The 72,089-nt window shown below is 31.6% G+C and overlaps 3 protein-coding genes and 1 long non-coding RNA gene across 11 annotated transcripts; 3 read left to right on the top strand and 1 right to left on the bottom strand.

The window, feature by feature from the left end:
• Positions 1-21,257: 21,257 nt before the first annotated feature.
• LOC110008984 (uncharacterized) lies at positions 21,258-30,952 on the top strand. The gene is made up of 2 exons (XR_002283800.3): positions 21,258-22,016; positions 30,336-30,952. It is a non-coding gene; the product is annotated as an uncharacterized LOC110008984 (long non-coding RNA).
• Positions 30,953-32,079: 1,127 nt separating this feature from the next.
• LOC105629476 (hypothetical protein) lies at positions 32,080-44,544 on the top strand. 8 transcript variants are annotated; one of them, XM_089718049.1, is made up of 15 exons: positions 32,080-32,423; positions 32,517-32,640; positions 32,770-32,810; positions 33,149-33,242; positions 34,563-35,749; positions 36,282-36,413; positions 37,033-37,105; positions 39,379-39,418; positions 39,530-39,602; positions 40,108-40,173; positions 42,269-42,346; positions 42,447-42,622; positions 43,127-43,173; positions 43,683-43,923; positions 44,087-44,544. In XM_089718049.1, exons 1-15 carry the CDS (start codon positions 32,233-32,235, stop codon positions 44,407-44,409), a joined length of 2,886 nt encoding a protein of 961 aa, XP_089574175.1. In that variant the 5' UTR covers positions 32,080-32,232; the 3' UTR covers positions 44,410-44,544. The 8 variants fall into 8 exon arrangements, with proteins under 8 accessions (XP_089574175.1, XP_089574171.1, XP_089574172.1 ...); XM_089718045.1 differs by having other exon boundaries at positions 44,084-44,544; XM_089718046.1 differs by lacking the exon at positions 32,080-32,423 and having other exon boundaries at positions 32,541-32,640; positions 33,149-33,237; positions 44,084-44,544.
• Positions 44,545-51,425: 6,881 nt separating this feature from the next.
• On the top strand, positions 51,426-56,074 carry LOC149498187 (Subtilisin-like serine endopeptidase family protein). The gene is made up of 11 exons (XM_089717907.1): positions 51,426-51,558; positions 52,291-52,379; positions 52,732-52,829; positions 52,911-53,054; positions 53,152-53,257; positions 53,355-53,871; positions 53,971-54,068; positions 54,319-54,540; positions 54,644-54,752; positions 54,901-55,114; positions 55,297-56,074. The coding sequence occupies exons 1-11, from the start codon at positions 51,466-51,468 to the stop codon at positions 55,839-55,841; spliced, it is 2,235 nt and encodes a 744-aa protein (XP_089574033.1). The 5' UTR covers positions 51,426-51,465; the 3' UTR covers positions 55,842-56,074.
• A 498-nt stretch (positions 56,075-56,572) lies between these two features.
• Positions 56,573-62,630, bottom strand: LOC149498186 (Basic-leucine zipper (bZIP) transcription factor family protein). Its single transcript, XM_089717908.1, has 6 exons — positions 62,224-62,630; positions 59,703-59,867; positions 59,551-59,628; positions 58,400-58,465; positions 58,146-58,211; positions 56,573-58,021 (listed from the first exon to the last, which is right to left on the bottom strand). The coding sequence occupies exons 1-6, from the start codon at positions 62,533-62,535 to the stop codon at positions 57,098-57,100; spliced, it is 1,611 nt and encodes a 536-aa protein (XP_089574034.1). The 5' UTR covers positions 62,536-62,630; the 3' UTR covers positions 56,573-57,097.
• Between the last annotated feature and the right edge of the window lie 9,459 nt (positions 62,631-72,089).

Genomic DNA, 72,089 nt, shown 5'->3' with positions numbered 1-72,089 from the left:
GATCATTTCCATTCTCTATCTTCCCTCCCCTTTTCCCTATACCTAAGAGGAAAAACATAAACTAATGTGTTTTTTAGTCTTTTAGAGATTGGAAATCCTAACCATGATCTTCATTTCTTCATTTTTCTAATTACAAGTGATTAGGTTCTTCTTTGTTTTTTCTTTCTTCTTTTTCAACCACCCGGTATTCAACACGGTTCTTCTTTTTCCTTTTATTTATGAATTAACCCACAATATTTGTCATATACTTTTTCAATTAGAGTACACTTAATATCGCTTTGTATTGAAAATTAATTAATTAAATACAGTCAATTCATTATATACTTGAACATATAAAATTCATTTGATATTTCCAACGATGAATTTCATATATATAATTATAAGTGAAATCAAATTGCATCAAGAATATTAAATGAATTTAAAAATATTAGCATGTGATTGAAAGTCATTTATTCTTTATGATTTTCTTTAAATAATAAGATTTGGTCCATGATTTTTTTTATTATTTTAATTTCGATCGAGGAATTAAACTCGAGATCATACAGTTTTATGAATAATTTTAATTCCATTAAAGTAAATCCAACTCATTGATGACTATGAAAATATTTTATAAGTATAAATCTGTTTCTCTCTAAATATTATAATTAAAATGCCAGCAATTGGAAAAAAAATTTTGTACGATACACACTAAACACACATTCCCTATTTTCTTTGTAAAAAAAAAAAAAAAAAAAAAAAAAAAAAAAAAAAAAAAAAAAAAAAAAAGAAGAAGAAGAAGAAGACAGAAGTACATAAAAACTAGTTGAAAACGAGGTAATTGAGTATGGTAAGGGAGATAGTTCACATTCACATGCCTCTTGTTACATATCCACGAGCCTTTCAACAGTACCAATGTCGGCCCCTGCATAAGCAAAGGTGCCTCTCATGTTTTTATTTTTTTATTTCTTTATATCAAAAATTATAAAATCCTTTGAATATATTAATTATCCTACTGCAAACATTTTGTACATTATTATTGGTCGTTGATTTCAGCTAAAATTCTCACGCCAAATGTATGGATTTGCTCCTCAAATTTACTCGACTTATTTTATGGTACTCTTAAGTTTGTGGAGACCTATTATTATCTTACACTTTCACATTTCAGTAATAATTATATTTATCGTCAAAACGAAATAACTTTACAAGAGGTCAATTATGACTCTATACTTTTATATTTTATTTTGGCGAGTGGTATAATTATTACTGAAATGTGAAAGTAAAAGAGTCATGATAAATTCTCCGCAAACTTGAAAGTGCCAAATGACAAATCGCATGAACGTCAGAAATAAATTTATTATTACGATAAAATTCTCACAGTTGGAATATGGACATGTTGGTTTTTGCACGATTTGTCTTGTTTATAAACCTAAAATTGCGACCATTGTGATATGGGCATTGTTGTTTTTTGCAAGATTTGTCTTTGTAGTATTAATTGTTCTTTTTGTTATACTTGCAAAGGAGAAAAAATTTTCTAATTATGTATAAATCAAATTAAATTAAATTAAATTAAGTTGTTGGAGTTTACTTAGAATTACTCAATTGGTTGTATTTGCTTATATAATGTTTTATTGGAAGAAGGAATAGATTCTATTTTCTAACATCAATTAATTTTTCAGCAAATAACAAATTTTATATGCTTCAGACTTGTTTTTACGTGTCTTTTGTGTGATATAATTTTTTAATTTTTGTATAATTAATATTTTAAAAAAAAAGAAAATCAAATGTACTAAATTATCTATGTTTTTACAGTTAGACAATGGCTTCATATGTTACCATTAAACCATGTTTGTTCTCAAGAATTTCTATTCCCAACCAGAGTTATGAAGACTTGCTACTTGCTATGGTAATTTCATGTTTCAAAAAGATTGAAGATGTTTTTCCTAAATAATTATTGGTCTACGGCCTTGGGCCATAAAATGCGTAAGCCATCTTTTAGTGGATCGTGGGCCCTTTAACCCAATCCAATCCATTGAATGATGACTTCTATCATATGATTAGACAACATGGTTTAAGTACTATTTTTTTTTTTTTTTTCTTTTGATGAATATGGAGTTTATATATATTAGCATTTTTTTTATGATGTCTGTTGAACATTGCCATTACTCATTATTTATATCTGTTTGTTTTTTTCTGTTATATAATAATATTAAGCATTAGTCATGATTTTCCTTTTATATTATTGAGATTTTTATAATATTAAAATATTATTTCGATTAATGTGAATATAATGACTAATTAATAAAATTATAATCAAAATATTATAATTTATATATAATTCAACTTTATTTATAAACAGCTATATATCCAATATCTACTCTAATTATTTACAATGTCACAAATATTATCTATTAAACACATTTCAATATATGTATATGCATATATAATTGTTTCTGCTAAAAAATTTAGGTATGTGTCTGCAGATTTTAGATAGGTGCATACACAATCAATTTAATTAAAATCAAATAAAAGTAAATTAAATTTTAATAATGAAAACTTATTAGAATATAATAGAGTGCAAAATCAAAATGGTTGGATCGGTTTACGTGTACTTTTTAGGTTGGTTGGTTTGTTTAAGGATTTTTTTTTTTTTTTTTTTTTTTTGAACTTCACTGGAAACCAAGACCGAACAAAAAAAAATTTCAATTTATCTATGCAAATTGAAAAACCAATCCAAATTGGTTCAACTCTAATTTTTAACAATTATAAGTTTAAGAAAGGGTATAGGTTTTCCTTCTTGGAGAGACTTTAAACCAAAACCTCAGCTAAGTGCAATTTAGACCACTGATCTTGGTATTAGGCTTCTGATCATCCATCTATTCCGATCAAGTGTGAGGCTCTAGCCCGAGCGCCAAAGTCTAATCCTCTAAACAAGATCGCTTGATTTAGGGTTGTGTGGCAAGGTTTAGGAATTGAGTAATAATTTGATTTTCTTTTTGGGTACTTACTAGAGTTTCAAGAATCTGCCTTTATAAATTAGGGGCCTAAAAGATTAGGTTTAAGTGTTAAATTAAATTTTATTTTGAGACCACTTTATTATATAAAAATAGAATTAAATACATAAGAAGTAAACATTACAAGTAGTTTCTAGATAAAAGTGTAACGTAAATTAAGAATTTATACTTTAATATTATATAAATAAGAACTTATGCTTATGCTTTAATATTAAGTTCTTATTCTAAATAAGAACTTATGCTTTAATATTATATAAATAAAAAAAATTAAAGAGTACAAAAAACGTGTATAGAATGAATATAGTCAATATGCTATACACATCATTAGAAAAAACTAGTCTATACTATATATAAATGTGATAAAAGACGAGGAATAATGAGATTTCTTATTATAGCCTTAGTTTAATTTGGAATTCCTAATATATCATTTTAGTTAGATTTTTTATGCATTTAATTGGAGAAAATAGGTCTATTTATCATTTTAAAGATATTTTTTTAGTTATTTTTTTATGCCTTTCAATTTGAGAAAATAGATTCTATTTATCCTTTTGAATATCCTTTTATTTATTTTTTATATGCATTTTAATTTGATAAATATCACTACAAAAAAAACGCCAAATTGCGACCGATTTTTGCGACCGACAAAAATCGGTCGCAATATTGAGACCGATTTGCGACTCATTTGCAAACAGTCGCAGATTTTAGCGCCGAAAACTCCCGCGAGTTTGCCTTTCCATTTGCGACTGAATTACTACTCATTTGCGACCGATTTTGCGACCGCTTTACGACTAACAGAGTTTCTGTCGCAAAAATGCGCGCGTAAAAAAAAGGGATAAATTCTGAGACCGAATTGAGATAATATTGCGACCGATTTTTTGCGACCGACTATTTCAGTCGCCAATCGGTCGCAAATTCTCGCGTAGTAAAACGACGTCGGACAATTAAAAATTGCGACCGATTTTAATTACCTTTGCGACCGATATGTCGGTCGCAAAGGTTAGGGCTTTAAACGCGCCCTCTTCTTTTCCTTTCTTCTTCTTTCTCTCTTCTCCTTCTCCTCTCCTCTCCTCCGTCCGCAGCGCCGCTCCAGCCCCTCCTGAGAACGCTCCAGCCCCTGTGACGCCGCCACCGACGCTCCGGTCACTCGTCTACGCCGTTCGCCACCGTTTGGACAGCATTTCAGGTAAGCCGGTTTGCATTTTATTTTTTTCGAAATGTTTTTTTTTTTTTTTTTTTTTTTTTTTGCGATTTTTGTGTTTTTTTCAATTTATTATTATTGTTATTATTATTAATATTGTTAATGTTGTTGTTAGTGTTGTTGTTATTGTTATTATTATTATTAATATAGTTATACTAGTTTAGCTTTTTTTGTTTTACTGTAAACGAAATTGATAATGTGAGCTTTAGGTTGTAGTGATTAGTGATTGCCTATTGTTTAGTGTCTAATTATTATTAAGCTGAGATTTGGTTTCCTTTTGTTTATTTATGAATTATTAAGAGCTGATTATTTTATGGGTTTGATTTTCAAACTTCATAATATTCAATTAATTAAATGAGTTCAATAGATAAATTTATCATAAAATTGAATTAATCAAACTGAAATATTATAATTATTATTCTGATTTTAAAAAAAATAAAATTACACAGTGTAGTTGAATATTTTCAGGCAAAGTGAATTATCTAGTCTTAAGAATTGTGCCAAATTAATTAAAATTCATTAATTGAGTTTAATGATAGAATTTAAACAAAATAATTATCCTCTTTAGGGAATGCCCTTGTGCCCTTTAATTCACAGCCAGAAAAGAAAAAAGAAAAAAAAAAGTATGAAAAGATAGAATAAAAATGAAAGAAAAGAACTTATTGGCAATAGGTAAAGGGCATATAATTAGATTGGCTATATCATATCACATTGCACTTCAAATAATCTATAAAGCAGCCTAATAATGGTTATATTGCACAGTTGGCAATGCAGTAGAAAAATAGAAAACCAACTAAAAATGTCAGGTTTTCCATTGTAATTAACCAACTAAAAGTAGTATAAAGAATATTCATATTTTTAAATGTCAAGTTACTTATGAAAATTTATGTTGAGATTTTATTTTGACATCAATTTGATTAGAAGGATTATTTGATATTGATTCTTACTTATTGAAATGTTATGTTTCATTTTGTTGGACTTCGATTATAAAACTTGAGATAGAAGAAGGTTTACCGTTTATATATTTTTGCATATGCTTATTATTTGTTCTATTTCGTTCTTCACAAGTATTTAATGAAGATAAATTGATAATTTTGTTGATGTTATGATCTTTGTCAACTGTGTAATGAGATGTTGAAGTCTTAAGTACATTTTAAATCTTATTGCTGCACTATATATATCTCAAACATGGAAGGTGAAAAGGGAAGCCACTTGTAATGGGAGGAGGACCCCTTGCACAGAAATTTGTTGGTCTATAGCTTTTAGCTTGATGCTAATTGGGTTTTTATGGTGGTGTGGCATGGCCAATTCAATCTATGCTTTCTATGACTGTTTGGAAATTTATTGGTCGCCTCCCTCGTCTCGTCTCTATCATAACAACCGTCCAATAAATTTGAAAAATATAATCTGTCATCTATATATGTAAACAGTACGTGCAAAAATGCTATTGGTATAGTGGAATATATTTATCTAAACTGAGTTCGTAGATCAATCTATAAACCAAACTAATAACAATTTGAATTTTTTCTCATGTAGTAAAAGATACCTTTATTTTAATAAAATTTTCTATTTTCATTGTTTCGATCACCGAATTTCGCATTTAAGCTATAACTAAACTTTCACTACTATGGCATACATTTTATTTTGTCATACCTAAGTTACTAGATGTAGGGTTATTCTTGGTGAAGTTAGGTTAGGTTTGATACAGTTCGTTATTATTCTTAAACATGTTTTTATTAAATGAATGATGAGTTTGGATTGGAGGCCTAGTAGTGGCCATTTTGCCTTTGGAGAATGTTGATATGTTATAGAAGTGTTTATTGAAGTGTCTTTGTATTTGAGATTTGATTGTGTTGTGCTGAAATGCTGCCGAATTTTTTTCAATAAATTCAATATGTAGAATAGTACACTTACCTTTATTATAGTAGGTATATAACCTTTGTATTGAATAAATGAACTTAGTTTTTTTACATTTATATATAGTTCCCCTTATTATAGACATAACCTTAGTTAGTTATAAGTGTAAATTGAACATTACATTAGTGGCATGTTTTAAGGCTAGATCAGACTAATGCAATTACATATAATTTACCCTTGATAAACACATTGTTAATTAGGTAAAAAAAATGCAAAATAATCGCGATTGGATGTACTGGAGGTTCGAGGTCAATGGGATATTAAGACAAGAGTTCCTGCACGGATTGGAGGCATTTATACGGTTTGCAGTTGGTAATCCCAGTTTTATGGATGGGAATAAGTTGAGGTGTCCATGTAATCACAAGAAGTGTCGAAATCGAGCCTTCTTAGACATTGATACAGTGAAACTTCATTTGTGCAAAAATGGGTTCGTGGAAAATTATTACGAATGGATACATCATGGTGAAGCGCGAGTTGCCAGTGGGTCAGGCCACTCCATTCCGGTAAGTTTAGAAGTTCAGCCTTATCAATTTCTGTATGGTAATCAATGCAATGATATGGTAATCGATGCAAGTAGAGTACAATGTGATTGGGATAGTATGGAGGAATCGCCAAATGTAGCAGCACAACAATTGTTTGACATGCTAAGTGCAGCTAACAGTGAATTGTGGCCTGGATGCAAGAGTCATTCAGTTCTGTCTGCTGTTGCACGATTACTACACATGAAAGCAGAGCACCATTTTTCAGAAAGGTGTTACGATGATTTTGTTCAGTTAGCAAAAGAAATGTTGCCTGAAGGCCATTCAATGGTTGATAATTTTTATCGGACAAAAAAATTAGTTCGGGGATTGGGACTACCGGTTGAAAAGATTGATTGCTGTCGTAATAATTGTATGATATTCTGGGGTGTTGACTTGGAATTAAGAGAATGCAAGTTTTGTAATCTTCCAAGATATCAACGGCGAGGTCAAGGGACTGGTAGAGTACAAAGGGAGAAGGCTTTCAAGAAGATGTATTATTTCCCTCTTGTTCCTCGCCTTCAAAGGTTATATGCATCAAAGGCGACAGCTGAACACATGACATGGCATGCTTTGCATGAATATGAGGATGGTATAATGACTCATCCGTCAGACTCTGAAGCGTGGAAACATTTTGATAACATTCATCCTCTGTTTGCTGTTGAAATGAGAAACGTGAGATTGGGGCTTTGTACTGATGGGTTTCAGCCGTTTGGCCAATCAGGACAACAATATTCATCATGGCCTATCATTGTGACACCATATAATCTACCACCGACAATGTGTATGAAAGATGAATATATGTTTTTGTGTGTTATTGTTCCTGGGCCTACTAATCCAAAACATAAAATTGATGTGTTTCTGCAGCCTTTGATGGCCGAACTTAATTATTTATGGGAATATGGGGTTGAAACATTCGATATTTCGACCAATCAGAATTTCATAATGCGTGCTGCTTTGCTTTGGACCATCAGTGATTTTCCAGCTTTTGGAATGTTATCTGGGTGGAGTACGGCTGGCAAATTGGCTTGTCCTCACTGCATGGAAAACACTAATGCATTTACACTAAAGAATGGAGGTAAACAATGTTGGTTTGATTATCATCGCAAATTCTTACCAGAATCTCACCCTTGGAGGAGAAATCGACAATGCTTTAGAAAGAACACGACTATTGTTGAACCCCCTCCACCTGTGAAGTCTGGATCACAAATATTACAAGAAATTGAAGATCTGGGGCTTATGAAAGTTACAGAGGATGGTGCAGATGAGGTAAATACAAGAATTGGCAGGAATAGCGGGTGGAAAAAGCGAAGCATCTTCTGGGATTTGCCATACTGGAGTTCACTTCTTATCCGTCATAACCTTGATGTCATGCACATAGAAAAAAATGTGTTTGAAAATCTGTTCAACACTGTCATGAACATTGAAGGGAAAACCAAGGACAATGCCAAAGCGAGAGCAGACATGAAGGAAATTTGTCGTCGACCAGAACTCGAGCAATCTGTACTTACTGGTAAGTTTCCGAAGGCATGTTATTGTTTAGATAAACCCCAAAAGCAATTATTGTGCGAATGGTTACGATCATTAAGATTTCCAGATGGCTACTGTTCAAATATGGGTAGATGTGTGGACATGAGGAAGTACAGACTGTTTGGCATGAAAAGCCATGACTGCCATGTTTTCATGCAAAGATTGATCCCTGTGGCATTCCGGGAATTATTACCAAGAAAAATTTGGGAAGCAATGACAGAATTGAGTCTCTTTTTCAAGGAATTGACGATGACTGTTATTCGATGCGATGATATGGACCAATTAGCGCGAGACATCCCAGTAGTGATGTGCAAGTTGGAGCGAATTTTTCCACCCGGCTTCTTTGATTCTATGGAACATCTGCCGGTTCATTTGCCCTATGAATGTCGTTTAGCAGGACCGGTACAATATCGATGGATGTATCCATTTGAGAGGTGATTCACTAACATCTCATTCTAATGATTACATCATTTTTATGAACTTATACTAACATATTGGCATTGTACAATCACAGACACCTACAGAAAATTAAAAAGAATGTGCGCAATAAGGCAAAGGTCGAAGGATCCATTTGCAATGCATATTTGGTGGAAGAAGCTTCCACATTCTGTTCACACTACTTTGACCAACATGTTTTCACCAAGCATCGGAGAGTGCCACGTAACGATGACGGAGGAGATCGCGTTCAATCTGAGTTTGAAGGAAATCTAAAAATTTTCACCTACCCTGGGCGTACGATTGGTAAATCAAAAAAAAGACGATTAACTGATACAGAGATACAAGCGGCTCAAACCTATATTTTATTGAATTCCGAAGAGATCACACCATATGTACAGTAAGTATAAATAATGTAAACATTCTAAACTTGACGTGGGCCGTTGTTAAATCATACTTATGCTAATATGGTTCGTTGATAAATAGGAAATATATCAATCTTCTGTGGCTTCAAAATCTCAATTTGACTGATACTGCAGTTGATGCAAAGCTGGACACGAAATTTGCAGAATGGTTCAAATATTATGTAAGTTACTTTCAATGTACACAAAACGGAATGTACATTTATTAAATCTGACTCATGTCATTACTATTTCGCATAGGCTCGAAGCTCGGAAAGCGATATTCGTAACAGATTTATTACGGATCTGGCAAAGGGGCCATTACCGGTTACTAATGCCTACTCTGGCTACTTTGTAAACGGTTACAAGTTTCACACTGAGGGTTATGGGAGAAGCAGAAAGACAATGAACAGCGGTGTGTGCATAAAGGGGTCAAACTACAGTGACGTGTCAAACGATTTTTATGGGAAATTGGTTGAGGTTTTGGAGTTAGAATATCCAGGCCTACCAATGAAGTGCACAATCTTATTCAAATGTGAATGGTTTGATCCTACGCCAAACATTGGCACGAAGGTTCATCCTAAGTATAATCTGGTTGATATTAATCAAAGAAGAAGATATACAAAGTATGAACCTTTTGTTTTGGCAATGCAAGCTGCACAGGTGTACTATGTCCCATATCCATCGTTTAAACGAGATAGATGCGATTGGATGGCAGTGTGTAAAATCAAGGCTAGATCAGTTGTTCATGCACTTGAAACGAAACAATCTTCTTCACTCGCAGTATCAGAGGCATTTCAAGAAGTTAGGGTCGAAACGCAACCGATGCAAGTTGTTGAAGATTTAACAGATAGATTGGATGATGAAAGCCGATCTTATGTTGAAATAGGACCATCAGATGATGAAGAGGAAGAAGATCAAATCATCATGGGTACCTCAGAAGACGAATATGAAGAAGAGGAAGATGATGAAGAGGAGGAGGAAGCAGATGATATTCAAGACACTTAAAACTTAGAGCAATTTTACTATTACAAATTGATAAATGTATATGTAATTAATATTATTAATGAAGAATTTCAATGGTATTCACTTTGTTTACTCATATTTACCACATGTTCTACAATTCATATAATTGTATAAATTCATTTTATCTAGGTTCTGATATCTGCAGTACAGATGGCTAGAGGCAGACAGTTTGATTCTGACGCGTCCGGCAGTGGTTCGCGTGGAGGTCATGGCCCTGGACGCAGTGCCCGTGGACGAGGAGGGTCGATCCCTCGTCCTTCGTCAGGTACGTCTGGGGCTTCGTCATCTGCTCAGCGACCAGTACTGCCGCCATCACATCGTTCTTCAGGTACGTCTGGGGCTTCATCCTCTGCTCAGCGTCCAGTACTGCCGCCATCACAGCCTTATGCTCCTTACTCTTCTGCTCCTTCCTCTTCTGCTCCTTCCTCTTCTGCTCCTTCCTCTTCTGGACCAGTACAGACTCCACCAGCTGCACAGTCACCTACTGTGCAAGGTAATAAACAATGTCATAACTGTCATTTTAATTATATATTAATTATCTAAAAATTTATAACATTTGTCATTTCTTTTGCAGCTTCATCAGATCCACGTATCACCCTCAGTTTGGTAGCGGGACAGTAAGTACTTATTCAAATTTTCTGCAGGCATATTTTGTAATTATATTTTGTACTTATTCGTAACTGTGATGCTTTCGTGTAATTATATTTCACTTCTGTTTTTTTTTTTCAGCATATATCCATCTTCTCGAGCAGCGAGGCAAATTTTGAAGATAATCAAGCTACAGCTGCATAAAGAAGGATACACATGGGATGCCGTACCACAAGAGGCGAGAGACTTTTATTGGGAGGAGTTCCAGGTACTCTTTGGTTTAAGTTATATCATCATTCAATGTTTACAATTCAAGATATATCCTTAGTGTTTAAACGCTATATTTCATTTTTTTTTTGCAGAAACATTTCATATGGGATGAGGCCATTACGGCTATGCTGAAAGTAGCTTGGGAGAAGATATGCGCCGATCGATACGCTGACTTCACCTATAGGATGAGAAAAAGCGGTAAGAAGCAGCAGTGCGTGTCTCAGGAGATATGGGAGAGCTGGCAAAAGGCTTGGGAGGATCCTGCATTCAAGAGAAAGCGGGAGATATTTGCACAAAACAGGCGCAGTGAGACTGGCGGTGATGGAGCAGGACCTTCTCGACACACAGGCGGATCTATATCTGCTATAGAGACAGCTCGATTATTAGTAAGTGAACTAGTCCCTTTACAAGAAACTGATGTTTAATGAAAGGACACTATATATATTAATATATCATGCATAAAAATTCATTGCAGGCTAAAGAATTAGGTCGTGAGCCCACACCGATGGAGGTGTTTAGATACACTCACACGAAGGACCACGATCGTAATACCTTTGTCGACAGACGTGCGCTGAGCGTCAATGTAAGTAACAATGAATAATATTCCCTCTAATCATTGCGAAGATGTACAAAGTTGAATATAATAAAGCTTGCAATTGCATTGATTAATTGATTTTTTGTTTTCAGGAGAATTATACTACAGCTCAGGAGCGTATTGTTACTTCTCAGACCGATGAATCTGAAGCTGAGTCAAGGATTGACGAGGTAGCGCTTTATCTCGAGGCTGTAGGGTGCGAGAAGAAGAGGAAGGTATACGGCATCGGGTCTCAGGCATCACAGTTTTACACTGGCTCAGCAGCTCACGCTTCTACAGCCAGCGCAGCACGACAGCCGGAGCAAGCTGACTCGCAGTATGATGATGATATACGGGCTCAGCTTGCTGATCAGCAGAGACAGATTGCAGAGCTTAGAGCGCATGTGATGCGGCTGTCCGGTGAGGCCCGTGCTGGTACTTCTTCTTCTGATCCTGCGCCTGCTACAGACCGACATGTTTTGACGTCTCAGCAACAGCCACTTCCTGCTCCTGATCCCGATGCTGCAGACGATACCTTGGTCACCCCTCCTGGCGCTACATCACATCCAGCAGGTACTCCTCCCGGCGATCCGACATCGGATCCTGCAGATGAGCAGCAGCATAGATTTGATTTTGGACCTTTTTAGTTTTTTATTTGTATTTTGATATTTTAATTTGTTCAGCACAATAAAAATTACAATTTTACATTGTTCTTGAATTGCGTGTGTGATATATATGTATATATGTCAATTTTCACAGGTGCGGAAAAATTTTGGTTTTATAATAATATTTAATTTTTTTTTAATTTTTTTTAATTTTGCGACCGATTTGCGACCGATTTGATACCGAAATTTACAATTTTAAATTAACATTTTGCGACCAATTTAAAACATTTGCGACCGTTTTTCCTGCGACCATATTAGCGACTGAATTTCAAATTAAACCACGACCAACAATTGCGACCGATAAATTTTTTTGCGACCGATGGAATAATCGGTCGCAAAAAATATTTGCGACCACGTATTTTGCGACAGAAATATGTCGGTCTCAGTTCGGTCGCAAAAGTAAATTTGCGACCGATATTAGCCATTTTGCGACCGATTTGTCGGTCGCAAAATGACGTTTTTCTTGTAGTGTATATATATTTATGTTTCCAATTTGATCTTGTAGCATTATTGTCCAATGATGTTTGTAATTAATAGATTTTGATATTCTAATTATAACTTCTCACGTGATATTATTTTCTATGAAGTAAATCAAAACCGTAATTTAAGTATTGAAAATGAAATTTAAATTCTTTTAATTTATTTTATTCTGAATTTTTTAAAATATGGTTAACCACTCTACTATTAGTATTGTTAGAACCCGCGCTATCCGCGAAGCAATATTAAAGAATTGAGTAATCTTTTATAATATCATTCAAAAATACTAAAATTATATAATAAAATAACAAATTGTATCTTACAAAGATACATTGAAAAATTGCAATGCTAAAATATGCCTTCTTAAATATTCTGTAAAGCCTTTCATAAGGTATGTAATAGCAAAAATCATACATGGTATGACTTATATAAAAAAAATGCATACACACTATTGATGCATTTTTCAATAGTGATAATAATTTTGAGAATTTAACTAATTATATTAAAATAAGAAATTAAGTTTTTTTTTATTTTATATTTATGATTTATTATAAATGATTGTTTATTTACTTGAAATATTAATGTATTACTTATTTAGTGTAGTATATCCTAAGCGTGTGGATGTCCTATTTTAAAAAAAAATTATCGTATCTTGTATGTTCCCATATCTTATGTACCGTGTCCATGCAACCTAATTCTTGGTGTAGGAGACTACTCAAAACACTAGCTAATCAACCAAGGTTTCTTTTTATTACCAATAACAAATGAAGTACTTTTTTAAAAAATTTATTTTTGTGTCATTAAAATGAGAAATTAAGTATTTTTTTATTTTATGTTTATAATTTATTATAAATATTTATTTATTTATTTGAAATATTAATGTATTACTTATTTAGTATAGTGTGTACTGAGTGTGTGGATGTTCTACATTTTTTAAAGATTGTTGTATCACATATATTCTGATAAGGGACTCTTGCAAGAGACTGGACCCCTAATTTCGCTCCAAAAGTTAGCTCGTAGAGGAAGAACTGAACCCAACCTTATATACTAGCCCAGGATATACTCCGCGGGCAATGTGGGACACATCACTCTTGCAAGTACTCTTGCAAGAGACTGGACCCCTAACTTTACACCAAAAGGTAGCTCGTAGAGGAAGGACTGAACCCAGCCTTATATACTAGCCCAGGATGTACTCCGCGAGCGATGTGGGACGCATCATATTCTCGTATCTCGTGTCCCATGTCCGTGCAACCTAACTTTTGGTATATGAGACTACTCCATATATACCAAGCTAATCAACCGAGGTTTTTTCATATTACTAGTAAAAAATGAAGTATTTTTTTTAAATTTGTTTTTGTGTCATTGAAATAAGAAATCAAGTATATTTTATTTTCATGATTTATTATGAATGATTGTTTATTTATTTGAAATATTAATATATTACTTATTTATTGTAGTGTGTTCTAAGAGTGTAAATATCCTACTTTTTTAAAAAAAAATTATCATATCTCGTACATTTCCGTATCTCGTGTCCTATGTCCGTGCAACCTAGCTCTTGGTATATGAGATTACTTCATACACTAAGCTAATCAACTAAGCTTTTTTTTTATTACTAATAAAAAATGAAGTGTTTTTTTTTTTAAATTTATTTTTGTTTCATTGAATTAAGAAATTAAGTATTTTTTGAGTTACGTTTATGATTTGTTATAAATGATTCTTTATTTATTTGAAATATTAATGTATTACTTATTTAGTGTATTATGTCCTAAGCTTGTAGATGTCCTGCCTTTTTTAAAAATTGTCATATCTCATACGTTTCTGTATCTCGTATCCTGTGTTCGTGCAACCTAGTTTCTGATATATGAGATTACTTAATACACCAAGCTAATCAATCAAGGTTTTGTTTTATTACCAATAAAAATTAATTATTTTTTTAAAATTTTATTTTTGTGTCATTGAAATAAGAAATTTCGTGTTTTTTCTTTTATGCTTATAATTTATTTGAAATCATTGTTTATTTATTTGAAATATTAATATATTATTTATTTAGTGTAATGTGTCCTGAGTATGTAGATGTTTTATATTTTTTAAAAATTGTCGTATCTCATACATTCCCGTATCTCATACATTCCTGTATCTCATGTCCTGCATTCATGAAATCTAGCTCTTAGTATATAATATTACTCAATACACCAAGCTAATCAACCAAGTTTTTTCATTACTAATAAAAATGAAGTGTTTTTTTTAATTTATTTTTGTGTCATTGAAATAAAAATTTAGTGTTTTTTATTTTATGTTTATGATTTATTTTAAATCATTATTTATTTATTTGAAATATTAATGTATTACTTATTTAGTGTACTGTGCCCTAAGCGTGCGGATGTTCTACCTTTTTTAAAAAATTGTCATATCTCGTATGTTTATGTATCTCATGTCGTATGTTTATGTTCATGCAACCTAACTCTTGGTATATGAAATTACTCAATACAACAAGCTAATTAACCAAGATTTTTTTTTATTACCAATAAAAATGAAGTATGTTTTTAAAAATTTATTTTTGTGTCATTGAAATAAGAAATTTAGTGTTTTTTATTTTATGTTTATGATTTATTTTAAATCATTGTTTATATATTTTAAATATTATTTTATTATTACTTATTTAATGTTTTATATCATAAGCGTGTGGACAACCTACCTTTTTTAAATTATTATATCTATATGTTCTCATATAAAAAGAGAGTTGGGGAAATGTTAAAATATAAAAAATGAAAAATGAAAAGTTGTAAGTATAGATTATGTTGGTCTCTGCTCTAGGAAACATAAAGATCTAGTTTGATTAATTTTGTAGAAAATATTTATAATAATTAATTGTTGGTCCCAGCCGTTCTTATTTTGGTTTTTTAATTTTTAATATTTAATCAAACTTGTTAGTCCATCCTCACACTTGGCAATTTCAGAGGTTTACACTTGGTTTTCATAAAATGCAAACTGCTTCGCTTTTATATATTATATAGATTATTTAAATAGATTGAAATTAATAAATATATTCTTTCCTTTGATTTTTTTGAGAGGGTGGTGTGCACTTATTTGGATTATTGTATACATTACTATATTTTAAAATCTTTTATAATTCTAATTTAAAAAAAAATAGAAGTATGAAATTATAGTATTTGACTAATTTATCTAATATTTCCCTTTTTTAGTCTAATGAAATTTGTTTTTGAAAAAATAAGCTATAAAAGTTTGAATAATAAAAGAAATAGCTATTTGGCATATGTGTTATAATTTTTATTTTCAGTTTTTTTAATAAATAAAGTGAAAATTCAAGAGTTCTCTTTTGGTTCAATATTTTATTATTATTATTTTTTTTTTGAAATTTATCAAATTTCATTTAATGTTTGTTTGATTTAATTAGATATTTTTTTTTAAAAAAATAGATACAAAGATAATTACACCTTTAGATTTTATTTTTTTTTCAATTATTTTTTAAATAAATATATAAGACTTTAAAATTTCTGAATTTAATCTCTTTTGTATCTATTTATAAATGGTTGTTTGCACATTGATCCTGTATAGAGCTGATAGCTTTAAACAATTTATTTTTGAATTCTGTGTAAAGACTTGGAGGTCAAAATATTACATGCTGTTAATAAAATTTTAGCTTAAATTCATCTAACAAAACTAATTCATGTGAAGTTTATTTATATTTTATATTGTGGCTATGCAGAGCAAATCTTGATTTATTAGATTAATATCATAGCATCGCTAAATCATAAAATATTTTACAGTATGATAAATGAAAAATTTTTTTATTTTATATAATTAATTAATAAAAAAAATTATATTTTTTATTAAAGGGAGAAGAAAAACATTATTTTGTTTTTAATTAGACGTTACATCATAAAACATGTTAAAGTAAATATTCATTGTATATATAAAGTACAACATAAATTAATCATTATATTTATTTTAATCTAAATGTAGGAATAGAGGAGGAATAATGAGATTTTCAATATTATCCTTAATTAAATTTGAAATATTCTAAAATAACATTAGTTATAGCCAATTAAATTATTATATCTTATTAGTTGAATGGATATATTTATAAAAATTAATTTTTACATAATACATATAAATATTTAAGCATTTCAAAATTTTAAGTTTTTTCTTTTCTAAATTTATTTTTTAATAAATATATACGAGATATTTGAAAATTTTTATATTTCATTTATTAAATATTGGATTCTATTTTGATTATAATTTAAATTATGTTATTGAGGAGAGAGATAAAAAAAGAAAAAAGAAAAAAGGTATATGTTATATATAAATAATTTTAGCTCTCGTCAATGACTCGTGGCATGATTGTTTTCATGATGCAACTTTATACACACTCGAAGTAGCACACAGTGATCACCTCGCGATCTATATTCGTTTGGGTGTTGCAGTTATACAATATGTTCCGAAAAGCTTCCGTTTTGAAAGAGTATGGTTAAAGGAAGTGGATGTGTTAGATGCAGTAACGGAAGCCTGAGGCTTGGATCGTGAAAATGGTATTACGGCTCAGATTCAGCAGTGTGGTTGTTTCTTGGAGAAGTGGGGACGGAAAGCTTTGTTTAGAGAAAAGTTAATGCAATGTCCGGAACAGATGGCGAGGTAAAGAGGTAGTTTCCACCAGCAACATGTTCAATTATTTTTAACAGCTAAAGCTGCTTATGTGCAACTCCTTCAACAACGAGAGATTTATTGGCGGCAGAGAGCTAAACAAAATTGGCATCAGAATGGTGATTCCAATACACGTACTTTCATGTAATGGCACCGTCGCGTAAGAAGAAAAATTCTATTTCCCAGTTGCGAACTGATGATGGTACTTGGCTTGGCTGGGAATCGGGACTGATTGGATTGTGAGGTATTATTCTGATTTGTTTTCCTCGTCACAGGGTCAGATGCAGTCGATTTTGGATTGTGTTGATACTCGGGTTACGGCAGCAACTAATACGGAACTTGATTGACCTTTCACACCGGAGGAAGTTAATGATACTGTTTTGCTATGTATCTGGATTAAGCACCTGGCCCAGATGGTCTAAATCCGGGCTTTTATCAGTCTTTCTGGTCCATTGTGCAGTCTGACGTTACCGGGCTTGTTTGGAAACGTTGAATTCACAAGCTTAGGCTCCAAGAGGTAATCTTACTGATATCATTTTGATTCCTAAGAAGAACGTTCCGGTACTGGTTTCTGATTTACAGCCAATATCCTTATGAAATGTCATTGACCGTGTGGTGTGTAAGATGTTGGCTAACAGAATGAAGCATGTCCTATCGGATATAATATCTCCGTTGCAGAGTGCTTTTATACCAGGTCGGTACATTACGGATAATGTTATGTTGGCTTTTGAGATTCATCATTTTATGAGGTGTAAGAGGCAGGGACTGGCAATTTTTGGAAGCTATGATATCTAAACTTGGGTTTAGTGCTCTGTGGATATCGAAAGTGCTGAAAATGATGACTATAGTAACATACCATATTTCACATGCAGGTAAACGGTATGGACCTGTTATCCCAACACGAGGTTTATGGCAAGGTGATCCTATGCCGCCGTATTTATTTTTGTTTGTGGCGGAGGGTCTCTCGGCTCTATTACACTCGTTTGAGAGAAGGGGACAGCTCCATGGTATTAAAGTTATTCGATCGGGCTCCTCTCATTTCGCATTTGTTCTTTGCGGACGATGCGTTCTATTTTTTCAAGGCTAATTCTTTTGAAGCTTATCTTGTTAAAAACTGTTTGCGACTTTATCAAGAAGCGTCGGGACAGCAGGTAAATTTTTCTAAATCTGTAATTTACTATAGTCGCAATACTGCTTCAGCTATGGGGGAGTTGATAACTCAGTTATTCGGGGTTCAGGTGGTGGATGTACTCGGGATATACTTGGGACTTCCAGCTGTGGTTGGGAGAAGCAAAACGGAAGTTTTTAATTATGTGGTTGATAAGGTGTGGCAACGTTTACAGGGGTGGAAGGAAAATAACTTTCCCAAGCTGGAAAGGAGATTTTACTCAAAACTGTAGCGCAGTCCATTCCGAATTGTCTGATGCGGTGTTCCTCTTACTGATTCATAGCTGCACTACTATTGAAAATGCTATGAACCGTTTTTGGTGGCGAAATGGAGGAGATAAAGGCTCTGGGATCCATTGGCTATCATGAAGAAATCTTTGTCGGCGTAAGGAGGAAGGTGGTCTTGGTTTTCGATCTTTACGGAATGTTAACCTTCCCGTGTTAGCCAAAACTGGTTGGAGCTTATTGAGTAGGCCAAATTCTTTGGTTAGCAGGGTGTTTAAAGCTAAATATCATCCAGATTCGGATTTTTATGGGGCTCAAGTAGGACTTAACCCAAGTTTTATATGGTCATTGATGGCGGGGCAGACTTCACTTACGCAAGGATGTTTTCGGCGCATTGGTAACGGACAGGATACCTTGGTTTTTGGGATTCCATGACTGCCCGACCCAGTTCAGCCTATGGTCTTTTCGACGAATAATAGAGGGATTTGCTGATCTGGTTGTAGCGGATTTAATGGATCGACAGACTGGCCGTTTGGAATTGGAGACTTTAGAGCAATTCCTGACGCTTGGGGTTTGTTTCATGATACAAAAGGTGTCTATAATGTTAAAAGTGGTTATAGGTTTCTTAGTTCTCAAAGTAATGTGCCTGCTATTCTTTGCAAAAGTTTATGGAAGCTGGAGGTTCCTCCTAAGGTTAAAAACTTTGTGTGGCAAGCTTTATCAAATATTTTACCTGTTTTTTCTATTCTCAGAAACAGGCATGTTGCCATTCCTCGTCTTTGCCCTCGTTGTAATGAGGAGGAGGAGACGATTTTACATTGTTTGCTACACTGTCGTTTTGCAAGGGAAGTGTGGTACACTTCGACGATTGGCTGGTGGGGGTCTGTGAATTCAGTGGTTGAGTGGTTTGACATGCTTTTGCAGCGGTGTGGTATGGAGGGGCTTGCTAAGGCCTGTGTTCTTAAGTGGGATTTGTGGTATGATCGAAATCAGTTAGTGTTTGTGTGAAAATGCAAATCAGCCTTGCGTTTGGTTCTGCATGCGCAGGCTTTCCTGCATTCTTGGAAAGTTGCTCAAGCTACTGTGAACCCGTTTGCAGTAGGTGCACGACATGAAGTTAGATGGACATGCCCTGTGGTGGGTTTTAAATGTAATGTGGATGCTAGTTATAATGAGGCCACTGGTTCTGCACATGCAGGTTGGCTTGTACATGATTCTGCAGGCTATTGCTTAGGTGGAAATATGTTGTTACTAGGTCCAGTAACCAGTGCTACGCTAGCTGAGGCAGTTGGGATTCGTGAAGCGCTTAGTTGGTCGAAGGCTACCTATGCGACTGTTCCCATAGTATTGGAAGGAGACTGTTTACTAGTTATGCAAGGGCTTCAAAAACAGAGTATGGATCTGTCTTATTTACAAAAACAGAGTATGCAAGCGCTACAAAAACAGAATACTACAAAAACATAGTATTCTGTCCATTCATGATTGTAACACTTTTGCTTTGTATTTTACTTCATTGTCTTTTAATTTTGTTAAGCCATCAGCCAACCTGGCTGCACATTTGTTGGCTAGAGCAGCTGGTTTTACGTCTGGTCTAATGGAATGGACTATTAGCCCTCCATCTTTTATTAATGATGTCCTTCTTTTAGAGAAAAATAATACATAAGAATCTTTCCGGTCAAATATATATATATATAATTCTATTAAAAAATTTCAGTTGTGTAATGTGAATAAATTTTAAAATATTTTATATATAATTTAGTATGTTACCTTAAAAATATAACACTAATATTATATATTATTAAAAATCTTAATCGAGAAATTTTGTATCCTACTATTTTCATCTTTTTTTTACTGTTTATGCTATTATGTTTATTTATAATATTTTATTTGTTTAACTAATAAATAATTATTAAAATTTATTAAAAATTTTGCTATTAAATTTAAGTCCTTTAAGGACGTTGAAAAAGATGTCTTAATATTATGTTATCAAATGTTATTAATAAAGTATAAAAAAAGTTATATGATCCTAATTAATTTTTTGTTTGAATAATTTTAACAAAATAGAAGGATTAATAATTCTCTCATATTTTAATGTATATCTTTTTTTTAAAAAAAAGAACAATAATATAACACATATTAATTATTAGGGGCAATATCAAAAAATTCCAAATCAAGATTTTCTATTACAAAAAATTTGTATTCAAATCTAAATTCTATTGGATAAACTAAGTAATTATATTATATATTAAATAAGGTACCTATTAAATGGTAAAAGAATATGATATTTTTAATATTTTAATAATACCGATTAAAAAATAAAGGTAATTTGCTTAAATAAGGTATCTGTTAAATATGGTAAAAGAATATAATATTTTTAAAATTTTGATAATATTGATTGAAAAAATAAAGGTAATTTGATTTTAATTAGTTATATTATACTATATAAGATACATGTTAAATATGATAAGAATATAATATGTTTTATTTTTACTTTTATTAAATATTTAATTTGATTAGTTATAATTATTCTAAAAAGAATAAATGTAATTTATTTTTATTTATTGAGGATAAAAAATTTTCATTTAAAAATTTAATTATCAACCCTAAATCAATGGCATTATAGAACTTATTATATTTTAAATTGAATAAATTAACGCCTTATGAATTTATTTAACCAGTTAAATGCAAACGTACAATTCATATAGTTGAACTAAACCCAACAATCAAATGGAAACCACAATAAAACCGATTGAAAAATCAAAAACTGCACAAAAATCATGATTTGGACTGAATCAAACCAACTCATTCCCTAAAAATCTAAACCAAAAGTCTCTAGAAACCTCTCCCTCTCTCTCTCTTTCAGCGTCGTCTTAGCCCTCCTCCTTTGTTCTTCCTTCGTTTTTCCCATCACCTGAGACCAGCGCCTCGGCCACCGCCTCCTCGCCGTCGTCTCCTCGTTGCAGCAGCTCTGGCCTCTCTTCCCCTCTCTCTCTCTCTCTCTCTCTCTCTCTCTCTCTCCCCCCTTTCGTCTCTGGCGAACGCAACTATTGCAGGGAACCCGCGACTTCGTTTGATCGGGAAATCGTGTCGCATCATCCGACGACTCCATAGCAAGATCGGTCTACTCCAGCTTCTTTTCAGTCGATGGCGTAGCTCAGACCTCTTCCTCCTGTCGTTTCCGGCCAGCGCAGCTAACACAAGAAGCTGCAGTTGGTTTTCGATCGGACAGGATCACCATCAGTCCTCCTTCTCATTTTTCCGGCAAGACCTACTACCGGCCGGCCAAGCCAGCTCCTCTCTTGTTGTCAATGCCTTACCAGCGTACTTTCGGCCACCGTTCTCATAAGGTCCGGTCAAGCTATCGCCGTTAGCGGTGAGTTTGGCTTTCAAGTTCGTTTTCAGTCACTTTTAGCGAATACATTCAATTTTTACATCATATTTCTTGATTGGGTAAGCCTTGATTCAATTTGAGTTTATTTCATGAATTTTTGATTTGAGATTTATGATTGCAGTATTATTAGAATATTAGGGATTAATCCTTAGTTAGCTACTGTTGGTTAGGTATGGACACGGATCCGGAACCGGAACCGCGGTTCCAAAAAATTTAAAATCGAAACTGAACTGAAAATTTTCAGTTTTGGTTCTGGTTTCGGTTCCTTGATGATTCCAAAATCGACGGTTCTGATCGGTTCTCTGACCGGTTTTTCAGCGAATCGCATAATTTTAAATTTTGAAGACCGATTTTCAAAATTTAAAAATCTATAAAAATTAAAGATAAAAAATACACTTAAAAAATAAAAAATGCTTCAATTAAATTTTTTTTTTTAAAAGACTTGAACTTAATTACTTTTTAAAAAAAAAGTCTTGAACTGAATTTATTTTTTGTTTAAAAGAGTTGGAACATAATTAAAAAAAAAAAAAAGGGCTTGAACTTATTTTTTTTAAAAAAAATAAAGTTGCCTACGTATCTTCTTGGGATTTAGAGGAATCAAAGTCCACTTAGTTCTTACTTACTTTGTACTAATTTCACCTCTTTTACCTTATTCGCTATTTTCACCACCGGTTGATGTTCCCGTTGAGGACCCATCGTAAAGATCATATAAATCTTCATTTTCTTGTGCTCTTAGTTCGGCCTTACTCCAATCATCCACGCATGATTGTGCTTCTAGTGAATCGGGATTTATACGAGATCGTGTTTCATTAAGTATGTTTCCTCCTTTACTAAAAATAGGGATGGCCATATTACGGTTCCCAGAACCGGAACTGGTGGTTCGGAACCGATGGGAACCAAAATCGGTTCGAACTGGAACCGAAATCGGAGGTATATGGTTCGGTTCTGGTTCCAATATTCTGGGAATCGCAAACCGGCGGTTCCAAAAATCGATCAGAACCGGATGGAACCACCGGTTTTTCGGACGGTTCGAACCAGTGGTTCTAGCCATTACAATCTGTCAGCAGTCACTTTTTTTTTTTTTTGAAAATTTTGTAGTGAAATCTCTTAATTACCCCTCCCAACAATTATAAACGGCTACATAACGGCTAGTTTCAAGGGTATTTGTGGAAAAATGATTTTTTAGATTTATTATAAATACCTCATTCCATTCCATTTACAATTTCCTCACAAAAAAATCCCTACTCTCTCTACACTCTACTACTACACTGTACTCTATATTATTCTTCTCTACTCTACAATCTCTCTAATTTTCATTCACAATTTATTGTGAATTAATTTATTCAAATTCCAATCTCTAATTATTCTCTCTAATTTTTTTTATTCAATTTTTCAAATTATATATTATTTTTATATAATGGCAAGTGGAGGAAACTCAAATTCTGCTAAGGGCAAGGGAAAGATTGGAGAAACACAATATCCATTTATCCCTACAAACGATATCTTCGATTTCACTCCTAACTGATTTAATTTTGAGGGATATCCAAATGAAAATATGGAAATTCCAACTCAAGAATCGGAATTTAATAATGAGCAATTACAACAAGAGGAAGAGGAAGAGTAAGAGCAAGGTATACAACTTCTTCGAAGAGCAAGACAGAGGTTCGACATATTCGCTATTCATTTCACGAAAAAATTCAAAGGTGAAAAAATATTCGATGTAATTTGCAATTATTGTGGAAAATCTTATAAATTTAAACAATCGGGCGGTTATAGATCATTTTGGAAACATTTGGAGACAAAACATCCAACAAAAATAGGATTTGATCGGTATCAAACACAAATTTTCGGGTACGCATCTTCTAACCTTTCTTTATTTCAATATATTGAAAAAAAAACAAAAAGAAGAATTAGCAAAAATGATTTCTATGGAACATTTATCTTTTAGTTTTGGTGAAAAAGTAGGTTTTAATCAATATTGTCAAAAAGCTTTAAATCCTTCTGCTAAAAGAGTGCTAAGAAATACTGTAAAACGATCTATTTTTTCTTTATATAAAAAAGGAAAAAAAGAATTAGAGCTTTTATTTTCAGAAATGAAAATTTGTGTTTCAATTTGTTGTGATATTTGGAGTGATCATTGGCAAATGCATTCTTATATGGGCATTAGATGTCATTGGATTGATAATAATTGGAAAATTCAAAAAAAAATTATTGCATTTTGTGCTTTTGATGACAAACATACTGCAAATAATATTTATAGAATAATTGTTTCAATTTTAGATGAATATAAGTTGACAAAAAAAATTTTTCAATTTCATTTGATAATGCTTCTTCTAATACTAAATCAATTGTTGAATTTAAAAATATTTGTCAACCAAATATTGGTGGAAAATTTTTTCATATAAGATATGCTTGTCATGTTTTAAATTTATGTGTACAAGATGGTTTGAAAATTTTTGAATATTTTATTTTTCCAATTAAAAAAGCTATGTCATATTTATGGGGACATCCCCAAGTAATGAAAAGTTGGGCTAAATTTTGTAAGGAAAATAATAAAAGACCAAAATGTTTTCCAAGGGATGTCCCAACTCGTTGGAATTCAACATATGAATTATTAAATAAATCTTTTTCTTATAAAGAATTATTGTGCATTTTTGTTACTAATAATATTGAAGAACTTAATTTATATCCACAAAATTGGGATATTTGTGCAAAAATTTTAGATATTTTAAAAGTTTTTAATGATGCTACCTATAAATTTAGTGGGGTTTATTATCTCACGTCTCATTTATTTTTACCTATGTGTATTAATATTGTTAGTACATTTCAAGAATTTGAAAATGATTTGACATTAAAAGAATGTGTTTTTTCAATAAAAAAAATGATTATCTTATTTTAAAAGTATACTACCCCTTTATTTTGTTGCTATTGTATTTGATCCTAGATGTAAAATTGATGTTTTATGTAAATATTTGACTATTTATTATGAAATATTAAATCTTGATTTAGAAAATAGTGTTAATATAAATGTAGTATTGCATGTAGTTAGACAAAATATTATAGAATTTTATCATGAATTTGTTGAATTTTCTAGTTCATCTAGTTCTAATTCTAATTCTTCTCAATTTAATATTATAGAATTATATCATGAATTTATTTAAAAAAAGTTGGAACATAATTTAAAAAAAAAAAAAGGGCTTGAACTTTTTTTTTTTAAAAAAAAAAATAAAGTTGCCTACGTATCATCTTGGGGTTTAGAGGAATCAAAGGCCACATAGTTCTTATTTACCTTGTACCAATTTCACCCCTTTTACCTTATTCGCTATTTCCATGACCGGTTGATGTTCCCGTTGAGGATCCATCGTAAAGATTATATAAATCTTCATTTTCTTTTAGATTTTATTGTGTTCTTAGTTCGGCCTTGCTCCAATCATCCACGCATGATTGTGCTTTTAGTGAATCGGGATTTATACGAGATCGTGTTTCATCAAGTATGTTTCCTCCTTGACTAAAAGCTTGTTCAACCGCAACAGTGAAGACCGGAACTGCTAAAACTTGTTTTGCAATTAAAGAAAGTATTGGAAATGTATTGGCGTGGCGACTCCACCAATCTAAAATTGGAAAATTATTATCTGTATAATCATCACCAAACTCAAAAGAAGTGGTTAGATAATTATCAAATTCAGAAAAAAAATCGGGTTCCCTTTGTCTTTTTTGTCTTTGTAGTAAAACCCTCTTTTTTGTCTTTGTAGTAAAACCCGTTCAGCAACACCAACCCTACTAGTACTTACCCTTTGAGTTGGAAATTGTTGACTATTAAATTGAGAAGAATTAGAATTAGAACTAGATGAACTAGAAAATTCAACAAATTCACGATATAATTCTATAATATTTTGTCTAACTTCACGCAATAGTATATTTATATTAACATTATCTTCTAAATCAAGATTTAATATTTCATAATAAATAGTCAAGTATTCACATAAAGCATCAATTTTACATCTAGGATCAAATACAATAGCAACAAGATAAAGGGGTAGTATATTTTTAAAATAAGATAATCATTTTTTTTTTTCATTGAAAAAACACATTCTTTTAATGTCAAATCATTTTCAAATTCTTGGAATGCACTAACAATATTAATACACATAGGTAAAAATAAATGAGACGTGGGATAATAAACCTCACTAAATTTATAGGTTGCATCATTAAAAACTTTTAAAATTTTTGCACAAATATCCCAATTTTGTGGATATAAATTAAGTTCTTCAATATTATTAGTAACAAAAATGCACAATAATTCTTTATAAGAAAAAGATTCGTTTAATAATTCATATGTTGAATTCCAACAAGTTGGGACATCCCTTGGAAAATGTTTTGGTTTTTTATTATTTTCTTTACAAAATTTAGCCCAACTTTTCATTACTTGGAGATGTTCCCATAAATATGACATAGCTTTTTTAATTGGAGAAATAAAAGATTCAAGAATTTTCAAACTATCTTGTACACATAAATTTAAAACATGGCAAGCACATCTTATATGAAAAAATTTTCCACCAATATTTGGTTGACAAATATTTTTAAGTTTAACAATTGATTTAGTATTAGCAGAAGCATTATCAAATGAAATTGAAAAAATTTTTTTTGTCAACTTATATTCATTTAAAATTGAAACAATTATTCTATAAATATTATTTGCAGTATGTTTATCATCAAAAGCATGAAATGCAATAATTTTTTTTTTAATTTTCCAATCATTATCAATCCAATGACATAAAATGCCCATATAAGAATGCATTTGCCAATGATCACTCCAAATGTCACAACAAATTGAAACACGAATTTTCATTTTTGAAAATAAAAGCTCTAACTCTTTTTTTCCTTTTTTATACAAAGAAAAATAGATCGTTTTACAGTATTTCTTGGCACTCTTTTAGCAGAAGGATTTAAAGATTTTTTATAATATTGATTAAAACCTACTTTTTCACCAAAATTAAAAGATAAATGTTCAATAGAAATCATTTTTTTTAATTCTTCTTTTTGTTTTTTTTCAGTATATTGAAATAAAGAAAGGTTAGAAGATGCGTACCTGGAAATTTGTGTTTGAGACCGATCAACTCCTACTATTTTTGTTGGATGTTTTGTCTCCAAATGCTTCCAAAATGATCCATAGCCGCCTGATTGTTTAAATTTATAAGATTTTCCACAATAATTGCAAATTACATCGAACATTTTTTCACCTTTGAATTTTTTCGTGAAATGAATGGCGAATATGTCAGAACTCTGTCTTGCTCTTCGAAGAAGTTGTGTACCTTGCTCTTCCTTTTCCTCTTGTTGTAATTGCTCATTATTAAATTCTGATTCTTGAGTTGAAATTTCCATATTTTCATTTGGATATCCCTCAAAATTAAATCGGTTGGGAGTGAAATCGAAGATGTCGTTTGTATGGATATTGTGTTTCTCCAATCTTTCTCTTGCCCTTAGCAGAATTTGAGTTTCCTACACTTGCCATTATATAAAAATAATATATAATTTGAAAAATTGAATAAAAAAAATTAGAGAGAATAATTAGAGATTGGAATTTGAATAAATTAATTCACAATAAATTGTGAATGAAAATTAGAGAGATTGTAGAGTATAGATGAACAATATAAAGTAGAGTGTAGAGATTTTTTTGTGAGGAAATTGTAAATGGAATGGAATGATGTATTTATAATAAATCTAAAAAATCATTTTTCTACAAATATCCTTGAAACTAGCTGTTATGTAGCCTTTTAAAGTTGTTGGGACGGGTAATTAAGAGATTTCACTACAAAATTTTCAAAAAAAAAAAGTCCTGCTGACAGATTGTAACGGCTAGAACTACCGGTTTAAACCGGCCGGAAAATCGGCGGTTCCATCCAGTTCCGACTGGTTTTTGGAACCGCTGGTTTACGGTTTCCAGAATATTGGAACCGGAACCGTACCGTATACCTCCGGTTTCGGTTTCGATTCCGATTCCAGTTCGGACCGGTTCCGGTTCTGGGAACTGTAATATGGCCATCCCTACTGTTAGTGTTGAAAGTAAGGAACTTCAAGCTTTACTAGTAAAAAAATTTTGGTTATGTATTGAAATTCAATAATACCTATGAATTAGCTAATAAATTTATTGCAAGTTTAGGTCGAAGAAGTTGAGAAATTTGGACTGGCAGTAGCCATTGCAATTTCTTTACCTTGAACTCTTTTTGATATGGATTATGTGATTGAGATTTTAAATTTTGATGGGAAATGAGTTGAACCAATGCGCGCGTGCATATATATATATATAACTTTAAGAGTTAAGGAACATCTATCTTTTTGGCGGGCAGCAACTATCTTGACTATGTTGTGTTCTTTTAATAGGTTAACATGAAATGGATATATATTTTCTTTGATGTTCTTATACTTGTTGGGGTTGGTATATATGTTTAAGTTGTGTATTGGATTACTTAAGAGATGAGATTACTAAATTGCAATTTAATGGAAACATCGGTTCTTAATGCCTAATCTAGAATTTTAGTAATGATTAAAGAATGGTGGATATTATTATTGAATTTATTGAGACAAGTTGAAAGTTAAGCTTATGAAAAACGGTTTTGATAATTGAATGATGATGTTGAGGTTAAAGGAGGATGGAAACTCGACTTGATTGCTTGCCCGACGGATGGGCTGTGTAGATTAAGTTAATATTAAATGAAATTATTGATATTTAAATAGGTGGATAGTCCAATTTTTAGGAGAGATACTATCAAAATTTCGGCAAAATCTAGTCTAGTTATAGTAGTTATATTAGTAGATAATTTATTAAATTAACTCTTTATTTTATTTATTTATTTTTAAAATGAGTCTTTTATCTAATTCAATTCTTTCTTGCATTTTTAAATTCTTTAGATCGTCCGGCCTGTCTATAGCTCCTCCGAGTCAAAATCCGAGTAAAAAAATGAATTTTTATTTTATAGGTTGAAAAAATGATTTTAATTTTATTGATCGAGAAAAATAAAGGAATCATTTTTTAATTAAATTTAATAGACTAGTAATTGAAATCTAAATACCCTCCATGAATAGACTACTAATTAAATATAATTTTTATTTGTTACATTTTATTAATTAATATTAAAAGATTAATATTTTATTATGACAATAGAAACTAATATTTAAAATTAATTAAGAGTTTTAATATAAAAATTAAAGTGCATATAATAAAATAATTAATTTATAAATATTTACTACAACATATTTATGAACTACCCTCTATTTTGATTGGTTAAAAAATAAAATAAATAATTATTATTTACAAATTTTACTTTTTTTTTTTGAGAATGAAAATTTTAATTTAATTGATTAGCTTAGTTTAGTTTATTTTTTGAAAGGAGCTTAGTTTAGTTTATGTAATTATATAGATATTATTTTTAATATATTTATTTTATATATTAAAGTACATCGCAGATTCCTAATATAATTTATATTTTAGGAATTTTCATTGCAAATAAAATGCTATGAGAATATAAGATTTCTAATAAAATTTTATTAGGAATTATCATTATAAATATAATTAGCTAGGGTTTATTGATGAAACAAGCATGACGATACACAAATTTAGAACCAAAACTTAAGAAGAAGCTCATATAAAAAAAAAAAAAAAAAATTCAAATCTGCGTAAAAGAAGCTCATAATACACGATTTCATATTTTTAAAGTTGCATACTTAATGCTAAAACGTATGGTGTAAGAATTTAAATTCGAAAAATAATTTTTACATATCGTTGCTATAATCTATCTATACAATAAAAATAAATAAAAAAGTTTAAAAGGAATTTATATATCTATATGAAAGTTGAAACAAAGAGAAGATTCAAAACTTCTTCCAATAATCACTAATATATTTATATTTTTTTAGAAATTTTTAGAATTTTCTTTTTATTTTTCTACAATTCGATTGGATGTATATTTTTAAAGGTTAATTTTTAAAATTTCTAAATTAAAACATAAATTTTTTTATTTTTTTTTTGAGTATTAGGGAAGGAGGATTCGAACCTAAATCTATTGTCAGGTTGCATATGCACCTATCACTAGGCTGTATCTTGTAAATCAATACATAGATAATTAGGCTTTTTAAAATTTAATTTTTATTTAGATAAACAATAATCACACAAATATTAACTTGAATACAACACAAATTCCTTATTTATATCGATCCAAAATAGCCTATATTATCAGATATTATGATAAGTTTTGCCTTCAGTCTTTTGTTTATATTTTCTCATTCCAAATTGTGATTTTGCAGTTTGATGATGAAGATGAAGATGCAGACAAGTTGGAAACTGTAAGGTACTAATTTCATTAAATTTGCTTTCTTGTGATTTTGCGCATTACCCTAGAATATCAGTTCCAATATTACATTGGAGGTACAAGATGCTACAAAACCGAGATGTTTTCCATTTCTCTTGTATCATCGCGATTACGATGCCTAAGGCCTATGATTTTCGCATGTGGGAGCCAATTCCAAATCCGGTCTGGCTGGCATATCTCTGTATTGCCATCTCAACATTGTTACATATCAATCGTAATATGATAATGAGTTCGATGAAGACTCAGGCTCAGATGATGAACAATCAGATTGGGGCTTTGTGTAGAGCAGGACAAAGTGATCTTGATCTCCATTGCATCAAGTATAAATTGCTCTATTAATATAATAAAAGAAATATGTGAACAACTTTCTGAGCTTTGATTGAAGCATATTTCTATTGATAGCTGGTATCATAGTTATTTCGATTCTTTTATTTGCTATTTAGATTATTGGATTTGTTATCAACTGGTTTCTTATATAAAGCTAAATCATATTGAACTTTTCCAACAAATATTAATTATTAATATATAATTAAAAATGATTTTATATTTTAATTTCCTTACACATTTTCAATATTTATCTCTTATTGACATACTAGTAAATTTATAGTTAGGGTTCCCACTTGGGTTCTGATTTTTTTAGTAAGTTAAATTATTATTCAATAATTAATTTCTTATACAATAAAATAATTTTTAAAAATTATTATTAGGAAGCTGAAAGTTAAGATAAAAAATTGAGATCTCTAATTTAGTTAAATATTATTCACAAATATTATAACTATTCAAATTAAAAATTTTTTAAAAATTAAATTAAAATATTTAACCAAGAAAAATAGACTCTGAATTTCTAACATCAAATTTAAGCACACTATTTTTAGGTTATCTCGATGTTTTCCCTCTCCATTCTTCATTTTAATTTTCACTTTTAAGATATTAATGTAAGATTCAACGGCAAAATTAATTTAATTGATGTATTATTCTATTTGATTGATAAATTTATTTAATTACTTAAATTAACCGTTCTTTTTTTTTTTTTAAGAATAAAATTAACCGTTCTTAAACAAAAGATAAGTGCATATGCATTCTATATATTGAAAAGCCTAAGGTAAACCAAACCTAAACTAAATGAATTGACAAACCCTTAAATCAAGAAAAATCGAAACCAACCAAGGATTTCTAATCGAACCTAACTAAACCTAAATAAACCCAACCATTAATTAGCCGACCACCTCCGTCTTCAGTTCCGGCGACTCAGCGCCTCAACTGAGCTGTGTACACTTCTCTTCCCTTCTAGACCGTATTACATCCTTAAATTTCCAATTCTAATGATTTATTCTCGGGATATTGAAATTAGGGTTCCTACTCTACTGTTTATGCAAATTTGAGATAGTAACTCGTATGATCGTGCAATTGATACCATAAATTTATCTTGTGCATGATAAAGCAGATTGATATGAACATTGCATCAAACGATAGTCCTGCACTTGTGTTTTGAATCATAAACCTTTGGAGAAGCTAAAATAAAACCGGAGCGGGACCCAGAAATCAAAGAGAGAGAACGAGCGGGCACGCACAGAATAACCCAACGAGACGCGGTGTCGTTTTCGTTGAGAATCAAGCCAATATATATATATATATATATATATATATATATATATATATATATAGCTTCTCGATGTTAGGGTTCGAACCGCAGTTTCTGCATTAAAAAGGATAATACATACTAAAGAGGGCAGGTGAGAGTTTCCCTCTTCTGTAAATTCAAATAATACTATAATTTCTGTCAAACGAATTTCAGTCTAATTCCTTGCTCCCCATTTATTGAGACTTAAAAAATGGAAGAACAAGAAGAAGAAGAATCATTGGGACCTAATGGCCCTGGACTTAGGGTTTCGCAGTTTGATTATTCGATAGAGAATCACTTCAAAGCTGTCGACACGATTGCTAAGCTCTGTGGCGAACCAGAGACTGATTCTCTTGATGTATCAGAAATACAATGCTTATATTCTTCAATAACATTCTTAAGGTAAGTAAACATATTAGAAAATTTTGGCTTTGTATGTTGATTTTAAATGGTCACATTATGTTCATGTGTAACTGGAATTTGGTATGTAACCAGAGAATGGAGATATTACAATTATGAACCAAGAACAGTTAGATTTGCTGAAATGAAAAATTCTCAAGAGAGAAGTTTTCTTCATGAAATAAATTTACCCCAGTTTTCATCATCAACTGTTCCAAAGGTACTTAAGGGAAGCCTTTTTGATATTTTATTTGCCATCTTTGATCTGTGTGTTTGATTTTAGTTTCTCTACTATGCAGATGTATAGCATATAATACTAGCATTTGTTTTTGGTTTGGTGCTGTTGCAGAAGAAGGGACCGGATGGGGGCACTGCGATTCCAGAATCTAGGTACCAGTCTGAAGACCCTTTTGTTTGTATGCTTCTCTTTAGAGTTTCTTTTGTAGGAGTGCTAAAAATTTTCGGGTAAGGCTTAGTTGTTGTTGGTAACAGCAGTAAATTTTACTGTGTGGCATGTTATTGGCACACAAGATGGTTTTTCCTGAAGTTGTTTCCTAATAATTGATGGAACTTCCTGATTTAGGACGTTCTAGGTTTATTTATCAAGTAAATCTATTACTTATCCAACTTCAAACTTGCTGCTCTTTTATGCAAGTTTATCCTTATCTACTAAATTATCAAGTTTTCTTATGTAGTTGTTCAAATGCCATCCTCTGTATTTATTGCAGCAAAGACTTTGTGATGTATGTTGGAGGGTCTGTTTGGGCATTGGATTGGTGTCCTAGTGCTGATGAAAGACCTGATTGTCATATCAAATGTGAGGTATTCGTTTCCTTTCTTTTCCCTTATGTTTCTATGTGGTGGAGGTCGATCCTTACTACTTGAGCTTAATTATTGGACTGCTTGTACAAACTTCTATGCATTCAGAACTTGCTAACCAGCATAATTTCTTGAATTGAGATTTGTAAAATCATGACGAGCATTTTGGTGTGTCTGCTCTTAAGCATCACAAGAAACACATTGATGAAGTTGCTACATTCTGTTTCTTTCATTGTTGTGGAGCTTCAAATGAGTAAGAATTTAAAACAGTTAAAATCCAAGAACTACAACAGATAACATGATTGGATTATCTTTTCTACTGAATTGGAAAGCAAAATTCATATATCATGCAAAACAATTGTGGAGGTTTTTATTGTGTTTTCTTCATATTTAGGTAAGTTTCAGGGAAGCAACATTATTTGTTGGAAGTGATTGAAAGAATCTTCTCCTATGTTTCAGTTTGTTAATTCATCATTTAAACAGTCAAGACAGTTTTGTAATATTGGCAAAAAGACCTTTCATTCAATATTTTTAATTTTGTTAGTTTCTTCCAATAAGGCAGTAAGCCAATAACTTGATGCATATGGATGCAATTTAACTAATACTGTATGGTTACGTGATTGTAAATGCACATATGTAATTTTAACAACAACAACAACCAAGTTCCACACTAGTTGGGGTCAGCTATATGAATCCTTTGTTTCAAATATCCACTTTGATTAGGTTTAAAACAAAGCAAAGCAAAATATAGGTTGGAAAAAAATTTTGAAATATTTTTTAATAAGGAATTTTAAAATCATTTGATATATAAATAAATAGAACAAAGCATGAAATAGGCTACCACTAACTAGGGTCTGCTATATGTATCTTTTGCCTCCATTCTATTCTGTCTGTAATTATATATCCAAAGACTGTAGATTCCAAAGACGCTAGATACAAAGATACATAAATAATTTTAACAAAAGTATAAATTCTAGGCTTTGAAAATTTTCACCGTTTACACATCTCACCATTTTCACTTTAGTACTTTCCTAATAATATGAGTGACATCATAAAAGATATTTTCAACTGTACTTTTCCACATTGTACTTTAGCTCTTTTGGTTGTTTATATTAGTTAGTGAGGATGTTGAGGGAGTTATGGGTTGGGTGTGCCTTGCCCATATGATTGAGAAATTTCTTTCTTTTTCTCTTCTGTAATGGCCACAAATTCCATTGCTGTACCGCATGCATAACTGAAAATAGAATTCAATTTTTGGAACAATTTGTACACTAATGTTATTATTTAGTTTTGGCTTACTTTATGTATCCTTTTCTTCCCTAGTATGTTGCTATTGCTGCCCATCCTCCCGACTCTTACTATCACAAGTTAGGCACATTGCTTACTGGCAGAGGTGTCGTTCAAATATGGTGCATTCTAAATGTCAGTGGGAATGAGGAGGTAGCACCTCCAATAAAAAAGCCAAAACGGGGAATGCAAGATCATAATTTATGTGGTGATAAATCAACTCTAATAAAGAGGCCAAGAGGTAGACCTAGAAAGCAGCAAATAGAAGAATCTTCAAATGGCAAAGCCATAAAGGAGAAATCTACTGAATTCAAGAGGCCAAGGGGTAGACCTAGAAAGCAGCAAATAGAAGAATCTCTCAATGGCGAAGCCACCAAGGTGAAATCTACTGAATTCAAGAGATTAAGCGATAGATCTGGAAAGCAGCAAATAGAAGAATCCCCCAATGGTGAAGCCACCGGGGAGAACTCTGCTCGATTGAAGAGGCCAATAAGTAAGCCTAGAAAGCAGCAAATAGAAGAATCTCTCAATGATGAAGCCACAAAGGAAAAGTCTATTCAATTCAAGAGACCAAGAGAGAAGCAAATAGAAACATCTTGCAATGATGAAGCCACAAAGGAGAAATTAACTCAATTCAAGAGGCCAAAACGACAGCCTAGAAAGGAGGCAATCAATAAATCCCTTGACAGTCTAGATTGCAACAGCCAATATGTTGAAGCCCTATACCCAGAAGATTCATCTCAATTGCCTGCTATAGAAGTGGTCTCTGAGAATACCCAAGAACCAACCGCACAGGTAAACAAATGCAAACAACATGAAAGTTATGCCAAACCGTTTTCTTTATGTCTTGAAACTATTGAGCAAAGTAGACAACTGGAAAGTGAGGCAAGGGAAAAAGATAAATGTGCTGGTGTTCTTTTCCCACAATTATTGACTCAAGATACAGACGATGAACCTTTCTATATGAACCATCAAATATGTAAGAACTGTAAACAGGACCCTCCAGTGCTAAATTGTGGCCTAGATATTGTGTCCTCGAGTATCAAGTCAAATCCTTGTTCTATTCCAAAGGATGTTGCTTTGCCAAGAGTTGTTTTATGCCTAGCTCATAATGGAAAAGTTGTTTGGGATGTGAAATGGCAGCCTTGTCATGCATCTGATTCCAAATGCCAACATCGAATGGGTTATCTTGCTGTTTTGCTAGGAAATGGATCTCTAGAAGTGTAAGTCATATGTTTTGTCAATGATAAAACTGTTCACATTTTCTTTGTGACTCTTCCTTGTCTCTTTTGCCTACATTTCTTTTACTTAGAAAATCACTTATTTCCTAAAATGAATTCTATTGAGGGAATATTGTAATGGGATGAAGGATTCTTTGCCTGTCTTGACTGGTAGTTTTAATATATTCAATGAAATTTTGCTTGAAAATTTTTTAAAGAGTATGGAGTTCAAATAAAGTTCTGGGGAAATGCCATAGAGACTGATATACTTCAATGTTGCAATGTTGGCAATGAAATAAATGAAAAAAATGATTATGTGATTCTGAGGGGGTTGAAAAATTGAGGGTTTGGCAAGTGTGATAACTGATAAGAGGAAATTCAAATTGTGGATGGGCTGTATATCAAACAATTGCATTTTGCCATTATTCCCATTTTTTTAACCATAAATATGAGCTTTAGTTTATAGATATGCTTACTGTTCCATTTAATTTTTCAAAAGGAGTGATTTGTCTTGTGATTCCACTATAAAATGCAGATGGGATGTTCCTCTTCCTCATGTGGTGAAAGTAATTTATTCTTCTTCTCATAGCAAAGATACTGATCCTCGCTTTGTAAAATTGGAGCCAGTGTTCAGATGTTCATTTGCTAAATGTGGACAAATGCAGAGGTAATTTACTTGCCTATCTCATATATTCTTAATACTTACATGAAATTCAACTGAGATTGAGGAGACAGATTCCTAGATCCAGTAATTTAGAATTCATTTTTTATGTGTTGTAGTTAATAGAAATAAAGTATTTTATGCAGAGAATTTATCATCCCAAACCCACCCATCTAGTTTGTCATAGGCTCCATTTCAAGCTAGAATCTTCGGTGAAGATTGTAGAAATTTAAGAATATAGTTCAAGCTTTTCCATTTGGTTGGGTCTGACATATTGATCTTGTATAGATGCAGATAAAAAAAAAATCATTTGCATAAGGACAAGATAAGGATAAAGGGAAGAAATGGAAAGACTTTCATTCAACATATCATCCTGTCTAATCTATTAGATTAAGGATTTGGGGATTTTAGTTTGAAGAGATATGCAGAATTTCATATTATATTAAAACATCAAATTCCATCTAGTTGTAGAATCTAGTACGATTTCCATGAGTTATTTCTCATGTTAGTTGATCAACAACAACAACAACTACAAAGCTTTAGTCCCAGACTAGTTGGGATTGCGATATGAATCATTTGTTATCATTTCCCATCATATTTGATTGATTGCTAATTTCCTATGCAGCATCCCTTTGACAGTGGAGTGGTCAACTTCATGTCCACATGATTACTTACTTGTTGGATGCCATGATGGAACGGTAATATGTCAGTTATCTTGTTTTTATTGTTAGTATTAGCAATATTATGCTCCAATCTGCATCCCAGCGATTAAAAGAACATTGCTATCATAATTTTGTCTATATGAGAATATCCATATATCTATAGGTGCTTCTGCATGAGCATAGTATGCTTAATTTGTGCTCTTTGTAAATATATAGATGCTATATACCCCAAAAGAAGATATTTTATGAACAAATGTTGGAACAAGTTTTAAATTGGCAATGCAACTGGGTTAAGGTTCAAATTAGCCGTCGTATTTAAATTGGATCAAATTAACATAGAACTTTTGTGAATTTAACCAAATTAATCATGCACTCTAACAACCTCCAAAGTAAATATTCGTTTTCTAATATTTTCTTAAAGTTTTCTTTTTTTTAATAGAATAATAAAATTTGAAAAAAAAATGGAAAGTTCAGAAAATGGAAAAAAAAAAAAAAACTAAAATAACATTCAAAATGCAGAAATAAAAAATAAAAATTCAAGAAACTGAGTGTTACGAGAGATATTGTTTTTTTTTTTTTTTTTTTGTTTTTTGTGTATTTCATCAATCAGTCATACTATTTATATAAAGTAAATCCTAGACTATTCAGGGATATAAATCCTAGACTAATTAGAATATAAATCCCTAAGATCATGCTATTTACATAACTTGTATAACTTGTATTGACTTTCTTTAGCATAGATGTTAACCACGCCCAATTTGTTACATGTATAGTCAACATCATCTCCATTCAAAACTTTTGTGAAAATATCTCCTAACTAGTCTCCAACTTTAACATAGCCTATGGAAATAAGCTTCTTTTTGAATCTTGTCACGAGCGAAATGACAATCAATCTCAATATGCTTGATGCGTTCATGAAATATTGGTTAGAAGTAATATGGAGAGCAACTTGATTATTGCACCATAATTTAGCAAGCAGTGAATACTTAAGACCAACTTCATTTAACAAGTGACACACCCATATTCCCACATAGATTGTGCTATGGCTTTGTATTCTAATTCTGCACAATGCTGAGCAACCACATTTTGTTTTGTGCTTCTCCGTGAAACCAAATTCCCTCCAACAAAGACACAATATCGAGTTGTAGATCTTCTATCAACTTTAGATCCTGCCTGATCTGCATTTGAATAACTCTCAATATTAAAATGACCATCATTTGAATGTTACAAACCTGGTCCTAGAGCTCCTTTTTAATAATATAAGATTTGTTCTAAGGCTGCACAATGATTTACTGTTTGAGTATACGTGAATGGATTTACAACACATTGAATAAGCAATGTCGGGACATCAATGATACAAGTTTGTATACAAGTAATTCTTAAACTATTTAGGAATATAAATCCTAGAGTATTTAGGGATATAAATCCTTAAGGTCATGCTGTTCACATAACTTAAATAATTGTATTGACTTTCCTTAACGCTAAGTAAAAAAAAAAAAAAAAAAGAAAAAAAAAAAACCAGAAATGATTACATCCCTTCAATACACCTTCTCCATTGATGTGGGTTTGTTCTACCAATTAGGCGACCAGACTCACCTAATTCCAATAGTTTTGTTACCCATGGTCACACTCCCAAAACTTTTCTGGTTTTAGTCAAGTCAAATGAGTGGGAAAAGATTTGAGCTTTATTTATTTATTTATCTTTTTTTTTATGTTCATTTTTTTTTGGGGTATTCTTATAACAAGAAAAAAACTTAATGCAAGATCTTAGACATTTGATTTTAGTTGGATAAATGAATTTTAGAGTGAGGATGATGGATTTTTTAGGAATTTAAATTGAGTGTGTTTGAATTTAGGTTTTCCCTTTTCCGCCTTCTTTTTACTTCTATATCTTCACTTTTCTGAAATTTTCTTTTTCTTTCAAAATTTAATATTCTATTAAAAAAAGAAATATTTATAATAATATTTTGTCATATTTTTAAACATTGTCAGAGTCAAAGGTTAATTTTACTAAATTCACAAGAGTTTTGTGTTAATTTGAACCCATTTGATTTTGGCTAATTTTAGCCTTAGCTCATCATTCAGTAGCCAATTTTAACCTTGTTGTAATGCTGGCTGACTGAGTTCTATCTGCCATACATGTTGAACAATCCTGCCATCTCATCTGTCATTCTGAATTCATGTGGTATCAAAAGCTAAGAAATTTTCATTAGATGTAAGATTTCCCTAACTCTTTACCATAGGCTTCCAATTTCCAAGGGATTTATTTATCTAACCATGATGTTGCCATTTCATTAACTAATTTTTAGGTTGCTTTATGGAAGTTTTCTGCGAGTGGCACATCTGGAGGTAATGAATTTATTTTGTCTTTCAAATATCCTTTGTGCTTACTCTCTATAGATATGATTTGTTCAGGCACAAGGTTTTGATGCAAATTGTTTTACAATTTTTACTTTATAGATACAAGGCCTTTGTTGTGTTTCAGTGCAGATACATATGCTATTAGAGCAGTCGCATGGGCTCCATCTGAAAGGTAAGTCATTTCAGATGATAGATTTTTCTTCCAATTTCTAAGTCAATGCTTTTACTGATTTTCTTATTTTAAGCAATAAATTTGCTGGTGATTAAATTGATAATATGCAAATTGTCTCTCAGTCAAGGGACCTCTCATCAAAGGGAGTTTGCTTATTATATTGATGGTCATTCACAAAACCAATTGTGTGCGATGTTGTTAATTGTGCAATGAAGCCATTGCAAAAGAATGATAAATCTCATCCTAGAAAACAATAAATAGCTGAACTCTTAATTGAGCTATAATTTTGTGAAAAAGATGCATCGAGTGCTTGCATACTTGTCTTGGCTTGGGCAATTTATTCCATTATTGTGTCAATCAATGCATGCTGCTTCTTGCCGTGAACTGTCGTTGTTTAAAATGGCCATAGAAAATGTTGTGGGCTTTTAGATAGTAATTTTTATGAAATGCACCTCTTTGTTGTGCTGGTTGAGATTTATAACATGCACTTTTAAACTATTTTCAGTGATAATGAGATTGCAAATGTTATACTTACTGCTGGACATGGAGGCCTGAAGTTTTGGGACATACGGTAAGTATCATAAGTTTTTGCTTCATATTCTTAATGATGTGCTAGTGTTTGATAATGTTGATTGCCACTGTATTTTTCTTTTAATGTATAAATAGTAAATAATTTTTTTTGTTCATATATAAATAAATAGATTTTTGAATATCTTTTATAGTTAGAACATACTTGAACTTTTTATTGCAATGCGATGAAAACTTGTGTAATATGGTTGGCTGCTTAAAACATATTGCACCAGACACTCATATCACTTTGAACAACAAATTCACTCCAATTAGTTTTCTTTTGTGCCAACCAATCAAAGATGTAACCTTGTACTGAACTCCAAACTTGTTGACCCTTTTCATGATGCTTTCAGCTGATTTTTCATGAAATCATATGCTTGTGGAGTGATGAAGCCTCCTAAGAAGTTTAGTGAAATTATATATACTTGCCTTAGAATAAACTAAGCCTCTGTTTATTTCTGGAAAATATTTTACTTGTTCAACTGGAAAATTGAGTCATTTTAGAGGAAAATAACTTCCCCTTTTGGGAGAGGAAAACATTTTCCAAAAATTGATAAAGTTATTATAACTAGGGAAAAAGCTTATAAACACACATTTATTAATTCATTGATTACCATAGTAATTAAAGGCGCAAGGCACACTAAGGCGCAAAGGGTTGCTGGAGCCAAGCCGCTCGCTTGAGTGAGGTGAGGCACAAAAATTAAAAAAAGTATATGATAACTTCAAAAAATTGAAAAAAAAAAAAATCATTAGTAATATAAAACATATAATGATATAATTGTAAAGATAATAAATTTCAATTTTGATTTGACTGTTAGAATATTACGAGTTTAGGATTTAATTCTGATTCTTGAATCTGTTTTGAATATGGTTATACAATTGAAAAGTAAATAAAAGTTGTCTAGCCTCTTCCCTTTCTTCTTTAATTTCCTTATCATCTTCCATAATTCTTTCTTTCTTCTCTACTCTTGCTTTTCTCTAATTTTCTACCCTTTTCTCAGTGTCCAAACACATTTATTAGGATTTCTATGACTGAAATCCTAACAGAATAAAAAAAAAAAATTGATAGCATAACCCCTTATATTTTAAGATATTGAGTTAGAGAAGGGAGTAGAAGCAAGGGCGATCGAAAGAGAGAGGTATATACCCGAGTTTTGATGGCTAAAAGAGAGAATTTGTTGATTTTTTTCTTTTCTTCTGTTATTATTATTATTATTTTTTTAAAACGTAAACATATAATATATGAAGTGTGGAGGCGGCTAGATCATATGATCATAAAAGGAAATCCTAGCCTGATTGTGCAGAGAAGAAAAATTTAAAAAGGCGTGCCTTTAATTACTATGTCGATTACCAATAGTCCCTATTGCAAGCACCACTAACCAACAGTAGTCACTACTGCCCTTCAGCACCAATCACTGATGACCATTTTTGTGTTTTTTTTTTTTTTTTTCTCATATTTAAGAATAAATTTTTAAATGTGATTTTTTTATAATTCAAAATATTCTTATAGTCTTATAAAATTAAAATTCTAATTTTTTAATTAATCTTCAATCTTGCAACCAAACAACAAAAAGTTGACCTTTAAAAATATTTTAACAAAAATGTTTACTTTACTTTTCCTTAGAAAATATTTTTGAAGGTAAGTTTTTTTTCCGAAAACAAATGAAGCCTAAATTCTAAAGTAAAAATGATACATCATTCAATCTCATGGGTTTGAAATATATCTTGATTTCTGAACAAAAATAATTGTTTCTTGATGTCCCTTCATTAACTGTCATGCGTTATCAGGTTTCTTTGGTCTTTTTCCTGATAATTTTAACATGTATTCATGTCCCCACAGTTTTATGAATTATGTAATTTCTTTCTGAATGGATTTTCAATATTAAGTGTGGATTCTTCGCCTTTTTTCCTGGAGCAGGCATGAAAAACTAACCAGAGTTGGATTTGGTTGATAAGTTTTTGATGTGTAATTTTTTTGTGTTATCTATGCGAACTATTTTTTAGGCACAATTTCTAAATTAGCTAGAAGCATAGAAAGTTGGGATGATTACGTGTCATACTATATATATATATATACACTTTTGGTTTTTTTGCAGTGATCCATTCCGACCTCTGTGGGAGCACCACACGTCATTGAAATTCATTTACAGTTTGGATTGGCTGCCAGATCCAAGGTGTTGTATCGATTTTTCTTGGTGGCTTACACATGGTTTTGACCTTTTTGGTAATAATAAATTATCCTACAGTTAAACCATTTATTGTTTACATTTTCAGATGTGTTATCCTATCCTTGGATGATGGAACAATGACACTCCTCAGCTTGGTGAAGGTTGCATCTGATGGCCATGTTAGTGGAAAACCTTCTCATGAGTCTAAACAATCAGGATTGCATATGCTTTATTGTTCAACATCCTTTGCCATATGGAGCGTTCAAGTGTCAAGGAAAACAGGTATCAATTGATGTCCCTTCCAATTCCATTTGATTCTATTATTAGAGGATGTAATTTGTATTTTCTTGTTAGGAGGAAGCTGGTGTGAGTATCAATGGTTATGCTTTATATGGGTTTAATAATCTGTCAATGTCAATGTGTCTCTAGTATCCTATGCATGGTTCATAGCATAAATATTTTGACAAAAGAAGGTTGGGGAGCGGGCAGGTGTGGTGAAGCAGGTTGGGATTGAGCCTTTTGATATCCTTGATAGGCGAATGTTATTATTGTTATTATAATTTATATGCAACCTTCTGCTCTATGGTATGTTGGCAATCTCACCCATAAAATTCTTTTAGGCAAATAGTTGTAAAATTAAAATGTAAATCTTCAATTGAAAATTACGGTGGAAATTATAACCCATGCTTTTCCAATAAAACTGCACCTAGTCAATTAGAAATGCAACAGTGTTCCATTTCTTTTATTTTTCATTTATCTAATTAACTTATTCATGAATTTCAATAGGAATGGTTGCATATTGTGGTGCAGATGGTACTGTTTGCTGCTTCCAGGTAAATCGACTCCCGATTTTCTAGTATAACTTGCTACACTCCTATGCATTATCCATGTTGCATTATCGATTCATATTGCGAATATGGGATCTACTTTGTACAAATGGACCAATATGCGCTCTTTGAAATGTCAATTTCTTTTTTCTTTTTGGTAGTAATAATGCAATGTACACTTCCCTTGACCAAAAATCTTGTGCTTAATTTTGATGCTATTTCAAGAAGGGAAAATAACATTTCTGTCTCTTATTGTCGTTTCTTAAAAAAAACAGCAAAATTCACTGTTCTAAATCCATATACTAAACTTTCTACCTTTTTTTGACAATCTTTATACGTCTCATAGTAGTTCATATGATTTGTCTAGAATTATTTGTCAGATACTTCATCATACTTTATTCATAAATCATTCACAATTAACTTTTTGAGTGAATTGTACATATTCATGTTCATGTTTGCGCTTCCAAGTTGCTTTAGATCATTGCCAAAGCTTAATGTGTTGTATCTATTATCAGCTTACAGAAAAAGCAGTAGAGAAAGATTCATCAAAACATCGTGCTCCTCATTTTATGGCTGGGTCTCTAAGTAAGGATGATGAATTGGCCATTACAGTTAACACCCCGTTACAGGATGCTCCTTTAACTCTGAAGAAGCCAGTTAAGAACGCCATGCAAAGCTTATTGGACTCAAACCAGACGAAAAGAGCGAATAACAATAAGGCAGAAAAAGCGCCAGCTGCTGATAATCAACTATCAGGTAATCTTTGGCATTTCAGTACCAACTTGCTTTCAGTTTTCATACTGTGATTGTTCTTGTTTATTTTAGTCTAAACAAAGATATAGGATTGGCATCTGTGATTCCGCGGTGTCACTTTATCTCTTTCTCTGATATGTGTAAACTTATGTCAAACTTTTAGCAGTTTTGTGCGATGGCGATGATCCAGGTATGCAATATAGAGACAATGAAACATTAGCAGCTCTGAAAAGTAGAATTAAACCAAAATCCCAAAAAGCCAGTACTATAATGGATGGAAAGGATAAAACATTGATATGCATGGATGAAGGACAAGATGGGGTACAAGAGAGAGAAAGTGAAAAGGGAAAACCTGCGAACAAAATTGAAGTTCTCCCTCCTGATATTGTTGCAATGCATAGAGTTAGATGGAATATGAACAAAGGGAGTGAGAGATGGCTGTGTTCTGGAGGAGCAGCAGGAATTGTACGGTGTCAAGAAATTACATAATCTAATTTTATGTGTGTGTGTGTGTATGTATATTAGCTTTTTCAGCAGGAAAAATAAAAATAATAAATTTTTAGTAGTTTCTCTATCTTGGATGCCGTATTTTAACTTTTAAGTGGCAATTAGTATTGGGGTTCATCTGGCTGTTTTATAATTTCTCTTTTCGTTGCTACCTCTCTACGTTTTTCTCAAATACTTTTGGGAATTACTGTTTGGTTCCTGTGGTTTACTGAAATTGACTATTTTAAAATATGTGAATTTATTCCGCTAATTTAGAATTGTCTAATGGTTTGATCTTTCTGTCTAAATCTTACATTTTTTTTAGTTTTATTTTTCAATGAAAAGATGAAAATGCTCTCTCCATATTAAGAATAACTTTATCTTTTCAACAAATTATATATGAATTGTTAATGAATAAAATAATTTTGTCAATTACTATTTTAAACTTATTTTTCCTAGTCAATTATGACATATGTCCAGAGTATGTCAGTTTGTTGTTTATTTGGCTGTTAAGTGGTTCTACAGCATGCTAGATTATATTCATGTGATCGATTTTTCGACGATCATCCTTGCTTTTAAAGTCTCTAAATTAAAATATTGAGTTGTTGAGACAATCTTTTTTCATGTGACTTTTGATAGATCCTCGCAAGTAATTCACTGTTAGTAATCGCAAGGTTTGCCAAGTAGATGTCTTCACTTATGGAACTGTTTCACTGAACCACATCTAATCGGACTCTGGATGGAGGCTAGAATTGACAATAAAAAATAAATATAGAGTATTGATTGATAAAATTAAAAGTATTGGTCAAATTTGAAAAAAATGCAAAAATTTAGGCTTTTTTTTTTAATATATTTTTGGTGATTAGGCCTTTAAAAATGTAATTTTTGCTTTAGCATAAAGAAGTGCAATAGAAATAGGATAAAGATATTTTAATGTTTTAACTAAAAATTAATAATAAAAAGTGCAAAATGGGAGCAAACTATAAGAATGTATTAGCGTATTTTGAAAAGATAGGGGTCAGTAAATAATTTCATCAAATGTACGCTTTAACTAGTAATTTATCCTAATTTAGTAATTTTTGTTAATAATTTTGATATAGATGCTTAGGCTTAACTACTAAAAATACTCTCAACTCAAGGAGTTATTGTAATGACACCCTGATTTGAACTTTTTTGACTGCAATTTCGCTTTTCAGTCGCAATTCTTCTCTTGCAGAAGAACAGGATACGATGGGCTTACAATGTCCGTCGATTGAAGTAGCTATTGTTGATTTTAAAGGTGATTTGGGATTGGCATAGAAATGTTTTTAGTGGATGAAACTGTAAATAATATCTTCCTTATTCCTCATCAAGAGAAGTCTTTAATGAAGACTACATTTCATTGAGTAGGAGAAAATGAGAGAAAGAAATGGAGGAAGAGGGAGGGTAAAAGAGGAAGTTTAGGTTATGTGGTTATTTGACAAGACAAATTCAAGTGTACGAAATCGCAACAATTAATAAAGAATGAATAGAGTATCGTTCTCACGAGTATTGTATACTATATACCAAAATTATATTGACATACTGTACTCTAAACGACAATAAGAAAAATAATTATAAAAATAATAAAATAAAATAAAGTAATTAAAAAGAAATCAAGCAATTAATTGTTGAAAAGAAATGAAGGTTTCAAAGTTACTAAAAATTTTGACTTTACTTAATTCTATCTAATTTTTCTATTAGTTTGCTAATCAATTTTAATTATTCAAGAAGGAAAAATAACCCTAAAATCGTTAATAAACTCTTTCGATGTTTTATTAGCTATTTAACATAATCAATTATCCATCTCTTAACAGGGAAATCAAACATAGATTAAATCATTAAGTTCTATAATTATTCAGGAATTCAAAAACTACGGCCTTTCATTTTATAAAAACCTTCCATGAGTCAAACCATCTTGCTCTTGCATAAAGTTTTTATTCGCATGAAACTTACCAACCTATTTATATTGAAAACCTTTATCTTAACAATTATTAATAAAATAAAGCAATCTAGCGGAGAAACTCTATTTGGAAGCATTAAGATCAATAATAAATTTTGATTAGTTGAATAAAGAAAATCAAATGTAATATTATGAATTAGAGTTCAATTTTAGCTGCATTATATCCCTCGTAAAAAGATTTAGTTCGACATAATAAATATATTAAACTCAAGTAAACTTGTAAATAATCTCATAATGAAAAATAAACAAGAAAAAAATTTAGAAATAAAAATTAGTCGGCAATTGGCTTAGACGGCTTCCTTGAATCTTTATACCAACTTGAATAGTTAAAGTCTTAAAGGGAGAAACTATGTAGAGTAGAGAACAAGAGAACAAAAGATCAAAAGATAAAAATTAAACTAGGTAGTCTCTCTTTTTATACAGACTATCTGGATTATCTTTGAATTTGTTTAGGAAAGTGAATCTCTATTGAGGAAGAAATCTTTTGGAGGTAGGAAATTGATTAGGCTTTGTATTTCTTCCCAATTATGATTTTTCCCGGCCTCTAAATAGGACTCCAACTTTAATAAGGCACGTCCCACAATATTTTTATGCAGATTCATGTAGACAAAACGTGTTTAATCTGAAATCTTGGGCTAAGTTAAATTCTACAGAGAAACACAAGCGTGTTGGGTAGAACGCCATGCCCGCGCTTCTTGCTGAATGCCCATGGCCAAATTTTTGTTTTTAATCCTCTTTTGCGCAAATAATTTGATTAAGAATACAATTTTCAGATTATGCTATTAAGCTGACTTATCTTGAGAATGATAGTGAATTTATACATCATGTGTTAATTGAAATAATTTTCGGCAATCTGTTGTTGCTTTTATTTATGCTCAAAATGATTTAGTATAATTATTTGTTAAATAATTGCAAGGATTATTATGAAAACGAAGTTCCTTATTTTTTAGAGGGACATGCTATTAAATTTAATAGCATTTACTTGCATCAAGATAATAAGTTACTATAAGTTTCCCCCTTTATGATTGATTTTTTGATCAAGAACTAAATATTACCCTTCTAGGAATTTTTAAATGTGCGGCATATGTTCTAATTGTTCCACCACAACGCACTAAGATGGGTTTTCAAACGAGGTTGAAAAATATGTAGGTATGAATTTACATCTATCTATTTAGAACTTTCAAAAATAAAAAAGTTATTTATAGCCAAATTTGGTAATTGTTATGGATCACGACATTAGGGGGAGAAACTAATAATTGATTGGAAAAGAATTATCATTATTATATCTTGCTCCTCATACAAGGCAGTGTGAATTTGAAATGCTCCTATTAGAATCAAAGTCCTTGAAAGACAAACTGCCTATGCTAATGACTCTAAGATATGCCTGAAGTGTGATAGATTAATCGGTTCCAAGGATAAAAATCCTAGAAAAATAAAAGGAGCAAACATTCAAGATGGTCAAGTTCTAGAGAGCAAAGTGTTGAAGAATTCCGTGATATGAATAATAAGTTTCCAGAAAAAACTTAGGTACCTGAAATCATTGAAAATAATGAGATCTCAATAAATTATATCATGTCTGGACAAATGTTGAACTGATATAAAAGAAATGTCGACAATATTTATATAATATAGCGCTTGAAATTGTGAAAAATGATGAGGATCTTGAGTTTAGTCTATTGAGAATATATACACAGAATTAATTAGTCAAAATAGAACGATGCATGTGGCATTTAAATTTACTTGAAAAGTAAATTTTAAAATTTTAATATGGCATCAAGAGATGTCAAGTCAATAGAATACAAATATATATTTGTGCAAAATTGAAATGAGGTCATGAGTTATAAAGTAAACTTGTTGCACAAGTTTTTCGCAAAGAACTGACATTGATCATGAGGATAAATACCCTCATGTGGTAGACACAATTATAATTTTATATTTGATTAGTTTGACAATTTATGAAATCTCGAAATATGTGTAATGAATTAATGGATGCCTATTTAAATGGATAACTTGATGTAGATATCTATATTAAAATCCCTGAAGGATTTTAGTTGCTTAAGCATAAAATTAAATTCTTGAGAAATTTATTTAACTAAATATTATAGAGCTCTATATGGATTACAAATAATGATATCCATGAAATGTTAAAAAATGCTTGAAGCAAGCAAATCGAGAGCCCGAGAAATATATTCAAGATTTCTATATTGATTAAAGAAATTTTAATACATATAATATAATTGCCTTAATGATGTTTATGGCTCAGAAAATATTATATTATTTTATGATTATATTATTTTTATAATATTTTATTATTGGAAGCATATTTTTAATATTTATTTTATATACTATCATGAGTAAGGTGATCTCTTGATTAGTGAATATCTGTTGATAGGATATTTTAATAATATTGTTATATATTCATGAATTTTTATAGAGATATTTGAATATGAATTTATCATTATTTGATCATAAATATTATTAGAACTTCTTAAGAGCTTCCAAAGATTATGAATTCCTTATGGGAAGAGTTTGAGATGAAAAATATTGGAAATATAAAATTTTGTCTTAATCTGAAGATCGAGGATTTTATACATGAAATTTTATCTATGAATCCACATATATGACTAAGTTATTTAAATGATTTTATACCGATAGTACTGAGATCACTTAATGAGAATATGACCATTTTTCAATTTTGAGAAAATTATGAAGAACTTATTGATTCTGAAATATCATATCTTAGTGTAATAAAAATGCTAATGTATCCTGGTAGTGATATGACTAAATATAAGCATTTTTATAAATTTATTTGCAAGATATAGTTCTTTTTGAATATGAAGAAATTGAATAGAGTTAAATATATATTTTGATATCTCCATGGCAATATATATATGAGTTATATTATAACTAACATGAGGGGGTGTAAATACGCACTGTACTCTTTTTCCTTTTAACCAAGGTTTTTTTTCCACTGGGTTTTTCTGGTAAAGATTTTTAATGAGACAGTATTTCAACGCGTATTAAAGAAAAGAATAATGTATTCTTTTTCTTTCACTAAGATTTTTTTTCACAGAGTTTTTTCTTAGTAAGATTTAAATGAGGCATATTCTTTGAAGAATGGACATTCAAGGGGGGAGTGTTATGAAATAAGTAGATGCCTATATGGGCTAGAAGTCTGTATTCTTAATTTCTGCGAACTCTATCTTCTTGATTTGTGAACTCTATTAGGGTTCTACTTATGTAACTATATATATGCGGCTTCTCATTAATAATAAACACTCTCCTATTCTCTCTTATATTTTGCTCTCTATTCCTTCTCTTTCTTCTCTCTAGTTTTATATTATCTTATAATAATTATGTAACTATACATTATTGCACTTAGGGTGAGAGTTTTCAATTTGGTTTAATGACTAAGTTAAACAGAGTGTATAATAATAAAATTTGGATAGACTCAAATTGGTTGCAAAGGTCATAATTTAACTTAGGGTGGCCTAGGCTAAATATAAAGTTCAACAGACAATATAAATCATCTCTTTCTAAATGTGAGCATTTAAATATTTTGTTGAGAATTCTAATTTGTTCTAGGAATATGAAGGTTAACTGAAATTTGATCAAAACATACACATCTACAAAAAAAAATCACAAAAATCAGTGCTTATGACCTTAAAAAAACAAATAGGTAAACTAAAGAATCATATTAAATCAAAAATTAAATTTAGTCGTTAAAAACAATTAGTTTTGAAAAACAACTTAATTTACCTCAAGCGAACAAATTGTGATAATTCTCAAACTTGCTAATAATTATTTCAACCATATTAAGCTAATTAAAACTAATACAATAACATAAAAAATTTAACTAAAATTTTCCTTCCCAACTTAATTAAACACATTGTCCCCACCTTAAAGAACTATTGTCATTACACCCTAACTTGAACCTTTTGATTGCGATTTGACCTTTTAGTTGCGATTCTATTCTAAAACCCAAATTAGGTTACAATTATTAAAATTTCAATATTAAAAATGAGTCTCGTAATCTAAACTTCCTCTTTTATCTTCCCTCTTTTTCCTTTTCTCTTTCTAATCTTGCTGATGGAATATGTTTTATTATTAAACAGTCGAAAATGATAGTATTATAGTAACTTAGTTTGAGATGATTACGTTGTTGAACATTAGATTTTAAATGCAATGTTTTAGTAGTTTTTAATTTTGAATCAAGTTTTGTCATTTAATAATTTTTTTCTGCAAAACGGGATTGCTTAATGTGGAAAGATCTTATAATCAAATTATATGCTTTGTTTTTATTTCTTGCTACCTTATTTGTATAATTTTCTATATTTCAAGTAATGCACTTTGAATAATTCTTTTTGAATAATCTTAAACTAGAAGACAAGATTCAGATATAAATGTCAAAAGTTTAAATTTTGATGTTAGGGTATTTTTGATGGATAAGGTAGCTACTTATACAGAACTTTTATTGTAACGAGTAGAAGTGTTAGGAATAGTGACTCTCTATTTGAAAATCCATTCTTTTCACAGATAAAACTTATTTATATCACTCATACACCAAATCAATTGAAAAGTGATTTTTTAAAAAATTATTGCTATTTTATTATTTTTCTTCTCAGTGCATGATCAGAAATACCGTTTGATTTTCAACAAGTATTTTTGATTAATTTGATATATGGGTGGGTCCATATATTGGACATATATAAGTTCTTTCCAACTCTCTAAACACTATAGTTTACCAAAAGAAACTGAAAATTTCAAAAAGAAAAAACTGAAATTGAGGGGCAAAATGGTTAAAACATAAAAGAATATTTCTCATTATGCAAAATAATATTTTAAAAAATAAATAATAAACTTAAGAATTGAAATTTGCGAAAATGAAATAAATAAAAATGAAGATCCAAAAAGCAAGCAATCAAAGTCTGACTCTTAAAATAGAATGGAAATATGCTCTACTGTTGTGTTCTTCCTCACTATAATTCTATTCTATTGCCATATTTTGCGCTGCGAGACTAAAGAAAGTAATATTTAAAGCAGCCTTCCTTCCATTTCTTTCACATCAGAAGCAAAAAATGGAAATGTCACAAAATCTACTAATGTTGCTCTTCTTCACTCTCTATTTACTAGCTCCATTGCTTCATGCCAACATTCAAGATGAAAGAAAGGTAAATTGTTAATTACGATGTCCACATTTGGTCGATTTGATTTGATTCTATGATGAAAATCGAGCCAAATCAAAATATTTATATATTTAAACTGAATTCATTTTATTTGATTTTTTTATTTTGACTTAATTTATATATATATATATTTTTTAATTTTCAGTTTTGTTCAATAAAAATCATGCCGAACTACAAGAGATTTTAATTTTTATGTTAAAGTAAAAAACAAATCAATAAATTCAATTCAGTTTGACCATTCTTACTATATTATACTCAGCCCTATTGCTAATTACTTAATTAAGTAAATATATAATTTTAGAGTCATTTCCAAAAGCTCATAAATAGACTATCCTCTTGGGGGAAGAAACTATCATTTAGAGGAGAGGGACAATTACCCCCTTCTATTTTGCAAAAAAAAAAAAAAAAAAAAGAGAAGGGTTTTCTCGTAATAATACTAAGATATGAACCTTGGTTCAAGATAATTTTTAAGACACTTTAACCATTTTGCCCCCTCTGGTTTTTGCATGACATCCTCTTAATATACTTCCATACTAATTTGCCCCCCTTCTCGAGGAATCCTAGCTTCACCCCTGATCCTCTTCTAACTTTCATTCGTTTGTTTTTTTTTTTTTTAATATTTCATTTCCACTATAAATTTTTTTTTCACGTATAAAAATTTTCTACTATAACTCGTGAATTAATAAACGGGCTTTTCTTACTTTTTGATGAACGTAGCCATATATTGTGTACATGGGAGATTTGCCCCGACATGCGATTTCAGCTGCTGAAGAGCACCACAAGTTGCTTATGGCTGCGATTGGAGAGTATTGATCTTCATCTTTTTCTATCTTTATTTCTATATTTTATCAGTTAATTAACAATGAATTGTTATATGAATTCTCTCTCTCAAGGGAAAAGAAAAAGTTTATATCGGCATTTTTCATAATTAGTGACACATCATAAAGGAATGTTACCCGCAGTCGCTCTTTTAAAGAAACTGTGAACACTCTTATACTCCTGTTGGTTGAAATACGTTAATTATTTTTTTAGATTAGTTTATTTCCTTCTAACATATTACCTTAAAAAAATTTATCTTTTTCAACCAAGAAAAAGGAAAGAGCAGCTCTCTACAATATAAGTTTTAAGTTGAATTTACTATTGCAATAAATTTTGCAGTGAGGCTAAAGCAAGAGAAGCCAAAATACACAGCTATGGAAAGAGCTTCAACGCCTTTGCAGCCAGACTATTACCCAATGAAGTGGAAAAGCTATTAGGTACGTATATCTGTGTGAAATTTTCACTAATAATATTTTTGTGAAATTACCAAATAGCTAAACAATAGCCTGCAAATGCAGGGGAAGAGGGTGTGGTTTCTGTGTTTGCGAACACTATTAACAAACTTCACACAACAAGGTCATGGGATTTTTTGGGAATGACAGAAACAATAATCAGAAGGACCAAATCTGAGAGCAATATCATAGTGGGCATGATGGACACTGGTAAGAAATTTATTAAAACAAATCTCTTACAGTTTAAAATTGTGATCATTAACAGATAAATGTAAGAATTCCTAACAACAATGTCTTCTTTTTGTAGGAATTTATGTGGATTCTGTAAGCTTCAATGATTATGGCTATGGGCCTCCACCAGCTAAATGGAAAGGAGAATGTGTTACTGGAGGTAACTTCACAGGCTGCAACAAGTATGTATATTTTCTTTCAATTTCTCTTTTTTTAAAAAATAATATACTTTCTCAGAAAAAAAAAAAAATACTAAACAGAAACCAATTCAATGGACAGGAAGGTAATTGGTGCAAGATACTACAACTTGGAAAATGGTGACCCTCAGTCTGAAGACGAGCAAAGTCCAGCAGATACTGATGGCCATGGCACCCACACATCCTCTACTGTTGCTGGAGTTGCAGTTAGTGGTGCAAGCTTATATGGCATAGCTAATGGAACTGCTCGGGGCGGCGTGCCATCAGCTCGAATTGCCATGTATAAAGTTTGCTGGGAAAATTCTGGCTGCTCAGACATGGACTTGTTAGCTGGTTTTGATGATGCTATAGCAGATGGGGTTGATATAATATCAACTTCAATTGGAGGATGGCCTAGGAGTTTTTTCGAGGACCCAATTGCGATCGGATCTTTTCATGCCATGAAAAAAGGGATCTTGACTTCTTGTTCATCAGGAAATGATGGACCTACACTAGCTACTGTTGAAAATGTTGCACCTTGGATCATGACAGTTGCTGCTTCTACTATTGATAGACGCTTCATTACTCCAATCAAGCTAGGCAATGGCACTAAAGCTGCAGTAAGTGTTAGATAATTATAGTATAATGTTTCTTTTTTTTTTATTTTTTAGCAAGTTAAATGTAAATTATTTTTCTGTTTTCTGGGTTTTGATTTGTAGGGAGTCTCAATCAACACATTTTCATCAAACAAGATGTACCCTCTAACTACTGGAGACCTTGCAAGTAATGTTACTGGTGATTCCTATGGAAATGCAAGGTAACGTATCCCAAATCCAAAACCTTGTAATTCAACAATCATCAGATCAATGTCGGTATATATATATATATATGATCGACACATTAGATTGAGTTTTCTTTTTGACACACGCTATTTAATCCTGTTTTCTGGGTTTCGATTATCACTGCCTGTCGCTTATTTTTTTGAATTAGAAATTCTGAATATGGTCTTCATAGTTTCATATGGATGTTTGCTAATTGAATGTAGCTTGTTGAAAATGATGTGACAGTGCTTGTGATTATGGGACACTAGGCATGGATAAAGTGAAAGGAAAAATTATCTATTGTGTTGGGTCCTATGGCCAAGATTACTTCATTAAACAGCTAAAAGGAGTTGGAGCAATAATGTCCATTAGTGAAGGTACAGACACAGCTTTTACTACTCTAATACCAGCTACCAATGTCAACCTCATTGACGCCAACAAGATAAACCAGTACATTAACACGACCAAGTATGTTGTGCTTTCCTCCACCTATAATATACTTAACATGTTTTATTTAATTTATTTACGCTCTTGGATGCTTCGAGTAAATCAATATAATATTAACTTGCAGGAATCCTCAAGCTGTTATCTACAAGACTAGAACTGTCAAAGTTGGTGCTCCTGCATTGGCATCTTTTTCATCTAGAGGACCTCAACCAGTCTCTAAAAACATCCTAAAGGTTGGTTGAAGTGTCTGGTGTGTGTCTGTGTATATATCCAAAACTGCCAAGTTAGAAGTTTAAGAATAGCTAGATCTTAATCAATCAGAAAAGAAAAAGAAAAGAAAAAGAACTTCTTACCAGAAAATAAGTACTGAAATTTCAACAGCCTGACCTTGCAGCACCAGGACTGGACATTCTAGCTGCTTACTCAAAGCTAACAACAGTAACAGGGGAACCAGACGACACGCGGATCTCCTCTTTCAACATTATATCAGGAACATCAATGGCTTGTCCACATGCTTCTGCAGCTGCAGCCTATGTCAAGAGCTTCCACCCTGATTGGTCTCCAGCCGCAATCAAGTCTGCTCTAATGACTACTGGTGACAATCTAATAATTCTCCTTTAATCTCTCCTTAATTGTAAAAAAATTGATGGCATAATTTTGATAATATGGAAAATGGTTGCAATTGAAATTTATCGAAAAGATTAGGATTTTTTTTTTTTTTTGTTCATTAAGCCTTGGAACTATCATCTAACCAATGTCTTATTTTTCTTGTTTCAGCTACACCTATGAAGATGAAGGATGATTACACAGATTTGGGAGCAGGATCAGGCCAAATAAACCCAAGAAGAGCATTTTCTCCTGGTCTTATTTATGACATATCAATGAGTTCCTATCTTCGTTTTCTATGCAAGGAAGGCTACAATAGCACAACAATTGGTATGCTACTTGGTGGGAAGAAAAAGTACAATTGCTCTGATTTCAAACCTGCACAAGGCACTGATGGCCTCAACTATCCTTCAATGCATAAACAGCTAGAATCTGCCAGCTCCGATATTTCTGCAGTGTTTCACCGGACGGTGACTAATGTGGGGTATAAAAATTCAGTGTATAAAGCAACTGTAACATCTCCAGGAGAGCTTTCAATTGTAGTAGTACCAGACACTTTAACATTCACTGAGGTACATCAAAAGCAGAGTTTCAAGGTTATAGTGAAGGGAAGTCCCATGAAAACTGACACTTTTATATTAGCAGCTTTGCTCGAGTGGAATGATTCTAAGCATAGTGTCAAAAGCCCTATTGTTATCTGTAAACAACCATTTTGAGGCTTTTTTTTTTTTTGTTAGTTCATTTAGTTTTGGCTTAGTATCAGTTATTTTGAAGCAAAAATATTATTTAACTCATTTTTCATCTCTATCCACATTTTTTTTTCTTTTTTTCCCCTGCAGACAATAACGTTAGAAGGATTTTTCCTCATCTTCTTAAACCTTGTAAACTATACTTGAAAGTAATTCTAGCACACTGAAGTCTACAAGGAGTTACGAAATTCTTTACTTTATCTGTTTTGATATTACAATTTGAGCTGCTATTAAGAAGAAAACTTTGCTCAAAATGCTAATTAAAGACATTAAAATTTGTCTTTAAGGCGAATTTTTATATAATTCTAACATAAAAAGCTTCAAGACAGTTTAAAAAAATGATGCTCAAATGTTGTTTCTCCAATAGCATCTATATATATATTTTTTTTTCCAAAAAAATAACTCCAACCTCAATGCTAAACGGACTCTTACAAGTTAAATAATAATTCAACCCTTATAATTTCACAAGAGTAAAACTTTAGGGGAGCCAAAAACGAAAGAGGGCAATTGTTTTTCTTTTCCAGAGCAACAGACCAATTCTCTCATCTATCTGCATTTTGCTTGTAACTTCAACACTTCTGCCGGCCAATCTCACCACATTACTATTACGAACACAAGCACCAGAAACCATATAATGCTAATTCATCAAGTTGACAATATAACTTCAGTCACCGAGTATAATATATGTAACTGGAAGATGCTGAAAATACGAATCTATCATCACCAGTAACATTAAACATCGTAAAGAGATAAGAGACCACTAATCATAAGAGAGACTTCGATGCCTTATGCCTAAAATTGCAGATTATAATTTTACAGATCATCATCATTTAATTTCAAATTCATTTCCTAATTAGGCATTTTTTGCTGCCCTTCCCAACTCAACCCATCAAAATGGCAGTTTTACAAAAACATTAGTTCCTTATCTTCCCAGCATAAACCACTACAATAATAAGTGCCTGGTGTATTCTTTTATGATTCTCCAAGCTGAGCTTCCACTGATCGCTTTTGCAGTATAAAAGGGCTACCAAAATTTGCCAACCATACAGCATGGATGAAAAAGAAAAGCCTCAAGTCAATAAATCTAAACAACAGCACTTGAACTCTATTTCCCTTCGAAGGCCTTTTGCGCTTCCATATTGGCATTCTGAACAAGTTTTTGAGTGCTCAAACCTCAAAACTCTTCCAATCAAGAATCAATCTACCAAAGGTTCCTTAAAAGTTCAACAGTTCATTCGACATTGCCGGGTGTGAAGGTTTTTAAGTTTTGTAAGTTCCTTCCTCCTCCTCCTTGCCTCTGCTGCAGCTGCTACATCCACTAATTTCTTACTTGGGAATTTCAATAGATCTTGATTATTTTCAGGTAAAGCACTTAATAGTTGACTAGGTTTTGTACAAATGCCATTGGTATGAGAAACTAACTCCAATTGAGACCCATTCTCATTTTTACCAGCTACCGCAGGAATAACAGTACTAAACAGTAAAGGAGTAAGAGCTGTTTCATCAAGGTGGGGTCCTCCACATTGACCGCCTCCATCTGGAGGAAATCCTACTGGTGTCTCGTTTAGATCATTAATAACCCTAACTTCTGTTGATCCAGCAACTTCGGATTTAACCTTTTTAGGCAAAGAGAAAAGTTGATTTTCCATAAGTGCAGCAGCTTTTGAAGACGAACTACTACTACATTGATTATCTAGAGAATTTCCATCCTTTATGCATTGCAAGCCAGAGGACTGAGGGTGAATTCTGTTCCGATGATCAAGAACTGAGAAGAACCATGGACACGACACTATATATAAGGGAGTTCTTGACCCATTTACAATCATCGGATTTTCTTGTTGCTGATGAGATGAATCAAGATCTCCATCATGTGGCATGGAAAGAGATGGAACAACAATGTTACTTTGAGGTCCATGATGCGGATGGATAGGATTTGAAGACTGAATGATAATGGCATTTTGAGGGCCATGATGTGCATGGGCTGAATTCCCAGACTGGACGATTGAAGGCCAGCAAAGGGAGGGAAATGGATGTTGGTTATATAAGAGCAACGAGCAGTTTGTCGCTGTGGTAGTTGGCTCCTCAACATGGGCTGACTTAGGGTCTGCTGTAGATTCCTTCACCTCAGTTTTTATTATCTTAGCCATCTGGCGAAATCATAAAGCATGATAGAAAGGTAAGAATTTCTTTCTAGGACTAAAGGTCTTTTTAGTGTCAACCATATTACAGATACAAGAGAAAAGAGAGGAAAATAATTAAACTGCATCTCACCTGTGCCTTCAAGTTTTTATTTCTGGACTCCAAAGACTCGTACTCTTTCAAGGCCAATTCTTTTTCCTTCTCAGCAGAAATTTCACAAATATGAAAAAGCTAATGTTAGCAATTTTAAGAATTCCTGTGCAAGCATAAAAAGATTTGAAATCATTCCAAACCAAATTCAGAAATATTTAAATTTTTTTGTAAGAAAAGGAAAGGGAAAAAAATCAAACTTTCTTCATGGAAATAATTATTTGGAATCTACTTACTTTCTTTAAGTTTTCATTCTCCCATGATAGATCGGCAGCTTTTTTGGTTAACTCCTCACAAAGAGCCTGAAGGAAAAGACAATATGATCAAGAATCGGTCTGGTTGTACTCCAATCATGCACTTCAAATAAAGAAGAGCAAACAAACTAAATATGTAAAATTAAAAGAAGATGCTATTAGAGGATACGCAAATGAAATACATGGAACTTGGATAAGCATATGCCCATATAGATAGCCAAAAATCAGAGCTTGTCTTTTCAATTTGTCACGAGGGAATTAACATTTTATATTATAGGTAATGTATTTCCACTAGCAAAGGTCATCCATGAATGTTAGTCTTCGGAACACATGTATCTCATTAGATTCTGGTGTGCTGTATTTTATACGAAAAGGAAAAGCCACAAAACTTCACCATTTGCAAATCTGAAGTGTCAATCTTGCTGTTGCTAAGAAAAAGAATGAAGCAGTCATCAAACCAGAAAATCACAAGGCTCAAAGGTCGAGCATTCGACTCAAGCTCAATTTACATGATGTCAGCATGATGTAATAAATACGTAAATAACTATATCTGAATAATTATTCAGTTTTAATATGTAATCATGAGAAAATAAAAGAACTCTAAACTATATTTAATACATTTTTCTTTGAAAACTATTTCAGAAGCATCTAATTCCATTTGAACAAAATAATTATCAAAGTTACTAGTACAAAAATTTGCATGTAATTTTCTTTAATTAAAGTAATGTTAATAGCTGAGAAACTACTATTTGGTTCTCAATAGTAGAAAAACACTGATATGCATTTTTAACATCTTTTATTTTCATGAGGGTTTGGCGTAGTGCTTTAATTTAAGCATATGTTAGCTGTAACTATAGACACACAAGAAAGAAATACCCTGCTAGTAAGAGGGTAAAGTTGTCTAATTAAATTCAAGTGGCACAAATGATATGACTGATGACTAGAAGGAAAGTAAATGCCTGATGAGGATCCTAAACAGTGTTCTGAGGCACAGCCATTTAACAGTGAGGCATATAGTGAGTTCAAGACCCAAAAAAATATGAACTAATGCAAAAAATTAGTAGCCATGTTAATGACTGATATGAAGCTGAAACTACAAGCAGAAATTGACCAAGTCTAGCAAAATATTTTACCTGCCTACGGCGAATTGTTTGCCTCGCTGACTCTCTATTAGCCAATATTCTTCGAAGTCTCCGTGCTTCCTTTTCAGCCTGAATAAAAACTTCAGTTGCTTGTAATGGCTTGTGAGAGAATATTGCTTGGAAGTAGAGGACAGAAGGTTTACCTCAGTTAAATTGTATCTTGACCTGCTGCCACCATATGATGGATGGCTTTTTACACAATTAGCACTTGGTTTAGGTACATCTTCATCCAGCTCAGCCTTAGTAGAATTTAGAACTACATTTCTACACATTGATTCACCATCCTGCTTATCCACACCTGCTCCATCCTGCGATAACAAAAATATTTCTCAAGTCTTTGATAATGTGATGTTTGGTGACAAAGCAGTAAATATACACTTCAGGCAACTAATTAAATATACAAAGCATTAAATATACACTTCAGGCAACTAATTGAGACCACCATTGACGCCACCGTTTGGGTCATCTGAAATAAGCATTCAGAAATAAAGAGCTACATTTTACATTTTACTTATCTTTCTTAATTTTATCTTTTGATTTTTTGGCTAGCAAAAGGCTAAAAAAAAATCAAGAACAAACAAATCAGAAATCCCAAATACTATGTGATGCAAAGTAAAATTAGGAGTGTGCAGGATTTGGTTATAGATAGACAACCAAATCGAACAATTGGAGCTATCTTTTCGATTCATTTTGTATAGTATCTTAAAACGAATTTTGTATAGTATCTCTCTTGGTTCAAGAAAGAAAAACGAAGAGAATTGAACCAGTTCTTCCAACTCTATTTTAAATCCGATAAAGGTTGGTTGGCCGTATATTTCATAGGAAGAAATTTGGTATTCAGTACGCTTAGTTTTTTTTTTCCTTTTTTTTTTTAAAAAAAAAGAAAACAAATAAATAAAAAAGAAGAAGAAGAAGATTCTCAATGTCACTTCAAAAGTAGTAACTAAACTAATCAAAATAACCAAATTTTTATTAACTAATGTATAAAACATAACTCTAAGAATAATATATTCTTTACTTATTGCTTCAATTACCAATGTGTCATTGTAATTATATTCTTATTGACAATATTATCATAAATATTAACTAATAATATCAAAATATTATGTTCCAGGTATGTTTGGTTTCCAACAATATTCGGTTTTATTCCTTTAATATTTTAAAGGTGTTAAAAAGTTCAGTTAGTAAGGAAATCTGATTCGGTTTGTTCAGTAACCAAATTCTCTGCACAACTAAAATTCCGAGAAAATAATTATGACAATAGAAGAATAGCTTAGAATCTTCAAACTCAAAATATCCAAATCCCAAATCTCCATGCTTTAGGTGCTGCCATGACATGTAAGACTTGCAAAGTAAAATTCTGTCAACATTCCATAATTAAGATAATCTGAAAATAAATAAATAAAAGAGAACAATTAAGTTCAAATGTTAAGACATTTGGACTAAGATTTTGAGAAATGAGTTTTCAGAGTCTTTTGATAATTTTATTCCACTAAGATTTTGAGAGATGCTACAATGTCTACATAATATTTCTGTTCGGAAAAATAAAAAAATCAAGTAGAAGAAGAATTCAATTCAATTTGTGCATCCAAATAGGATGTAAATCAATAGTGAACTCACTTTATTTTATTAGCTTATCTTTCTCTGTTCTAAAACAACTAACAGTGAAAGAACTTCAGCATACTAAGGTAATATATAAGTTGCTTATCAGCCCAGTGTAAGTGAATTAAACCCTTTAAAATCGAACCTTAACAACCTCAATTTATGTCAAAATCGTTTCTATTTTTAGACTGAAATAATTGAATTCTATCAAATTACATCATTTCCATACATACGAACTGAGAAAACATAATCCTTGAACATTCTAGGTTTTCCAAACAGGGGGCTACACAACAAAACTTACGAGCTAATTTGCCCAGAGACTTCATACCTCAACCTCCAATGACAGGTCTCTCAGTTTTCTGGTCACATTCAAGCTCTTGTAGTTTCTGATTAATATCCAAGACACAAGGTGCCTCATTTATTTTCACATGTTATTTCTTTATATATACATGAAAATATATGTACTTTTTACATTTTTCCACAAGCATTCCCACACCCTTTTTTGGTAATGACTAATCTCATTTCGGGTCCGTGATTACCCTTCCCTCCTGACCTTGCAGAAGTCGTATACAAGTATACATATTTTTGCTATGGCAAGAGAGGTTTTTGGTGTACCAGGAGAGCACCAAGTGGTTGAACAACTGTTTGGCAAAACTGACTAACTGTCACAACAATCCAAACACATTATTAGAAACTCATGGACTCATGACCTAATGTTATATGATATAGTTCTAATGTTTTTTTCCCCTCAAATAAAAAACAATAGTTTAGTTTTAGATTAACAATACATTGGATGCATTTGCTATTACTTTTTCTTTTACAAAGTACTAATGAACTGTATATTTTTAGCAAATTTGAAATCCAAAAATTTAATTATTAAATTCAGATACCTTAAGTTAATACAGATACCAATTCCCAATTAATATAAATATTCTGTTTCCTACCTACCTATCTAACCGTGTGTTTGGAACTAAAATTTTAAAAAAGGAAAAAAAAAAAAAAAAAAAAAAAAACTTGAAAAAGAAAATTAAAATGAAAAAGTGCAGAACTTTTTAGACTAACCGGAGCGAGATCCGGGCAGCTGCGTACAGAGTCAACAACAGGGTTTGAAAACCAGTCAGCCGGGGGCGACTCGCTCTTGACTCGCTTCTTACCTCGTTTTCCTTTGCTTCCCCATTTACCGCCAGAATCACTCCTCCCACCTTCTCTCATCGCTAAATGTGCCAAATCCGCCAGCGCCTCCGCCGCCTCTAGTTCTATCCTCACCATCCGATCCGCCTCCGACGAGAAGCTCCCTGACGAAGAAGAAGAAGGAGGAGAAGAAGAAGAAGAAGAAGAATTCGAACTCGTAACCGAACATCTCTCTGAACCCATCTCTCAAAAACCAAAACCGAAAATTGAAAGAAAGAAAAATTTATCGAAACAGAGAAAATTTTCACTTGCAACCAAGGAGGGTAAGGTAGTGTTTGAGAGAGAGGAGGGTAACTACTGGTTAGCTTAGCCCACAGATTCTGTACGATTGCCACGTGTCATGCCAGCTCATTGCTACAATCTATGCTTAATTAGTCCCATGTATCTATGCTTGCCACGTTTCATTGAGCCCACGTAGACCGCACCGCACGAGTGAGATATCGCACGTACGAACGAAGTGGGTTTCAGTTTAGGGGACAAGTAGTTTTAGCAATTAGAACACGTGGCTTGGTAGCTGAGTTACACGTGGATACAGGTAACTCGCTTTTTTTGCTTTTCGCGGTCTGGTTAGATTTTTGCCGCGATTAGAAAGTGTATTGCGTGGAGAAAGGTGCACCAGGAGATTAAATTTTGTTTGTGTTTTTTACTTTTTTACTGCAGTTGGTTAAGTTAATTTTTAGTGCGCCATAGGTCATGACTGTAGTGGGCTCTCACTTGTTCACAGCTAACAAATCACTAATGGCTAAGCTGTTTTCTATTCTTAGGTCACCTTTCTTTGACTAACCTATTCCTATAATTCTATTCAATTTATCATTTTTTTTTATTTTTCCGTTGAATATTTGTAGTACTCTTTGCACGCCTTAATTTGAGCTTCATACGTATTAATAAAAGTGAATTTGACTTTCTCAATTCAATGAAGGAGAAGTTTAATGTGGCCGGATTCATGGCCGAGGGCTAATTTACAGCAGGTGGGGGCGGGGAATGAAGATCCGCAATGGTTCAGGAATTCTCAAGGTGGCATGGTATGTAAGGAAAGTGGACTAAGTGAGAATTTTGCACCTTTGCATGGAGCTATTTTTTCGGATGACAAAAGAGGAAGTAATGGAGTCAATAATTATTGGAATCAAAAACATTTATCGCCAAACCAAGTTACCAAGTTACTGGTGCCTTAATTTTGTGGATGACACCATAAATAAAGAATTCAAAGCTTTAGAAATGAGTGACGGAAAGAAGAGGCCCAGGGTATATGAAGAGAAGGGAGTGAAACAAGTTGATGATGCTATGCTAATTTTTGAAGAGGTCAGGCTTGACTTGACTACTTATGGTTTAGCTAGCACAAGTTGAATATTTTATTATCGGGACCTGGTGAACAGACCAGCTGAACCCAATGAGTCTTTTAATAACTTTCGGGGATTGGGCAATCCTTGGTCAATTTTAGATCTTAACAAGCTGGTTTGTAAGTGTAAACCCACTGTTGTGTTTTTAATTGAAACTTTAGTTAGTAAAAATAAAATCCAAGAAATAAGATTCAGGATTAAATTTGAAGGTTGTTTCTCTGTTAATAATGTCGGCAGAAGTGGTGGTTTGGCTTTATTATGGGAATCTAATCATCTGATCCATATCGAGTCTTATTCTTCTCATTTTATCGGATGATGGTGTATCTTACTGTCTGAAAGCATTCTGTAGGTTTGCGGATAGAAGTCGTTGGAGAGAATCATGGGATTTGCTTTGAAGTCTTGCCAGACCACCGAGTTTGCCATGAGCTTATGTAGGGGACTTTAATGATCTGTTATGTGTTGAGGACAAGAAAGGGACTATAGATCATCAGCCTTCTCTGTTTAGGGGATTTAAGGAGGCTGTGGACAATTATAACCTCATTAATATTCCTTAGTTGGGTTACTCGTCCACGTGGATAAACGGTCGAGGGGTTGGAAAGGTTGAAGAATGTTTAGGTTGTGTCATGGTCACTCGAATTGGTTAGATTTATTTTTGACCTGCACTTGTTTCAATTTAGTGACTTCAATATCTAATCAGTCACCGCTGCAATTGGTATTCAAATAAGGCACACAGGTTCGTCATTTTTTTTCAACTCAGGTTTGAAAATGAATGGACAATGGAGCTAAATTTTTATATGATAGTAGAGGGGTTGGTGGAAGAATTTCGATTCAGTGATGGATGTGTAGGATAGAATTGATAGTTTGGGTGGTCACTTATCCACATGGGGTTGATCTTTGCAACAAAAATTTTTGACCAGATATTACACAACTCCAATCAAAATTGGAGAATCTTCATAATGATCAGAGTAGGGATCTGTCAGATACGATTCTTGGGAAATAACATGATTTAAATGGGCTCTATACATAGGAGGAACAATTTTGAAAACAACGCTCTAAGATCCTATGCAAAAGGGGATTCAAATAACCATTTTTTCCATGTTTCTGCAACAACTTGAGCTCGGCTTAATCGCATTTACAAACTAAAAAATATGCAGGGTATTTGGTACAAAGATGCATATAATTTATCGTCATGGTTAAAGGCTATTTTGAGGATCTATTTCTAGGCTCTATATCTGGGTACGATGAGGTTTTCGCTAATATGGACCCAACTATCACAGCTGAAGATAATGAATTGCTTATTGCTCCTTTTCTGACGAGGAATTCAAAACATCAGTATTTCAAATGTATCCAGACAAGGTTGTTAGACCTTATGGTATGACCCATGTTTCTTCCAAAAAAATGTGGAGTGTGGTGGATCCTGATGTTATCCGAAGTTGTCAATCATAGCTTCAAAATGATATATTTCCTTCTTATTTAAATAATATCACTATTGAATTAATCCCAAAAATAGCCAGCCCTTGAACTGTTGAAAACCTTAGGCCAATATCTCTATGAAATGTCATATATAAATTGTGGATAAGGTTTAAAAAATATGTTGAAAATGTTTCTAGAGAAAGTTGTTTTTGTGTTTCAATCTACTTTTGTACTAGGTAGATTAATAACATATAGTTTTAGTGGCCTCTAAGCTTATTTATTCTATAAAGAGAAAAGGTTTCGGGTAAAGAAGGTACTATAGCAATGAGAATAAACATCAATGAAGCCTACGATATAGTAGATTGGGCGTAACTCAGGGCTATAATGTTGCAAATGGATTTTTATTCTAAATGGATAGAATTGATTATGATGTGTGTGTCTCTGTGGTGCAATATAAGGATGTTTTTAATGGTTTAAAGATTGGCCTTATTGTTCCAGAAAAGGGTTTAAGGCAAGGGGGATCCTTTATCTCCTTAATTGTTTATATTCTGTGAAGGGGGCTTATCGGCTATGATTAGAAAAGTAGAGATGAGGGGTGATTTGCATGGGTAAAAGCTATTAGAGGGCGCCTAGTATTTCCCATCTATTTTTTTATCAGATGATAACCTCTTATTTTTCAAAGCTTCTACTTTGGTAAGTAGAACTATTAATTTGAGTAAATATGAGGCTGCTTCTGGAAAAGTAATTAATTTTCAAAACTCATGTTTTGTTTAGTACTAACATGAGGATGGAGGATATGAGTAATATTTGTACTATTTTTGGGGTTTATTCTCCTTTGCATCATAGTAAATATTTTGGCCTCCCTTCATTAGTTGGAATAAATAAGATGTTTTTGCTTTTCTTCGAAATAGTTTGGAAGTGCTTACAAGGGGTCAAAAAATAAGTTTATGAGTAATGAAAGGAAAGTTTAAAGGTCATAGATCAGAATGTTCCTTCCTATCGTATGGGTGTTTTTCTCCTTTTCGGTTACTTTGAGTGATGAGTTACAAAAAATGATGATTTTTTATTATTTTTTATTTTTTTATTTTTTTTTTTGTGGGGGAATAAGGGGGGACATTAGGAGTATTCGTTGGCTTAGTTGGGAGCATATGTGTATGCCTAAATCACAAGGGATTATAGGCTTTCAGCATCTTTATAACTTTAATCTAGTTCTTCTTGGTAAACAAGGTTGGCGAATTCTAACCAATCCATCTTTTCTGTTAGCTTGTGTCTACAAAGCTAAATATTTTATGTCAGGGAATTTTCTGAAAATGACTTTAAGGTCTAATCCTAGTTTTATTTGGAGAAGCATACTAAAAGTTATGAAGCTGTTAGTAAAGGGAGTTAGATGGCGGATAGGGTCAGGTGAAATGGTACGGGTTTAGCATGATCCTTTGATTCCTTCTCCTTTAGGTTTTCATGTACTTTCATCATTGATAAAAGGCATGAAAGAACTTGTAGTGGCTGATTTAATGCATTAAACTTCTTTTACATAGATGAGAATTTAATTAGAAGGATTTTTCACCAGTAGAGGCAGAGAGAGTATCCTTGCTATTCCTTTAAGTGTTAGAAAAGTTAATGTTGTGCTTGTGTGGCATTGGACTAAACTAGGAATGTATGAAGTAAAATCAAGTTATAGGTTGGTTGTCAGATGGCTACTCCTAGTTTAGAAAGGGAAAAGAAGGAGGAATAGAAGAAGTTATGGAATTTGAAGATTTCGCCAAAAGAAAAATTTTTTTTTGGCAAGTTGCTAGAAATATTATTCCTACACGATCTAAGCTTAATCAGAGAGGTATAGCTGTTTTTTATGCATGTGATTCTTCGGTGCCAATGAAATAATCTGCAATAGTCTTTTTCATTGCTCAAAAGCCGACTTGTGTGTCAAAGGTTATCTTTGCAGGTTCTGACTATTGTTGATGATAATTTTTTGGATTAGTTAGGTCTCTTCATAAACAATGCAGATTTGAAGTTAGTTGAGAATTTGTTGGTTTTACTTTGATTTGTATGGTATAATAAGAATCTTATGGTCTGGAAAAGAATGAATAATTTGTCGGAGTTGATTATTACTCAAGTTGGTCGATTTTTGCAGGATTGGTGACCAGCTCAGACTCTCCTCTCACATACTTCTCATCAAAGTCATTCTATAGTACATCATAGCTGGCTTTACCTGGTGCATTGAAGCTCAATCTGCATGCTTTGATCTTTGCAGATCTTAACTATACAAGTTTTATAACTTTGGTACGTGACTCTATTTATTCATTCTTGATGGAAATTACAAGGCTGATAAATGGAATTCGTACACTGCCATATGACAGAAGTGATGGGTCTAAGAGAGGTTCTATCATGGTTAAAGTCACAGTACTTTGGCTTAGTTATAATTGAGATTGATGCAAAAGAAATCTATCATGCGTTACATACTAATGTTGGTGATTAGTCTGAGTTTGGTTTAGTTGTTAACGATTGCAAGCTTTTAAGTTTTGAAGCTAATGTTAGCTCTTTCTAATAGATAACTACACAAGCTAATATTACTGCTCATGTCTTGGCAAGGATGGCATATTTATATGCTAGTCTTCAAATTTGGAATTCTCTTCCAAATCAAGTTATTGATACTATTATTGCTTAGACGATTCATTAATGATAATTATTTATTCCTTTCAAAAAAGACTATAATCTTTATTTAGGAATTATTTATTTGGGCGGATAAATGTTGAATTTGAATCTACTATTTTATTGAGTTAACTATTAAGAAACATATAATTATAGGGGCAAATTCATTTTTTTGTGCATTAAGTTACATAACTTATTAAATCAGCTCTTAATAGAAACTCTTTCATTCAGTCAAAATTTAACTTGCAAATTCAAATAAGCAACTCATGAGTTTAGTATAGTTACATAAAATTATTTTTTATTATCTGAATAAATGTGTTGGAAGTTCAGATAAGCAACTTATGAATTTAGTATAGTTACATAAAATTATTTCTTATTATCTAAATAAATATGTTGGAGGTCCAATAGGCTGTAATTAAGCGGAAATAATCATTTGTTCTTCTATTTCTAAGTTTGTAGCCTTCGCACTAGCTTCATCAATATTAAATAATTTTATTTATTCTTTATATGTTATTTTAGAATTTATTATTTAATAGTAAAAACAATTTGGTTGACAAAAAAATAAAATAGAAACAAGATTTGGTTCAAAAAAATATTCCACTTTTGATTTGTAAAATTATAGTTATAATTATCCAGATTATGTAGCTAACTAGCTATGGGCCTATGGCCATAAATACCATCTAATCATTGGGCTCGACCAGGGTGGTAGATGAGCCCAACGTTTTCAATTCTTTGCGAGCTTGGACTTCTTTTACTTTTTTTTTTTTTTTTTTTTTAAAATTTTACTTTTAGTTTAAGCTATTTGTGGCCAACTTCTTTGTGTTTTCTGTAATTCTGTTTTCATATTTAATAGATTATGAACATTACATTTAAGAGATCATAAAAAAATTTATATTTCTTATTTAATTAAGGGTTTGGTTTAGCTCTTGATATCAATAGATAAGCCACTTGATACATATCGGTGTTTGGTAAAATTTTGGCAACGATTGCTGTTAAAATGTAAAAGGATAATTAGAGATATTATTATCTTTTTATACATTATGATGTACAATGTATATATTTTTATTTTTAAAGTGGATATATTATTTTTTACTCTATACAAATAAAAAATATTAGTTACATTTTTAAATAATATTTAATAAAAATTATCATTTTTAAATAACTATAAATAAAATAATCATAAAAATACTAATAATTATTTTTATGACGTTAATAGGATCCAAATAAAATAATATTGAAATCAGTTAGAAGCTGATACAAAAAGCTCCAAAATGCAGTTAATAAAATCAGTAGTTTTTTTTGTACTTCTATCAGCTATCAATTGCTAATTAAAAATCTTATCAAATACTTATAATCTAGCTATTGGTTGCGAATAGCTATCAACTGCATGAATCAGCGGAACCAAATGCCCTTTAAAAATGAGATTATTATTACCAATTAGATTCATAGTGCATTTAGTTTAGCTGATTCATATAGCTGATAACTGTTTCGTACCTAACAGCTAAGTTGTAGATGTTTGATAAGCTATTTAAATTAGCAGCTGATAGCGGATAAACGCCCCAATCAGCTGCTGTTTCTATAGCTGCTACCTTTAGGAGCTGTTTCGTATCAATTGGTAGTTGATTCGTATTTATATTATTTTGGACTTCATTAACCTTATAAAAAAATAATTATTAATAAAATTATTTTTTTCCAAATTAATATTTTTATGATAATTTTATTTATAATTATTTAAAATTTTTTTCTTAAATATTATTTTAAAATTTAATTATTTAATATATTAAAAGAAAAAATAATATATTTATCTTAAATTAAAAACATATATATACATTACACATCATAATATATAAATATAATTATACCAATAATAGTCATATTATATTTTAACAGCAACCGCTACTAAAATTTTACCAAACATGAACAATAATCAACTAACCATTATTAGTCATGAGCAACCACTATCAGCTATCAGGTGGTATAGACCGCTGAACCGAACGGGCCCTTAATCTAATTATTCTCCTATGTTCCACTTTAAAAAAAAAAAATTAATGAGAATTTGAGAAAATATTAATAAATTTTGATTTACTAAAACTTTTTAGAATACTCATAAAAAACTTTCATGAACTTTGTAAATAATTACAAATATATAAGTAATTGCAAATAAATTGAAATTTTAAATTTTATTAATTTTAACTTAAAAAATTGTAAGGAAAAAAATTTCATTAATGAAGCTAAAAACTATTATCATTGTTCTTTTATAAGGTACAATAATATTAATGTTGATGTCTTATACTGACATTACTGATAATTTTTAATTCTTCTAATAATAATAATTTTAAGAATTATTATTTTTATTAATAAGAACTTTAACATTATTATTAGTAGAAATGATGGAAATAAAATATATTAGCATTAGAAAAAAAGTCAACAATGTTTATGTGTTTATAATTGCATTCTTATTAATTTGTTTCCCTTTTATTAATTTGTTTTCCTTTTTTAGCAGTGGCGGAACCAAAAAGAAAATATAGGAGGCAAAAAAATTTTGAAATTTAGAGAGGGCAATATTGAAAATGATTTACTACTTTATAAGTAAAATGTAAAATTTTCTATGTTTTATAAAGTAAATTTTATAAAAATATTAAAACTGGGGAAGTGCTGCTGACTACCCCTAGTTCTTTTTTAAGACTCCGTTTATTTCTGAAAAATAACTTATCTTTGGAGAATATTTTTTAAATGACTTATTTTTCATTTAGTTGCAATTTAAAAATTAGTTAAAAATATTAAAATTTTTAACTCATAAGACCATGAAAATAATAATAATAATAATATAAATTTCGTAGTTTAAAAATTTTATTGTTAAATAAAAGAATAATGAAAAAAATGGTAAATTGTGAAAGTCGCCGGTAACTGATGGTGGTAGTCAGCAATGGTGGTCGATGGTGGCCGGTGGTGGTGAACGGTGAGTGGTAATGGCTACCGATGATTAATAAATTAATAAAATATGGATTCATAAGGTTATAATAAGTTTGTAAGTCCGAAAAATATTTTACGCTCTTGAAAATGGGAAGTCATTTTCCTTAAAAATGACTTAATTTTTCTTTGACTAAGAAAATATTTTCTGTTGACTTATTTTCGTGAATGCCCTAAATAACGAAAAAATGTGGAAAATATTTTCCTGTAAATTATATTACGGAAACAAACAGAGCCTAAGATTCAAATAATTTTTTTTTTTTGTTAAACAAGTTTAGCATATATATATATATATATATTGGTAACAAAAGGAAAACAAAAAAAGAAAACATATCTCAAGAAGCTAATATTACAAGCATCAGCTTAAAGAATTAAGGACAAAAAAGCAGAATTAGAATTTCAAATGAACGACGGTGAGAGAATAGAATGACCCAACCTAACCAAATTATCTACCACAAACTTAGCTTGATGAAAAATATGATACAGGGAACAATCCCAATCACGAGCCAACAAGCACTGAATATCTAGAATGAGAACAACTAGTGGATGAGAAGGAAGCAACTTCATATTAACTAACCATACAATTTCCAAACTATCAGTTTCCACAATAGCCTTTCAAAAATCATGGTCCCAAGTAAGAACAAGGCCAGCCAGAATAGAAGTCAACTTACCAACTAAAATCGTAGAGTGACCAATATTAAAAGAAAAAACTTCAAGCTACCTCCCCATAAAACCTCAAAACAAATCACCACCACTAGTAAGCTTTAGAATTGCATATAATTAAGATATAAATCATCTTTCGAAATCAAGGAAATAAGTTGTGTCGTTTTAGTGAGGAATCAATACATAAGTTGAAGAAAAGAGCACCTACCTATAGTTTAGAAATGGAAATATGTGTTTCCCTCTTCCAATACCTCTTTTGTCTTCCTTTAGATTTTGTTGTTCAAGCCACCACTGACCATAATTCTTTTCCATTCCTTTTCATCATTTTTCTTTACTTTATTTAATTTTTTTCAATAACTTTCAGATTTGTGATTGTTTGAAATAAATATTGAATTTAGTCTCTCATATATATTCTAATTAATAGATCTTGAATGTTTATCATACCCTCTTAGTAGAGTTACGCTTTTCATTTATTGTGTTTCTCCACTTTCATGGAGTTGTTTCTCGTTGTTGAAGAGTTTTTATATATTTTTGTTTTTTTTTTCTTTGAGGGCATTTGATTTAGCTGATTGATGCAGTTGATAGTTGATTCATCTCCAATAACTAGCTTATGAATATTTTGTAAATTTTTTAATCAGCAGCTAATAGCTAATAGAAGTTCCAAATAGTTGTTAATTCTATGAGCTATGATTTGGAGCTTGTTCGTCT

This window comes from Jatropha curcas, chromosome 2, assembly GCF_041381405.1.
Source record: "Jatropha curcas cultivar XTBG-Jc1 chromosome 2, XTBG_Jcur_1.0, whole genome shotgun sequence".
NCBI classification, from domain to species: Eukaryota; Viridiplantae; Streptophyta; class Magnoliopsida; order Malpighiales; family Euphorbiaceae; genus Jatropha; species Jatropha curcas.
This window is presented reverse-complemented; position numbering and strand designations above follow the sequence as displayed.

Coding starts and splice junctions, on each gene's coding strand:
- LOC149498186 (XM_089717908.1), bottom strand. CDS start 62,535: ATGGGTTCAGAGAGATGTTCGGTTACGAGTTCGAATTCTTCTTCTTCT. Junction 58,466..59,550: donor AAACAATTCGCCGTAGGCAG/GTAAAATATTTT, acceptor CTTTTCCTTCAG/GCTCTTTGTGAGGAGTTAAC. Junction 58,212..58,399: donor AGAATGAAAACTTAAAGAAA/GTAAGTAGATTC, acceptor TCTGCTGAGAAG/GAAAAAGAATTGGCCTTGAA.
- LOC149498187 (XM_089717907.1), top strand. CDS start 51,466: ATGGAAATGTCACAAAATCTACTAATGTTGCTCTTCTTCACTCTCTAT. Junction 53,258..53,354: donor AACTTCACAGGCTGCAACAA/GTATGTATATTT, acceptor TTCAATGGACAG/GAAGGTAATTGGTGCAAGAT. Junction 54,753..54,900: donor TCTCTAAAAACATCCTAAAG/GTTGGTTGAAGT, acceptor AAATTTCAACAG/CCTGACCTTGCAGCACCAGG.
- LOC105629476 (XM_089718045.1), top strand. CDS start 32,233: ATGGAAGAACAAGAAGAAGAAGAATCATTGGGACCTAATGGCCCTGGA. Junction 39,603..40,107: donor GCATGGGCTCCATCTGAAAG/GTAAGTCATTTC, acceptor AACTATTTTCAG/TGATAATGAGATTGCAAATG. Junction 43,924..44,083: donor TGCTGATAATCAACTATCAG/GTAATCTTTGGC, acceptor TCAAACTTTTAG/CAGTTTTGTGCGATGGCGAT.